The sequence below is a fragment of the Ammodytes marinus genome, assembly GCF_949987685.1.
Source record: "Ammodytes marinus genome assembly, chromosome: 24".
Taxonomy (NCBI): domain Eukaryota; kingdom Metazoa; phylum Chordata; class Actinopteri; order Uranoscopiformes; family Ammodytidae; genus Ammodytes; species Ammodytes marinus.
In genome coordinates, this window is record NC_137228.1 from 13,102,678 (window position 1) to 13,174,766 (window position 72,089).

Consider the following 72,089-nt stretch of genomic DNA (forward strand, 5'->3'; position numbering starts at 1 on the left):
AAAAACACAATTCACAAGCCATGTGTTTATTCTCCAGAACACAGTTTTTACATTTGGTCAATGCACATTACCTAATGTCATTCAACAGACATCCACAGACATTAAAAATCTATGGATTTTAGCCCACCTGGTATTCAAACAACATGTTGATGCTCTCTAACCTATAAAGGCCATTCAACCTTAATCTTACAAAGTAATGCTGTAGTGTATTATTGGTGTTTTAGCGCATTATTCCCCTTCAGAAACGTACAAAGTATAATCTGGTATAATACTCTAGAGAAGTTCTCTATGTGTCTTTACAATTAACAACAGATATGGTAAGTTTTGCTGTGTAACTCAGGAGTCAGATTATTCTTTCCAACACTGATGTCACTTTGACATGGTGGTATAAAGTATATAACACGCGGATACCGTAGCACGTCTTGCAAAGCAGTCGAAAGGGAGTAGCGAGGTCCACTTACCGCTTTTACCTATCGATCCGTTGGTGACATTGCATGCACACAGAGCTAAGGCGGAGTGGGAGGGAGCAGTTGAGAGTGAGAGTCAACCACTAGGCTATGCACGCTCGGCTCACGACGGCCACCGTCTAATGGTAATTGCTTTCGATCTCTCCCCACAGACACTACGATTTACAGCGGCTCCTCTACTGAATAGGTGAAACCAAATATTTAGTGTGTGTGTGTATGCGATGGAGGAAAAATGTATCAGTTTGTTCTCACGCCCAGGTAGTTGAGGAACTGTAGCAGAAAGGAGGAAAAACAAGAGTTCATTGGGAGGAGTGAAAAAAGAACAACGGTTGTAAAAACACGATTGCTGATCATCTCTTAAAAAGGGGACACTTGGCTTTCTCCTCTGGCCCAGCACTTCATCACTGTGCTGCCAGTGAATAGTGTTTGGGGAAGGAGGGAGAGGGAGGGGGGGGGGGGGTGATGCTTCTATCGTTGGCCCCCCCAGGTGATTAAACTGAATGGATTACAGCAGGGAAACGGCTGTCCTTCTTTCAAACTGCCAGGTGGCGTCCATTTTTCTCCACCATCCTCTTCATTGTTCGCCCCACCGCGTAACAGGACAGATTTAGACGGCCCCAATAAAGTCCCATCTTTACGGAGAAGACAGCTTGATGCAGCACCCTTTAGATTTCAATGGGTATACGGTAGATATATTGGCTCCAACGTTGACTCGTGGAGGGATACACAGAACAAAAGGATTGTGCCTCAAATAAAGTTTTGCGCTTGTGCACCTATTTGGAAATCCTCCATAAGCCGTTAAAAAAAAATTACCCTGCTGGACATTTTCCAAACTAATCAATTTTGTGCCCATTCGCTTGTTGTCCCTCAACTTGATTTTTCTCTCTCTCCCCCTATAGCTCATCTCTTTCCCTCGTTACAAACAACAAGCCCCAGTTCATTAGCCGGTATTTGCATGTGTCCAGTCCCCACAGAGCTGGGAGCGCTTTGTATCCCTTATAGCCTGATACCTGCCAATGCTAATCCTGTTTACAGTAGCACTAAAACACAATTTAGTGGGCCATCCATCCCAAACAACCTTTTTCCACCTGTCAATAGGCTTACATGCAACCACCAAATATGTCAGAGTTGTCGCATGGGGATTTTGTAAGCCATTTGTAGCACTTATCCTCCTGTTTGCTTTGCAGTTAACACACAATCTGCTGTTGGGTTCAAAACCTTAATGTTGTAAACATTATAAGTTGGTTAACATTCACATAACCCTTCAGAATATGATGGAGTCCTTTAATTTTATTTTGGATTTTTTTGTTTTTCAATTTTCTCTCACATTTAAAACAGTTTGGCTTCAACCATCAACCATATCTTATCAAAACTGATGAAGCAGATTATGTGAGCTTTCGGTTGTTAAACTCTGAACAAATTATACTTTTTAAAATTCTTATTTAATCATGATTTTTTTAAATGGAGAAACACCTAAAATTTGAAGCCACTTTTCGGGGGGGCATCAAAAAATAAATATCATTGGACTTTCTCACCAGGCAACAGCAAAATAATGAGCTTGACAATTAGCGAGCAGCTCCGAGGACTAGCTTGTTATCCATCATCCTTTATAAACTTGGATTTGTTGCATCTTGGGAACAATATTATTTAAAAAATACCTGATACTGGGAAACTTAACTAATCTCTAGTGCATATAGTTTAATAACGGCAGAGGTTGCTGTTGTTGGCATTCATGGGGACCTGATGTGTCGCGTGCTGATGTTAAAATGGATTCCTGGAAGTTTTCCAACGCTGTTTTGTTCTCGCCTTTGGAGTATTGTGCCTGCTAGAGGGACCGCTGGGACTCTTTGTCACACTGATCCTCTTATACCCGCCTCTATGCCTTTGTTTAAAAGTAACAATTAAAACTGTTAAGCCCACAGACTGTTGTATTTTTTTATGTACCTCTAAGAGCAATTTTTTATCACTTCAAAGAGCTTAAGAGCCTTGATATAAATACCACGTTATGAACGCCGCACATTTTTATGTGAACAAATAGTGTCACTTTATATTATCAGCAGGGGAAGAGGAGTTCTGCAGGTAGATGGGTGCAAATGAAATGTTTGTTTTTTGCCTTTATTGTAGCCTGATCCGTGCTGCACACAGTAATATCTTGCTTCATATACACTAAAAGTAAAATGACAATTGCTTTTGACTTGAGTGGCCAAAATTGATTTTGTTTACAAGTTTGGACTTAATGCATTCACTTATTACTCCAACACAAACTTTCCTGCAGTTTTTATCTATAATGGCTCCTATGAGCTTGTGATATTGTTCCAACTATCCAGTGATAATTCCCCCATAATGAAGTCATTTTTGTTTGGAGAGTCCTTGGCCTTGCTCCAGGTTTGATCAGATGGCGACCAGATGTCGAGATGTATCTCTAAAGACTCCCAACACTTCAGCATTTCATTTTTTTACGGGATCCCTTTCTCCAACATGGAAATCTGTCACTCACAGCACTGAATCTGTTTTAAGCACAAGCTTATGCCTGTGTGTTTTTTCCTCTCCTCAGCGAATCTTTTATTTGTATTGATCGGCATCCATGAATCCATTGAGTGAGAGGGGGTCTGATTGTTGGCAAAACATTTTTTACATGCAATTTGATATTGTGCCTCTCTCATTAAGCCACTGCACAAGGCTGAATTTAAAGCAATGACAAGTAAGTGGCAAGTGTAAACAGGCTGGGGTTTGCTTTGCCAACAGAGGGGAGTGTGTTAGAAAGAGGGGGTCCGGGGAGCAAGAAGTAGTCTTGAAATATTTATAGGGTTTGACTTGGATCCCTCCCCGAGGATCAACTATTGAAAACTTGCAATCGGCAGATCGCCAAAGGCAAACTGACGCAGAGGTCAAGCCTATAGGTTTTTCTTTACATGAAAACAACAAGTGAAAAAGAGGGAGAAAAAGAGCAAGTGAGAGAGCATAATATATTCTGCACCCGGGAGCGGGATTTTAGCTTGAGAGGGTTATGGATTTTTCTTCTTCTTCTTCTTCCTTCCCATTCTTGTGTTGTTACAGACATCTCCCCTCATTGTCCCGGGATCAAAAATCCATTTCTGGATCATCCATTCAATATTAAATCTGGCAGGTACTTGTATACACAACAAACTCAATTTGCAGCAGCGAGTTTGAGATCTTTCGCTGGATGCGTCGGTGAGTGACAGACAACAAAGATTCCTTTTTTCTTTTCATTTGAAATACAACGGCAACAAGTAGAATGACATGTATATGTATTTAAGTTAGCAAACAATACTTTTGTCTCATTGTTTTGGGATGTTTTACCCATTACCTTTGCTTATGTGACATGAATATTGAAAATGCCATTGGTGTCACATTGTCTATGAAATGGGGGCTTATTGCACGATTATATGAAAGACTCACTCAAATCTATTTCAAACCAAAACAGAGAACACTCCACTCGACTGAACTGCCATCCGCAAATCCCCACTGAAAAAACAAGAGAGAGGTCGGCTCCTCATTTCCTCATGGTTACCCAGGCAATGAGGCCAGGAAATTGGACAGTAGGAGGCAGCCTCTCAGTGCGCCTCAAAACCTTGAGTCCTTTGGAGATGCCCCCAAATATGCCTGATTACTTTTTACCATCTTTATTCCAGCTTTTCCAGACTATTTTTATTTTTATTGTGTGGAAAGCAATTATATTCCATTCATCTGCATTAGTCCGTCCAGTAGCGCGTGTGGTGTAATTTTCCTGAAATGAGATCGAGACTTTTTGTGCTGTGTGTTTTCGAGTGCTCTTCGAAATTGCCCGTTTTTGTGGATCTGAAAACACAACATGTGAAGTAATTACAAAGCAACAATTACGCAGGCTAGGGCCAGACGTAATCGATAGGCCATCAGACAGAGGGGGTCAAGGGGGGCAAATGTCAAGAGGTCAAAGTTCAGCTTCTCTCTAACTGTGTGTGTGTGTGTGTATGTAAGTGTTGTTCTGGTGTTTGTGTGTGTGTGTGTGTGTGTGTGTGTTCTCTAGAGGAAGAGGATGCTGATTCATAACTAGCAGGGGGATGGACAGTGAGGTGGAGTCCAGCTGTAGCTCGGTGATCTATTCTTTCTCAAGGCGTGCAGTATTGATTAGAATCTAGCACATTATTGTAGCCCTGAGGAGAGGCAAATCCAAACAGCTGGGATAGCACTGGAGGTCCCTACTCTAACGCACCTAGGGGGAATGATCCAAAGAGTGCATGTGTTTTAGGTCAGGTGGCCGGAGTTAAGCAATCGAAGATGGAGAACTTATTTTCATGAAAACTAGGGAAAATGCTTGGTTTTAATAGTTATTAGTTTGCAATACAATGTAGCAAACAAGCAAGCATTTGCCTTTAAGGTGAGATAATGCAGGTGAATAGAGTCAAATGTGTTAGTAATACATACAGTATCATCGTGAAACTTTGCCACTTACATAAAAAACGATCATATTTTTCTTCCAATTTTTTTTAATGCTTGAATAAATATGCAGATTTGGCAATATCTAACTAATTCTGCGTACAATTGCATCTTATTAAAAAACTACAAATCTAAAGCCAGAGTTAAAGTCCTTCTAAAGAAATAGGTTATTTACATAAAATGTGAATATTATTCTTATGTTGCTCGTACGTCTGGGCCTGTGACATCGTTAGCTTACGTGATCTTAGTGAGCAATCAGCGGACACACCTGCTGTGCATCAGCCGTTGATTGCGGTGTATCCAACAGTTACTTTTACTGTATCACTTGAGGCTTAAAACAGCGACAATATTGTTGGGAATAACTTCTGCGTACAGGTAAGATAATGCTTTATATTTATTTAATTAGTCAACATGCTTCGAATGAATTGATGTGCTGTATTTCTTTGACAAATACTTCAATAATATTTTGTGGTCTGAACTCGGAACAGGTATTTATTCTCTGATGAGGCGACTTGAGCCCATGATAAGTTATGTTAGTGGTACTGCTTATACAACTGGACTTTGAACTTGAACAGGGAAAAAACTGTAAAATGTTGAACAGAAAGTATGCAGTAACAGAAGCTGCATATATATTTGTGAAGACAAAATTGTGGACCGAATGATCCACAACCTACAATGGCCTGCAACGCACAGGGGGAGTAGGGTACAGTCCATCATCAGCCTCCTACATACACACACACACACACACACACACTTGTATCCATGAAATATGTGCAACTTCCCATTGAAATTAGAGGGCCCTGAAGCATGAAAGGCACCACAGGTATTGTACTGTATACTGCACGGGCAGCCCCCATACTACACGCACTAGCCACTGTGTTGTAAAGCTCCGATGGCCCAAAGACACACGACCACTGGTGTGTAACGTATTAAAAAGCAAAGGGAAATAAATGACCCCAGTACACTGATGAGTAATGAGTTGTGTCTCCGGAACTGGATAAAGCTTGGAAATCTTCTTTGGACTATGGGGTGCGCATCACCTGATTTTGCCTTCCCTAGTGGACCCCTACAAGTCTTTCTTATTTTCTACTTTGAGTTCTGACAATGCAACTGTATTGCATTGACAGGAAACATAATAACAAGTTGTGGTGTTTTTAAAAGTTTAAATTTGTCAAATACAAAATTATACCTTTTAAAATGCTTAATACCTCATCAGCAAAATGTCAAACTTCAGTCAGCTCGAAATACCAAAATAACATTATTAATTTCCTTATTTTTTTGTTCACGCATAAATATGCATGCATATTTTGATGGATTTATCCTTCAACACTTGCCGTCAAACTTCACATCTGATCTGGCTAATGTGGGCGAATTTGCAAACACACAGAAGTTGTTTTCTTCCTTGCCATGTGTCAAAAATAATTCAGTCCAACCTTTTCTGAGATGGTGCATTTTAAGAGGACAGATATACAGAACACACAGAGGCACAGATCCTCATATTTGAGAAGCTGGAACAGTGACATGTTTGGCATATTTGAATTAAAAATGACTATTTTGAAAGTAGTCAATTCGTAAAGTGACTAGTAACTGTAGTTATCAGATGTCGTGGATTAAAAAGTAGAATATCTCCCACTGAATAGTAGTGGAGTAGAGGTATTAAGTAGGGGCGCTCCGGTGGTGTAGTGGATAGAGCGCGTACCATATTGGCTTCGGCCTTCGTTGCAGTGGTCGCGGCTTCAAATCCGACCCGTGGACCTGTACTGCAGGTCATCCCCCCTCTCTCTATGTCTCCCCATTTCAACTCTGTACTATCTAATAAAGCTTGAAAATGCCAAAAAAATTATCTTAAAAAAAAAAAAAAAAGTAGGGGAGAGTGGCCGAAGTTGTGCCACTTTTTACTCAAAGTGACTTTAAAGTGAGGCCTTCACAGTAAAGTCTCATATGTACATATATTTCAGGGTGTTGTGCATCCCTGGCAATAACAACTTTGGATCTGGAATAAACTGTTGAAGAAATATAGCTTTCGGAAAAAAAGTTGTCTTGTGGCACAACTTGCCCCCGGTGTGGCGTAAGTTGTGCCGTTGGAGAGAATACCATGGGGTAAATTGTGCCATTGATATATATATCTCATAAACTGTAATGCAAGACAAATCCATTAGACAATCACTTATTTAAGGTGTATTTAAAGTAAATAAAGTAAATATTTTACAAAGATTGAAGACAATTTTCTTAAACAAGGCTTAGCAGATCTAATGGTTTTACCTGCAAAGCTCACAATGAAAAAGTCACCATCATCATCTTTCTGGCCATCTGAACTCTCATCAGTGGTGTCGTTAAGTGTAATGGAGATGTCAGTCTCTTCTGAGCTACTGTAGACAATCACTTTCTTTTGTTGACCAGCGTATACAGCCATGCCAATGGCACAACTCTCAGAAAGGTACGTTGCACTAGCTGCTCCGCCCTTGTAAAACTGCCATCTGGCATATGCGATTCCCCCTCCATTTCTGCCTTTAAATCAAGGCTCAAAACCCATCTGTACACCCTGGTTTTTCCCTCCCCATTAACTATCTTACCTCTGCACTACTATCTTTGTTTATATGTGGATGTCTGGGCTTTATGACTTTTATTTTGGTTATTGTTATTTTACCTTAATTTTTTACCTAATGCACTATGTTCTATGTACATAATGTTCAGCACTTTGGACAGTGCAAACTGTTATAAATGTGCTTTTATAAATACATGTTACTTACTTACTGATAACTCACCCCAGGCCCTCTGGCACAAATCACCCCAACCCCAGAATTTTGGATAGTAAGCATGATGCAGCAGTCTAGGGCTGACATTGTGCTCACTATATAGACACAAAGTGTAGCATACTAAAGTACTGTCAAATGTTTTCAAACGTGTTTATAATTGTTCAGACACAATAATCAAAAAACCTTGATCATGGAAATTTTACTTTGAAAGGCAAAAAACAGTTTTTTGAGCTTAAATGTGCTTATATCTTATTCCATGTTTCTCCCTTCTTTACATGATGAGTTAAATGGATGGCTATTCTTAAATATGTGGTCACACTTCCAATTTCTTCTATGATTTTCTAGAAAAAAGGGGTGGCACAACTTCCCCATCGGCACAACTTAGGCCACTCTCCCCTATTAAGTAGCATAAAAATCAAATATTAAGTTAAAGTACAAGTGCCTCAAACTTGTACTTAAGTTCAATAATTGAGGACATTTATTTAGTTACATTCCAACTCTGAATAGTGAATGCAACTTTCAAAACTTTGCCCAGTAATAGCTAGACAGTGCATGAAGTGTGTATAAACCATGCACCACGTTCTCTGTTCAGAAGTCTGAAATCTAACTTTGACACACTTTTCTAGCAATTGGAAATATATTGACATCTTTGGGGTAATTTGGATGTGCAAATACACTGCTTGCTATTAAGCTTAGTCACATATACTTAACATGTTTACACATTTACACTCGGTATTTTTCTGCTGGTAAATCAATACAAGCCTGTGATGCTACTATGATGGATCAGGATTCCACACTCTGCATCATTAAGAGACCTCTTTTTAGCTTGGTGGAAAACGATTCTGGACCCATGCAAAGCCATGGTGGTTATTAGCTCACAACAGTAAATGTGTAGGAAGAGAAATCTATAGGAGAGTAATGACTTTAGGCCACAAAGGTAAACAAAGTAAATATTTGTGGAGCTAATAAATCCAATCCATTGTCCGATTCAATTAAGCGGGAACCTCAGTGCGATTGCCCATTGGTTCGTCCAGCTGTTTTATTGACCGGTACAGTGCAGCTGGCGTGGGAGCTTTGAAACGTCTTCATCAGGGAAACGGCACTTTAGGGCAACGGGAAAGAGAAAAATCAGAGGAGGACTTGTTTCTTTTCATTATGTACTTTTAGAATAAAGTCGAATTGTCAAGAATTAAGATGAAATGCAATGTGGAGAATAAAAACCAAATACAATGTTGAGAATAAACATGTTAGGTAGACTGTGCCAAAGTTGGAAAGATATTGACAGACTACTTCCTGCATCAATAACTCATAAGGAAAACGTTATTAACACAAATTATGCATATTTGCTATCATCATAAGGCTGACAATGGGCTACAACTTCCTTTCATACCAGAACCTGACGGCCTCTTAGCTCCACTAATAATATATTGCTCTATGTGCAGCAGGCTGTGAGATGAGAGCACAGGGGGCCGTCTAATAACTGCAACATAGAAGCTAAACATATTCAATACCTTCACTCTCATACAGTGGAAGTCGAGATTAGAGGACGTCTGATTTCTGTAAAAATGATATTTTACCAAAGATGCATCATTTGTGTTTTAACAAAGTTTTTCTTATGAGTTATTAATCCGGGAAGTTCGAATATGGCAATATCTTTCGTCTTTATTCACAACATTGTATTCACTTAATTCTCCACAAGTGCATACAGAATTTTTTTTTTGATTGCACTGCTTCCTGGGAGGATTTTAAGGGCACCTCTGACAAGTGTGTCCATCCGTCCCTTGCAACATTGAAAGGTGGGAACAACTTCATCTCACGGCCACTTTTAAAAAGAACACCACCTCCGTGCCAATCTCGGGAAGATTGATAACTGTCGGAAGTGCAACACTGTTGAGCCCGCATGACTGATGGGCACCTCAGAAAGAAAAGTGGAGCGCTTGATGAGATATTAATCAGGCAGCGGCGGGAGGGGCGGATCCCTAAATGCGAGATTGTGTGAGGGACATGTCGCAGATTTCCGAGGTGTCTGGGGCTAGGCGGAGCTTGTTGGAAGGGAATAATGAATCGGCCCATTAGCATATTGTCACTGGTTGTCTTGTTTACTCCGAGGTGTTTGCCAAGCAGCGCTCCCCAAGGAGAAAACGGGGCGCTTCACAGTAACTTCTGGAGTAAACAGGGATATGCTAATAGGCATGCAAATACACACACACACACACACACACACACACACACACACACACACGTACTGTACTGTACACTCAGAGATGGCGAGCACACAATCAACTTTGCTCTTAACAACCTGTGACGGGGGCGACAGCTCACGTTCTTTGTCAATATTTATTGCAAAGAGGGCGAGGATGGGGAGGGCTCAACATGGAAAAATGCAAAGGCCTCACTCTTCTGATCTAATACCGCTTGTTGTATGGAATCAAAGGGTACAAAACAGTGAAGTTTACCCACAGCAAACATCCCAGTCGGCTCTGTTATACACACAGGCAGAAAGAACACTACAGCACACTGAGCACACAGTGTTTATTTTCTGAAGCTATTTTCATTGACGTTTTCATCACTTCTCATGACCTGTACATGCTTCGTGTCATCATTTACCGCTGATTACAACTTTATTTGCAAAAAGGGTGTTCGGTATCAGGCACGGCTTTGTCAGTTCATTCTGTCAGTTTTTTTTCTCTTTTTCTCTCCGCCATCTCATTGTCTGTCTGTATCCTTCTCCCTGCTAAACTCTCTGTCGCAGCCGGCTCTAGTAAATTGCTGCTAGTCTGCTTTAACAGTCACAATTTCTTACTGAAATCAAAGACCTGACAAAAGACCTCTTTCATTTCACTGTCTGCCTCTGTGTACAGTATAATAAGCTTCCATCTCGCTCACATGTCGAGAAGCCAAGGACCCCGGTGCGGTAATTTTTTTTTGTTGCATTGAATGAGATGCAGGTGATCAAAGTGCGCGTAGTCTTTTTGATTCTCTAGAATAGCCAGGGCCCTCCCTCTGCCTATGCCTTTTGAACATCTTAAGATTCCTCAGACTACAAAAATGCTATTCTTGCATTCTTCTTGTAGATATTCCCACTACATACCTACATGGGAAGCCGGCTCCCCAGTGTTTTTTGGAGGGGGAAACTTTGAAGGAAAGTAGAAGGACAAGCAGTATTTGGGTGGAATGAAACCCAGACTTCGTCTCGACATGTGTTCAAGTGCAACATGTGGTGAGAGGGCCAGAATGTACATCTTAGCCTGGAGGGTTACTACATGCTAATTTGGTGCATTTAAACCCTAAAAGGAACCCTTGTTTTGGTTAAAAAAATAAAGCTTTCCTTTAAGGTGAGACACTGCAGGTGAATAGTGTAGTTTTCAATTTATAGATATCATCATAAAACTATGCCAGTTAATAAATAACATTAAAGCAATAATTTTTTGTATACAGCTTCTTCAGAAATGTTAATACATACGTTTGATTTGCTTCATTAACCAAATAAGAGGTCTGAAATGACTTGTTCTGAAATATTCTCTTTGAATTCCACTGGGACAAAAGTGTCACCCTTCCTCTTAATTCTTCAAACTGTTCAGAGACGTCACCTCCGTCTCTTTTCCATTTACTTGTATAATCGGTATTCTAAGCAAATGTCAGGCTTGTGCATTAGACGTGTTGTGGCTGGTAGGTGGTGTCTGCCAGACACAGGGAACCAAGTTTAGGAATACCTGCCAAGCCGCACACCGTTCTCTTACATTCAATTAGAGGATTTCTCAGGGCGCAGAGGCCATCCAGCGGAGCCAACGTCCCAGGGATCCTAGGCCACAGTTCCTTCTCCGTCCGTCAGCTGCTCCAAATCCATTGTCAGAATTACGGCGAGCAGTTCAATAATTCAGATTAGGAGCTCATGTTTATTAATGTCCCTACATCTGTGCAAACAACGTGTCAAGCCGAGAGTTTATTGTAATTGCCTGAGCAAACAAAACCTGAAAGAAGCAATTTCCAGTTACAATGTGCTATGACAAGTAATGAGGCCATTGGCATTCCGCTCCCATCGTCGCCACTGCTTCTTTTTTCCACGGCCCCCGTATTGTGTGATAGATATTTTTATATGGAATGAAGGTGCTGGATAATGCGGTGGCGCCACTGGAGGCAGGTTAGTGATTAAAGATAATCATAATTTTTTCGCCCTCTTGCAAGATCTTATTAGGTTTCCCTTAGCATTACTTACTTTGACTTCCACGTGGGGCTGAGCAACGACTGCAGTGGTGGCGCGGCCGTCTCAACAAACGGCCCCGACTACATGACTATTCATTTGTATTCTCGGAAGGATGAAAAAAAATAATATCGCCTCGTGCAGCCTGACAGTTTTGAAAATAGTTGTTGAATGATCTGCCACACCAGCTTTTAAAGAAGGGCTCTAAATAATTGGAATTGACGCCGGATATCAACCTTGAGTTTCCTATCTGTGTCCAACATATAAGCCATTGCTGGAAATGAGCGCCTAATTGAAATTTTGACTGCCAAATGCTTAATTAAATGGCAGTTGTACAGTAGGTTTATTGAATATTGAATGTGCCCTGTATTTTGTATAATGGCCGAGGACCTACAGGCAGATTATGAAAAGTGTTTGCCAGTTTGATACATTCTCTCGTCCCCTCTATGGGCGTTTTAAATGTGATCACAGACACTGTTTTCAGTCACAGATGGTTTAGAGCAACCAGGGGCTTGTTTCTGAAATCCACTGCCCTGCTGTTAATGCCGAAACTGACGCACCCACGAGGACTCAGGGTGCCGATTGATGTCTCTACTTAGTATTGTGCAACGTACCCAAACTCGTCTCCGTTGGGTTGAATAGAGATACGCACTGTTGCAATGTGCTGGTGAAGACATTTATCTTGTCAGAAGCCTCTTGTGTCTAGAGAATCAATGACATATGTTTTTGCTTTTATACACTCAAAAAAGACCAGGACATATGTTATTTGGTTTGATTTATATTTGAAAAGTGGAACATATTATACCTATTTATATTGTCCCACAGCCAGGGTTCAAAGTTCCCCATTAGGTTTCTTACTGTCATTAGGGTCCGTGCTGTACTTTGGATGACTGATTGAACTATATTTTGAGTTTTTGAAATTAAATATCTTAGCTAGACCCATTTCCTTTTCAAATGTCCTCCATTGTTAAATCCAACTGGGACAAAAATTAAATACTTGATACACAACCACATTGGGGTAGGTTTTATTTCAGCATGTGGGGGGAGGGACACATATTTACTGGGGGGGTCTGGGGTTATTCTCCTGTATTGTTCAAAACTTTGTGTACAATCAGAAAATATCATGCATCTTTTCGGATAGTTTTCAAGAAATCATGTACATCTGAACAGGAATCAGAAAACTGATCATGTAAACTGAGACATATTGTAAAGAACAAAGCATTAAGAAGCTAATGTTGCTAACTACAGTATCTTGCTCTATGTGCAGCAACCTGGAGGCTGCTCTGTCGCTCAAAGTGCTGCGTTAACCATACGCTAAGAGTGTGTTTACAGCAAATGGAGGCCGCTCTCTGTGAGACAAAGTGTTTAGGTTGCAACTCTGCCTGATGGCTCGGGGATTAGAAAATCCCTCTTATGATTGATAGATTTATTTGTCAGTGCTGTCCGCACGCCGGCGGCTTACACCTCTGCAAAGCCGGGGACCATTAATCAGTGTAAATAACGCTCTTCTTATACACATATCAGAAGTCCGTACACAGAGACATTTGACACGGGGGAAAAAAACGGCGGCAAAGCACATTTGCAGCAAATAAGGCGTGTGACCGGATGATCGGAAAAGTAGTGGCAGGCCGCGTGTGTTGGCAAGGAGCTGACTCGATGCTCGAGGAGTGCTTCCTTTTGCTGCTGACACTAACCAAGGATAAATTGGTATTTTTATTTGCCAAGGGCTGAGGCTGAGCCTGGGATTTGATTAATGGTTCTATCTTTGTTGAGGATGGCATCTTACTTTCTGAAACATCGATTGATGTATGATTTTGGTAACGATATGGCATTGCAGCTAAAATGATGGTCCTACTTTTTGTGTTGAGTTGTGAAGAGTTGCAGATAAGTTTTTTGTTTCCAAAATCTAATGTCTATTTCCCCCTTTGTATGATATTCTTGCTATTCTTGTTAATTCTGTGATAAGGCCCTATTAATAATCATTCTAAATACATCCGGGGCAAATACACATTACGATGATTATCACACATGTTCAATGCACTGCATAACAATGGTCAAACATGTCTGCCAGATACATTTCATTTCAGTCCCATTGTTGTCCAAAGAAATGATCTGATTGGACAACATCTTCGGGGTATCACTCCACCCAAGGTTTGCTATTATCTTTGAATAAACACACACCTTGTCATTATTTATGGCTTAATTAGCAGCGTCGCCTAATTAAATCGGCATTAATCAAAGAGACAGAGGTGGAGCTCGGGGAACATTTTACACATGTTAGCGATACTGTACTTTATTATTCGAGGAAACATAAATCAAGCGCCCCCTCGCTGGAATGAACTGATAACGCTTGGTTGTTAGTGGGGAAAGGTAGGCGGTGGCTGAGTTCTCCTGCGATCAGGTATCAACCCCAGTGTAATAGAGGTTTGTCATGGAAGTGTATAGTGGGAGAGTGGGCAACAAAGGAGACGTTATCACCTCAGCAATACAAAGAAATTATGTCTTGTGCTGCCGTTTGGGCCAGAGGACACTGATAACATTATTATGTCTCCTTTCTAATCTTTCCTGTGACTAAAATACATAGTTGGTCATACATTCTGTAATCCGATCTAAAGCATTGTGGTCCATACACTCAAAATCTCCACCAAAGTTTGTCCAAATTTGCTAAAAGCAAAAAGTACATTAGGTTGGACTTCAATGAAATCATTCCCATTCACGCGAGCATGCTCAAACACATGAATCATTTTTAATTTGCTTCACGGATCAAAGAAACATTTGTCATCTATGGGGTGTGGTGGGAGAAAAAAATAAAAAAATAAAACCAATCTGTGAAAAAGACATTTGAAGCTGAAAATGGTATTTGCTCCCCTGCTGCACGCAAGGAAGTGTTAGTCTCTGCAGGCTCCTCTCCGCTCACTCTCTCAATCTTAATGGAGAGGAGACAAGGAGTGCTCCCCCGTGGAGAGGGAAAGATAGGCGTAGGGGAGGGCTGAGAAGAGAAGGGGAGGGGGGGGGGGACTGGAAGAGTCATCTCTGTGTAATTAAAGCTGTTTTAATGGGAGGTGCCAGGCTGTGGAAGGGGAGGTCAGTCCCAACAGAGAACGAGCCCCTGGACGGCCGAGCCCCCATTTCTGTCCTGCAAGGCGAGGTGGGCGCCCGCTGCCACTAAGAGGATTTAACCGCCGGCCTCTCATGGGGAAGGGTGCTTCGGTTTGAGGGGGGGAAAGGGGGTTACGACTCGGAGCCCCTGCTATGGCACCATGGAAAGCCCTGATTAACTCCCCACTCCGCCAGTCCAAACCTCGCCATGCAAATGAAGGCAGGCCCGGGCGCTTTTATGAAGGCAAGGAAGCGCTTGTCAGTCAGGCTTGGCCGTCCCTTGATGTGCTTCCATTGTAATTCTAGGTGTGCTGGGTTGTACCGTCTTAGATAGGAGCGCAAGGTTGATTCATCCCCCATAGGATTGTTAAAAGGTGGATCCGTTAAGTTTTTCAAAGTGACTCAAATGGGGGGCGGGGGGGGGGGAGAAGAAAGGGGCGGCTGGCACTCTCTTGTCAGCTCTTTCGTAGACCCATCACAGACATTGGTTTTGAAGATTTTCGCTGTCTGACTTTGTGATAATACATAATAAGGATTCTTTGACAGTGTAGTCGTCCCCCTGAGGACAGGAGATATGTTTGCAACCTGAAGGTATGGTCCGCATTGTCTGCGCACCGCTCAAGTCATTTAAGTGCTCCATTGAGTAAGGCTTTTCCCTTTTCATTAAGTGTTTCCAGAACAGCCATTTGTAGACAGATTCTTTACTCTGTGCATCACCTCTGTGTAAAAGAGGTTGCTTCAAATTGGTGGTCCCTCTCAGTGTATAATACAAAAATATATATCAGGGCCTTTAATAAATAAGCTGACAGCAAGTGTTGGGTATAGAGTCATGCGTTTGCATTTTTAACCAGCTATTGGTTCAGTTATTCTATTCTTATGGCACATTTTGGCCATAAAGCAGTGTTTCTCACAAACCCTTTCAATGCTGCGTGAGTTCAACTAACACCATTGTGACAGGAAAAGGCAAAAGCAAAGGACTCCTATTGGGAATGCAGTGTACTGTAAATTTGGACTGGGATGTATGTTGTAGTTTTCTAGGGGAAAACACACACAATATCTCGTCCCATTCTGCATTTCTCTGCCTGTTGCAGATTGTAGCTTAGCAACCTTTTATAATGAGCCCTCCGTGACCTTGGCGGGTCTTTTCATTCTGCTTGGTCCTCCTCTCAACCACTGCCAATTCCCTTTCAAATTTGACCATCATTAGAGCCATATTGGAGGCACATTTTAAATCTTCATTTTCCCAAACATCTCATTAGCATTTTTCGGACATTGTCTTTACTTGAGCGTGTCCAAAATAACAGATGAATATGAACATAATCTCACATTTAAGAATCAGATCAGTCAATCTACTAAAGCGTCCACTCTTTGGGCTCCTCCCTTAATTGTTTTCCTCACTCCACTTACAAACAGTCATTTGTAGGAGTGCATTTATGCTGAGAAGAGAAATCTGTGCACCCTTGGCAAAGCAATACTTGTAAAGTAATACTAATTTAAGGGACTGGCTTCTAAAGAGAATGGATGGCAACGCCACCATCTCCCGCATTTGTCATTTGTTAACGCACTTGACCTCATAATCAGACTGCCGGCGCAACCAGGCAGCAAACAAGTTATGTCATGTTATCAATTTATTCAACATGACAAAGTAATAACAGCAATACATGAACGTGTACTTTTCGGCCGGCGGCGTTGCAAATTGAAATGCCGGGAGTGTGAGATGTGCCTCTCGCCCCTAAAGAAGGAGCAATGAAAACGACGGAAAATCTAATATGAAGGAAGACAAGTGTTTACATTGCGGCTTTGCACGTTTTACATCCCAAGTACTCTTCCATCTCTTTGTTAGCATCCCCAGGGCTTCCTTCACTGTTAGCAGAGCATACGAGGCACAGTTGAAATACAGTTGCAGTTCCAGCTCTCCACGAGGGGAAAGAGGCACTGTGAATGTAGCAAATAAGACATGCATTGCCTGATACGAAGAAGCAATACTGCAAATTGAAAAACTTGATTGTTATCATTTTGGTGGATTTTTGCACAGGGAATGTGTGTTTCTTTTTCTCACATTGGGGGCACTTCAGTTGGTTCCAGTTTTGGGAGTCTAAATCAATCAATCAATCGCGGGAGAAAAAGGATTTCAAAGACAGTCGGACTCAAGCTGGAATACATTCGATACATATTTCATGCACCTGAACTGCCCCTGAAGTCTCTCTCGTTTGACATCAATTCCATGTGCAGTCCACAAAGGCCTTGGGCAGTTCACCTGCACACTGGACAGGCTGGCCGGTCCTCACACACACTCACACACACGCACGCACGCACGCACGCACGCACTCACACACGTCAGTCCTTTATTCTTCAACGCCCCGGGCACTTCACAGTTCAGCGGCCCTGCACACCAAACAGCAAATCGGAAGACTGTGAAAACACCGTGTTCTCTCTCTGTTTTGCAAGAGAGCAAGAGGCCCTGCAAGACTGCTCCAAGGACTCACCTGGAATCATGAAAGGAGGCATCTGGGGAACTTATCGCCAGTTGAAATCCCTCTTTACACCTGCAGGACTGGCAACAAATCACCTCTCTCCTCCACTTTCCTCTGTAGTCATCTTCTTCTTAACTGTATGCATATGCTCATGTGTGGACTTCTATGTCTTTACAAGGTGCTTTTGACCAAGTACGGAGCCTGAGTGTGACTGAAGTTCTTGGACACTTTTATGTGTCGCTCTTAAAGATCTTAAAGGTGAAATGAGAAGTTACTTCAGAGTTGAGAAAAAGATTGATTGGCAGCCTTTAATCGTACACACAGACTAGCACTTCAACACTGATCAGGGTCAGAACTTATGACTCTTGATGTGACATTGTTTTATGAAATAAGTAGCTTATTTTGGTGCCGTCCGCCATCCAAGGTCATGCAACTTTGACACCATAGACCACAGTTTGCGTGCTGTTTTCTCCAACAATAAGACTTTTCCTTGACCTTTTCAAAGTTGTTTCAGTTACCCCACCAACGATTCAAATGCATGGCTATACAACCACTGTGAAAGTTACTGTTAAAACATCCACACCATTAAAACACATTTCCAATAACAACGGCTACCATTATTAGCTACTATCATTGGCAATGAATAAGTACTGCCTATAGAAAGAAGTATGTAGTCTGCTTTGCTCTTACTAGTCACAATCATTTTAAAAATGAATGTGGTAACACTTTTTTTAAGTAAATGTGTGTAGCAGTATAAGTCAATATTTTTAGCTTTCCTCTACATTAGCTTTTAACTGTCACTCACATTGCAGTTTTTCAAAGCTTTGGGGTCAAGCAGCTTTAGTACCCAAAGAAAAAACATATTTACTTTTCAATCCTGTTCATGAAAAATAAAATAAAAACAACGTTTAATTACACCGCAGCTACTGTAGTATGTGATGAGTTTTTCTGTTAAACACAACCTCTAAAAGCAGTGACAATGATGACATCACTGATGACCAGCGGCGATGACCAATGAGCTTTTTACATTTAATTTAACCTTTTGCCCAATGCCGTCTCTTCCTAACTTTTCATCCCCGTCTTGGAAACAGTACGTGAAGCAAAAAGTATACCCTGTCATCTTTGGGCTTGTAATTGCTCGACTTGCTGTTGCCCCCTTTGGTTTTTTTTCCCAGGCTCCAGCAATTACAGAAATACAATGAGGCTTGGCTTTTTCTCGCGGGGCGTAGAATGTATACACTAATTTGCAATAAAGTTCTACAGCTGTCAGTGCATTTTCTGCTCGGTTACTTCAATAAATTGGAACTATAGTAGAGTAGGCAAAAAAAAACTTGAATATCGTACCATGTGCTTCCTTCACTGCACTTTGGGAATCCTTTTTTTGCAAACACAATTTGAACAGTTTCATTTACTTCCGATGAGAAAATGTGGCCTTGTCGTTTCGAGAGATATACAAACACTGATGCCTGAGCGCTCTAATAATGGATTTCACTTTTCAGGAAACAATTATTTCCGACTAGAAATAAAAGCGGCACAGTTCTGATAGGCTTCATTTTCAAATTATGTAAATTGCAGGAATAAAAGGGGCTCGATTACAGTTGCAGACCTTCTTCTTTGTCTCTTGGAAGTGACCTAATAATCGTATAGCATTTATTGTTAAAAGCCAAGGCTGTAGTACGCTCTGTTGCTATATGATCCCTCCTCTGGCTTGACCCCTTACACGTGATGCTTAGAAACAGCTTCCTCATTGTTTAGTAGCAATGATGGCCTGGGCCAGCTGGAGGGTCAGAGTGGCTTCTAGATGATTACCCAACCCCTCCTCGATGGCTGCGATCTCTCTCTCTTTCCATCTCTACAGTTCTTCAGTACTGCTGTCACTCACATCTGCTCCCAATGGCATCTTCGACTTTTGGAATCCAAGCCGGGGCCCGAATTTCCGGAAAGCATTTGCGGACCACAATCCAGGAACGCTGGAAGCGTCTCTTCATATGGAGCCTCTAATGATGCCACTGCATAATGCAAGATCTGCAGGGGTGATGGTGACGAGTGGCTGGGATGGGAGGGGGCAAAGGAGGAAGAAATAGTGTGTGTGTGTGGGGGTGGGGGGGGGGTGTAACCCAGCAGCCAAACGAAAGCAGAAGGGCCGAGAGTGAACTGAAGCCAGGGTCGGCGCTATAGCAGTGTTGTGCTGTATCTGCCTGGCGTTAACAGCTGCCCCTGCCATTAACACAATGGGAGAGGGAGAGAGAGAGAGAGAGAGAAAAGGGAGTGCTCCTTGTTAGGGATCATTTATTAACTGAGATCATCTTTTCGTTAGCCTTGGGGGTAATGACTAATGTCAACGGCAAATTTCACAGTTGTCTAGAGAAATGGATTAGATTTGCAATAAGAAGGCCCCTTGGCTTGCTGTGCAGTACATGCTCATTTGCCGGGAATTGGTGAACTTGGAGAACTGCAAATAAAAAAAAGAATGATCCTATAGGCTTAATAACCCTCTCCTTGTCCCACTCTTCCCTGACGCCAGACACTGACCTTTCTCTCATTATCAGGAAAGAGGAAAAAAAGCACTACTGAGAGACCTATAAAAAGAAGCGTTACAGTACGTGCCGTAGCGCGGGTAATATCATTACGACGCATTCACTGATGCAAATGAGACCTAAACATTGTAGTGTAGCCGCCAATGTGAACGTTTAGCTCAACACACACACACACACACACACACACACACACACGCACACGCACACGCACACACACACACACAAGCTGCGTGGGACCCGACCCTTACAGACTCAATTCAGCTGTGTATGTGTGTGTGCATCTGTGTCTGTGCAGTTCAAAGATTAAGACTCAGGCGTATTCTTTAATCCGCCCATTGAACGGTAGCAGAGTGTGGAGACAGAATGGAGTGGGGTACAATGACCCCCCATCGGTAGGGAATCACGCCATCTCTGACGCTCCCAACGGCACTACAACATGTGTGGAATGGTATTTGATATGGATTTGAAAGTGTGGAAAACAGCACAATATATAGAACACAAGATGATTAACAAATAGAAAACTGAAACATGGGAACTGAAGTTTAAGTGATATGGGTTGAGATTTCTACCCGGAGAAAAAAATACTTCTCCCATTTAGTTTTCAATGCTAGAGTAATTAATGTAATGTTTATTTATTGTTTGTCTAGGTGAATTGTCTATAAGTTGGAAAATTAAGAAATAAACTAAACTACAACAAAGCTAAACCAGAACCGCCGCTCCCTCCTCCCTGGCCCGAACCCCTCACTTACAAAAGAACCTGCCAGGAACCCCCCTCGCCCCCACACACTCACACACACACACAAATTCCTCTTCCAGCAAACACACACACACACACACACACACACACACACACACACACACACACACACACACCCACCCACACACACACCCTCCACCCTACGCTGCTGTCATCGCCCCTGGGGGTACCCCTTGCTAAGAATAGTGAACCCCAGAAAACAGCACTCTCTCTCCCTCCGTGTCCCATTCTCCATTCTCCCCGCTCTTTTCTTTTACAGGACAGATGACACAATGCTGCGATTCACACGGTGCTGGGCACTCGCATACTGTAGGCTGGCCTCTGTTGGCCCATGTGTGGCTGGCCCTCGCAGCGTGGGGTTAATTGCAAGCGGGGTTAACAAAATAGGAGACAAAAATCAGTTTTTCGAAAGCGGACAGGGACCCAGGAGGCTGCATGGAGATGAAGTGGAGTCCCTTAAAAAAACATGGGTTTGCGCAAGGACCTTGGTCAAATAATTTTTGCAATTAATTATTGCAGCTTCGTCTATGCATCTCAACTGATGGCTGTGGTTTAAAGGATGAGGACAGTTCAGATGGAGATATGTAGCTTCAAATTGATGTCCTGCTAAGCATGTAAACAGTCAGACTTACTAAAAACAGCTTCTGAACTATGGGAATATTCAGTTTTTCTTATATTGTTCTAAACAGAATGTGGTTGGGTTTTGATGTTAGTTGTACGTCATCTTATAGGCTCTGAGAAATTGTGAATGCCATGGTTCACGGTTTACTGAAAAAGAAAATAACCATTAGTTGTAGCCCTTTTCAATACACAATGAATACACACTTTATCTTTTCCACCTTAATTCCACCAGGTTTGTCTCTTGAAATTGATAACATCTTGGCCAAAATGGCACCATAGCCCTTCTATGATGACAGATGTTCTCCAAATACAAAAAAGAAAACACATGAAGGATTTGCATGAATGGATACACTATGCTGAGTATTTGTATCATCAACATACAACGCTGCATCACTTCAGTAGCGTGCCATGGAGCCTCAGCTGTGGGTTGTTCGGCAGCTCTCTATAGCAGTCAGTCACTGTACACTTTCTCCACAATTGCATTTTTGAAAATGGATGTAACATTTAGCTGTTAATAACAGCTGCTGGAGTGTTCGTCTTCAGATGATTTAATTGCCCGGCAATTTTCTCCTGTCAAAAAAGCAATGTGCATCTCGGATGGAAACGAGCGAGCGCAAGTGGGAGAGTTAATTAGCGACCTCGTTAGGGACCTGGAAGTGTCTGGTGGGGCCTCAGTGTGTGTTTGTACGTGTCCCTGTCCTCTTTGTGTGTGTGTGGGTGTTGGCTGATGACTAGGAAAACCAAGAAGGCATGTAGTAATGCCTAATCTCTCATTGTATGTATACATGACCAGCTTACACTGTGTGACTGACAGCATGTACACATTGGGAGCCAATTGGTTGATGTATGTGTGTGTCTATGTGCTGATGCATTGTGGGAGACAGAGGTTGCTATGGCATCTGGATTGCGATCTGAATGTAGACCATACATTTGTCTTGCTTTGAGATATGTGTCAAACATAGCTAGATCTACCTGTATACTAATTTAACTGTGTCAGAAAAAAACCTCTGATAACTTCCCTAACATTCACTGTCACTGATGATGTACAGCCTGTAGCAAATTGTATTTTATTACAATTAATAAAGTAAATAGACACATACTTTGTTTCAGAGCTGATTCCACCTGTAGAAGCAGAGTTTACAGCATCATGGAGAAATTCTTATTGGGTGGAGTCAGCGATTCTGGAGAATGCTGGTAAAATCAGTGAATATCTCCTCAAGGTCAGCTATCTGTCCGTACTGTGTGTGCACTGAAAACAATTCTGGTGTTAATACGCAACCTAGGCTCTGTAAATGGTATGTAAATGAAGGGGAGCTACTGTAACTAGCAACATGCTTGTTTTCAGAGCCTGGGGCTGTGTGTTCACACTGGATTTCTTTTCAGCACGCGCACAGCACAGGCAGGTAGCAGATCGTGGTATGTTATTCACTGATTTTTACAAAAATGATTTTGACGACAAGCATTCTCCAGACTTGCTGACTGCACCTTTAAGTGAGGCAATGCCTCGATACAGAGATAATCTCAGTGGAGATGCTCTATTAGACTAAATTGCTGAGACACGTCTGGCTTTCAAAATGATTGAATTACGCTCAAGATTAAGCGCTTTGCAAAAACATCATACTCCAAGGGCAGCGTTGGGGAGTGGATGAACAGGGCTCCGGCTGAGTGAACTCTGTTGGTTTGGGGAGCGCTGCCGTAATTTGTTAAGACCGGAGCCCCCTGAATTATTAAAAGCATATGAGTGTAAATGATTCACTGATCACCAAACGGTATGACAGGCCATTCATCAGCATGTGTCATGTTGAGTTGACGGACATACGTGTTTACTGTGTGTGTGTGTGTGTGTGTGTGTGTGAGGTTGCAGGTTGGAGCTTGGGAGTTTGAACACAAGGCTGGCCTTCAAGTGCCCTAAGTGTTTTTGCATGCACATGGAGTTTCTGGTAATGTCCCCTTTTTGCTACTAAGATGAATTTCTGCACCAGTGTACCTTAATTAAACGTCCACGAGTTAACACTTTACTAACAGGAAAAAATGGTAAGCATGAGCAAGAACGCACTGTAGGTGAGTTTTTTTGCGCTTTGTGGAATTATCTGAATGAAAGTGCTTCATCATAACAGTCTTTGAATTTGTATTCCCGGGAATCTATAGCCTTGGCTTGCACTGCCCACTTCTTTTTCCCCTTTTAAACCGCGTCTTCTCAATGGCAAAAGCGAGTATGGTGACAAATTGCCATAAACGGGGCGGAAAGCATGCAAATGCAGCGAGGAGACAAATGTCCAACCTTGTGTTTAGTCGGAAGCTAAGGTCATCCACCCTCCCATCTATCACTGTTCTAATCAGCTGCACGCAGCCCCAATGCATAGCTCAGTACCTGCTGCATAGATAACACCTCGAGAGAGAGAGAGTGGAAGAGAGAGAGAGAGAAAGGGAGATAAAAACAAAACTGATAAAAGATTCAACAAGTAAACATTCATATTGCTCTGGAGCAGCTTGTGTTTTGTTCTGGGTTTTGCTATGTTCCATTTCTTGTGCGTTTTCACCCTCCACGCCTACATTCTAGTGTTTGCGTGCTCCTAAGCTGTGGCGTGTTTGTTTTGCCTGTCAGGCTTAGACGGAGGGGTTTTGACCTGGGATCGCCGAGCTGTTTTTGAAGGTGATTGGAGATGAAGTTGTATTGAAAGCCTTTTTCTCTCTCTCTCTCTCTCTCTCTCTCTCTCTCTCTCTCTCTCTCTCTCTCTCTCTCTCTCTTGCTTGTCAGATGTTCAGGGAGGGGAGATGAGGCAAATCCAGATGTGTGGCTCGCTTGTAATTGCTCTTGCACTTGTCTTTTTTCCGATTGAAACAGCCAGATGCATAAGCCAAAATGTCCCGCTATTCTGATTCTTACTCTGCTGTTGTTCCTCTTTTCACTTCATCTTCATCTTCATATCAATTGAAAACCAAAACCGCCTGTATTTTGATATCTCTCCTTTTTCTTTCTTGCTCTCCTTCCTGTCTCTCTTTTCTTTTCTGTCTTTGTGCTCACGATGAGTGTTTTTTAGTTTTGCCCCCGTCAAGCGATCCGGAGATAGTTGAATTAGAGCCCTTGCCCCACGCAATTAAAATCATATTATAGCTGGAGTGTGACCCGGGCCCTAATTTAATTGCTGTTACATGCTCAAAAATGATTAATAGATACAGTGAGTAAATAGCCTGGGCGATGACGATAACGATAAAAGATACGGTTAGTTGAGTGCATTATTTCACCGCTAAAATAAACATTTGGGAAGTGCATTTGGCTCGGCACATCGGATTCCTGAGATGTTTTGCAGCAGGCGCGGTGTCTGATTGTAATAACTCTAAAATGAAAGATCAAAGGACACTGCAGTCTCCTAGCGGAGAAAGTTTACCCCCAAAACTAGTGAAAAGAAGAGCTGTGTCTCATGCATATAGCCTATTAATCATTCAGCTTCAGACTCCTGTTATTACTAGCTCACTCGTCTCTCTCTGTCAGTGTGTTATTTTGCCTGGGCCGAGAGACTGCAGTGGATATGTGATGAGACATTTTGTCCCCCAGACAAGTGCAAATGTTGCCAGAACCCTGGAAGACACTTTGAGGATGTGTGTAGTTGTGTGTGTGTGTGTGTGTGTGTGTGTGTTTGTGTGTGCGCGCATATGTATATTATTTGGACTGTGTACAAGCTTGTGATAGTGTATTTGTATTTGTAGTCATAATCGCCCAAAAGGCTAAAAAATTTGTAAAATAATTTGTTATAAATCTAAGCATGTATGTATATTGTCTGTACTGTTTGACTATACCTGCTCATAAGAGTGGATAAGTATTTGTAGTGGTAATCCCTTTTTACTATTTTTTAACTTGTTGTGTTATAGAATAACTGTAGGCCATAGAAAGGTCCTCACAAGTATTGTCATATAAATCTTGGCATGTGTCCGTGTGTTTGTGTGCCTTTGTGCATCCCCCGCTGTCCGACGGTGCAAGGTAAAGTGGGTGTGTTCTCATTAATCCTACAGGGTGTGTGATGGAGCAGAGTGGCCGGCCAAGCTGCTGAATGTCTAAGCAGGGCGCTGTTGCTGGTGATTTATCGGGAGGAGCGTGCATTAGAGCCCATTCGTAGCCATTAGCCCGGACAGCTAAGAACGCAGCCACCTCCCACCGCAGGACATGGAAGGGTGGGGGTGGGGCGCTGTGGTATATTCGGTACATTTTGTGCAGGATGTGTTAAGAGTTCCAAACGGTAGGCCAATAAGTATTGATGAAGCAGCGACATTTGCTTGTTGTTGACAGTGTTATTGATGGGCATGTCATTGCAGTGGTGTTTTGTTTTGGCTGTACTTTCCCAGAGGTCGCCTGTCAATCAAAAAAGTAGCGCCCAGTCTTATGTCTTTCTCCTTGGATTTTCCGTTGGTACATTTTGCATTTCTATAGGTGGCACTTGTTACATAACACCGGACATACTCTCTTCTTCTCGACATGTTAACTACCTGCCTTTCGAAGTAGATATTTCTCTACAACTTCTGCCAGTTCTGGCTCAATGTTGAAAGTGAACCATGGATTAAAGAGAAACACAAATGTACTGTATGTCTTACTCATATCCAGGAAGCTTGGTGTTCCGTTTGGCTCTGTCCTGCTTCTGTAACTCATGTGGGAGGGCTCAACACCACCACTGCTAAGCTGCAAGAAGCCTTACTTCCTTACTTAAAAACAGGGGGCACTTAAGCTAAAAGATGCATGCTCTCACGGTGCAGCAAGGTGGTCATCCAGAAAATGTAAAAGCGAGAAAAGTGAAGGAAACTCGTTCATAGTAGGATAGTGTGCAGGAAAAGTCAGTTTTTTTTAAATATATTTTCTTTAATTTAACCTTTTAACAAGCAGCAGTATCCTGTCCAAAAGTGCAAAGCCTCAAAACATAATTGAATAATTGTGTTTGCCATGTTTGTGCCACTGTAAATCTAGTTCAATATCACTTTCAAAAATTCTGACAGTATGATAGTAAAGCGCAAAGAGATAGCATTCAGAAGAGACCACGACCATGAGTTAAAAGGGTTCAAGAACAGTAACCGTTCTGTTTTGATGATGTAATTTGTCGGCTTTCACACTAATAAAACTGGGACACGGAGCCACTATGATATTAAGTGTGTAATGCACCTTGATAAACAACACACATTTATTGGGATGTGACCTTGCTTGAAAAACTGTAATTACATATGTAACGCATCTATTCTATATACAGGATGTGTGTGCTCATATATGTGCCCAAGTGTTTGTGTCTGTCTGTCTTGTGTTTGAGTCTATAATATCATCCAATGTCAGTCTGTGGCAGTGGCTGTGTGAATAAGAGTAGTGGGCGGATGGGGTTATAAAGGGTGATGTGTGTGTGTGTGTGTGTGTGTGTGTGTGTGTGTGTGTGTGTGTGTGTGTGTGTGTGTGTGTGTGTGTGTGTGTGTGTGTGTGTGTGTGTGTGTGTGTGTGTGTGTGTGTGTGTGTGTGTGTGTGTGTGTGTGTGTGTGTGTGTGTGTGTGTGTGGTGGGTGGGGTGGGGTGGGGTGGGGGGTCACTCTATTTTGGCTGAGGTAATCCATCCATTGTGTTGAACTTCTTCATCTGTATCAATTCATTGAAAACACACCGGCCCTGTGGAGTGAAACTGAGCCTTTTCTTGACAGGGCAACGAGAGAGTGAGAGAGCAAGAGAGAGACAGAAGAGAGAGAGAGAGAGAGGACCATGAGAGTTGGTGGGTGGGGTGTAGGGGTGTACTTGTTCCAAGGTTTTTTGGTTTGGGGTCCATGAGGGAAACTTAGGAGGAGGGGGAGAAGGGGTGACGGACCATGGGAAAAACACAATCCCTGGCCCCCTCTATAGCACTTGTTCCACCCCACTTCACCTGCACCCCCACCCCCCCATGTGTGCCACTTGTCACTGACCCCTTGCAACCCCCTTTTTCTCGTTCTCCCCAAGCCTTTGAGCCAGCCTCTCTCTCTTTCTCTCCCTCACTCCCTCTATGGGCTGCAGATGTATGCCAGCCTCCGACCTAAACACCCCCACGCACCCCGCAACCTCCTCACCTCGTATCGGCCTGCTAGAGCCCGAAATATAACAATAACCCAAAATGTAATCATTCTCACATTCATACATATATATATGGTTCTGTACATTTGTTAAATAATCAACCAGTTATTAAATTATGGGTTTTATTTAAAAAAAAAAGATTACCACACCAGCTCCGCCTCTTGAGACCTCCACACTCTCAGGCCTCTACCTCTACCTCTCATACCCAGGGATGGTGGAAGCGTGGTGGGGCAAAGGCTGCGCCGACCCCTAGTATCCAGTCCAAGGAAAGAATGGACCAAAGGAATAAAGAATAACAGAGAGGATCCCTGCTCTTTGTGTTTGCACAAAGGGGGAAGCAGAGAAAAGAGGAAAAAAATGTGTGTCTGTGTGAGTGCGTTTGTGGTTAGTGTGCACATACACATACACATGTCCGGGCTATGTGTATGAAGCCTACAGTGTATATGTCTTGTCTCTGGGCTGTAAGGAGGGGGGTGGATTATTGCTGCAACATGCGCCTTCAGTGACAGTATAGTAATTGGTGCAAGGCATGCGCTCTCTTCTTTGCCACTGGTGACAATGTAAGCTTTCATTAAAACATACGGCAGAAATACATATGAAATGAATCATCACCACGGACCATTAGCCCGTCTTCTTTCAATAATTGAATTTGTCAGCAGTATCCTTTTCAAGCATCACATTCTGATGATGAAGGCGGTCACTAACATTAGTAGCGGAAAATCTGTACTCCATAATTATTCTATTGCTTCTTCTTCGGCCTGTCAATCACTGTTGTTAAAGAGTGAGACGATTAGGCGTCAACGCTGACATTACAACATTTATTCAATCTGCGATGAGGTGTTATCAATATCATAGATGAATGGTTAACGCGTGCCATTTGGTGGTTGCTTTAAAGGTGCAGTGTATCATATCGGAATATTTAGTGGCATCCAGTGGTGAGATTCCCGATTGTAACCCCTTCCTTTTGAATAATTACAGAAGCTACGGTGGCCTTCAAGGACAAGATGCTATAGTTACTAAAGATGACATCATTCACCACTGCCTCAAGTCTTTCCACAATATCAAGTGATGAGGTGAGATGTCTTTATTTTTTTGTTTCAATAGTACTTCTTCTTCTTCGTCTTCCAACAGGTGCATTTCCCCAGGACACCGACATATAAAAAGGCATAAGGCTTTTTAGTTTGTCCATTCTGTGCTACTGTAGAAACATAGCGGTGCGCCCTGCTCTGGTGTAAATATAAAAGGCTCATTCTAAGGTAATTAAAGAAAAAGCGATTTTATACTAATTCAAACAAACAATATTAAATTGCATTTCCAACCCTGTTTTGCAAAATGACAATCCATTCTACACACTGCACCTTTAATCTGAAGTAGTTGCAGTTGAAATGTGAGGCTGTGGTGGTTATAACCTGGGTGGCCCTGTGGCTGTGTTAGTGCCACACTCTTATGTGCATTCACATATGCAGTTAAGTAGCGTTTGATGCTCCTTTGCTGTGTAAAAATGTAAAAATAATGCTAATTGCGACAGCGCCGAGGGACTTCTGCATTTTCCCCCAAACTCATGACACAGCACTCGACGAAATGCAAATCTGCATTACCGCATGGGAAAGCTTTTTTCACCCCCTTACGTTGAGCTCCTTGTGGAGACCATGAGAGACTTTAGAGGGAGGAAGAAAAGGGAGAGGCAGCCAGCAGGGGGAGGTAAGACAAAAGGAAAAGTAAGCAGAGGAAGGATGGATGGTAGGGAGGGAGGCTCTCTCTCTATCGATCCCATTGGTTTTTGATCGTACATCAAGCGACTGAGTGGCAGCCTAACCGGACCTCCCCCTTTGCTGGCCCTAGCCTTTTCCCTATGTCCCATTATGTGCACTGCAGGGGACTACAATACAGTATATTGGAGCTGACCAGCAGGCAAAAAGCATCCTACTGTACTAGAACACCACTGACCTTTTTAGGCGGCAACCCGAGACCGGGCGAAGGAAGAGAAAACAGTTATATTTGTTCACTTGCCATTAAAGAATTAAGGAATACCTTGCAAATCCCCCTCATTTTTGCAATCGGTGTCAGTGGATCAATAATTTTTCTTTCTGCCCTAAGAACACTTTAGTGAGCTTAAAGCACAACTCTGTAGTGATGCAAATGATGAGAAGATGTAATGAATAGGCTGAACATGAAGGATTTGATGTTGCGGTATTAAGTCAGTGAATCTGGAGAACTTTGGTTCATAAATCAGTTAGTATCTCCTCACGACCCAGCTACCTGTCCGTACTTTGTGTGCAAAAAATATCTAGTATTAATACGCAGCCTATAGGCTTTTTAAACTGGTATGTTGCTAGATACGGTGGACCCACTTTGTTCACAGAGCCTAGGTTGTGTATGAACACAGGATTTATTTCAGAGAACACTCAGTATGGACAGGTAGCAGATCGTGAGGAGATATTCACAGATTCTTACAAAAAGTGATTTTGATAGCAAACCTTTCCAGCATCGCAGACTCCACCTTTAATCTAATACATTTGAGCCCAGCACATTTTCAGCACAAGGGTGTGGGGCAAAAACAATTAAGTTTTTTCACTTTACAGCTTTGCCATTAAAGGAGTTTAGCCAAAACTTGCATAACTCATATATTCAAAAACTTTTTATATTCCATATTTTTTTTGATAATAAGAGTCAAAATCTCAAAACATGGGCAATTTCATCTGCTAAATTGAAATCATTTTCTTAGCCTGAGGACGGCCGATTGACTTCAATAACAGGACATAGTGAGATGCTTTCATTATTCTTCAGATGGTGCACTACAACGTGTTTCAGTTTGCATTAGTGAGCGTTGAGCAGCCAGAAATGAGAGAGCATCGTTTGGTCTTTGTCTGAATCTGTAACATCAAGCTGATAAAGCTGCTTTGAATTGATTTGAATTGCTTGGTTTTTTCCCTCCATTCTAAGGGGGAAGTTGTGGAGTTCTGTGTGGTATAGTGTAGCCTCAATGTCCAAACAGACTGTCTTTCAAACTTCACCTCGATTTTTTTTTAAACTTTTTTCACTGTTGATAAAAAACCCAAAGCAACAAAGACAGTACTCGGGGACGAAGCTCTCCTCAGTCGAGTGGCGTTCACTTCTGTAATAAATAATATATCAGTAGTTCATTTCCAGTATCCAAGAGTTTAGCAGTCTATTTTCAGGGGTGTGACATCGGGATAGGGCTGTGAAGTTTTCCCCCCTTTTCCAGGAGTCTCTTTTAGCTACTCTTCACAAAAAGATCATAAGTAAAGGGAAAAGAGAAAGGTGTGCGTGGCATAATCATTCCTTTTTTTCTTGTGCTTCAACTACTGTATCATACTATCACAGCAGCTGCATACAGTTATTTTGAACAGAAATAGAAAATAACATATTGAACCCCTTCAATTACCTAACAAATTAATTAGTTGCACACAAAATGGAACTTCTTTTAATCCTTAAATATTTCTCAATTAACCTAACAGCTTGGGATGTTTTGGATAGCCATTCGTCATCCTAACCAATGGTCTAAGGATAGGGTGTATGCTTTACCTAAAGGGACAGTTATGACTATATAAATAAAATGTACCTGACTTGACTCAAAATTAGAATTAAGGCACGTTTTCCTCCACATTCAAACAGTATTCTGTAATTCAGTATTTTACAGCATCATTTATGGCATATGAGAAACAAGAAGCCTCCCTTTTAGCTTTTGTGAAAGTTTCCGTTTCATCCCCAATTTTCCAGTGTGTATACCCACTTGGATCTTTTTCCACATCAGCGCGATGTATTACTTTACATTCTGCTCGCTGTCAATCACCCGACACCCACAGGAAGAAACTGAAGCCTCCTCCAGGAAATAATCCTTCAGAAACATGCTGCTTTACAAACCACACTGTCACATCCAGATCCTTTTTATTTATGAAAAAGTCTTTGTCAGCCCAGGAGGACAGCAGGTACTTTTTAGGCTAGATTTCCAACTTGATACTGTCAGACAAAATCAATTCCAAACGGGAGAAAATTAGTGCTGAAGTTTTTTTTTTTTTTTTTTTTTTTTTTTAGTAAATAACAATTTGTGCGTAGCAGTGGAGGAAGTTTATTTAAAAAAAATATATATATATTTATTTTTCAGGGGCTTCTTTTTCCCCTGTGACATATGTCTCTGGGGCATTTTGGATCATTACCAGGGCAATTTGATCAAATATTGGGGAATACCTTGTTTAAATGACATTGGCTTGTTTATGAGGTAAGGGCAAGAGTTGTTGTACTATGAATGCTTAGCTTTTCAACTCTGGCTATACAAATGCAAAATTGTCTATTTATAGTGTGTTACTTCTACCCCCATTCAATCCCCACTTATATGTGATCCTGGTGTGGAGGTGAGGTGAGTCATGCTTAGTGGCTTGAGTGAAAGGTGTTAGTGGGTGATGGTGGAGGACAGATCAGGGGGAAAGTGTCCAAGGGCCCTCCAGTTTTTGCTCTGACGCCTTGAGCTGCCTCTGTGCGTGCGTGAGCCCTTGTTTCTCCCAGACGAGATGAAGAAAACAATCAGTAAATAAATAAAGATTGTGGTGTTTTAAGGAGAGGAGAGGTTGGAGAGATGAATGGGGTGTGTGTGTAGGGGTGGGGGGGGGGGACGTCTCTGTAGCTGTCCGGTGAGATCCGCTCCCAGCTGCCTCTCCTGGTTGAAAAGGGCCCTGAGTGGCGAGCCGAGCGGGATCCATTTCAGCGTGGAAAGCCCACACACACAAAAGCTCTGAAAGCTGCTCTTATGCCACGTACTCGGTATCTCTTACCTGTTAGCCCGATTAATTATTCCCCCAAGTACAGGAGAGCCGGAGGAAAGGAGACACCACGGATGGGCCGGCGAGATAGGGGCCTGCACTCTCTCTCCGCTGAACGAGAGAAAAGGCCAGATAAAGAGAGAGAGAGAGAGAGTGGGTTGTGGGGTGAAGGAGTGGGGAGAGCTCTGTTGTCTATATTTTTTTTTCTCTCTCTCTTAGCCTATAGTATAGGAGCTTTCAATCCCTCAGCTAATGTACTAGAAAGTTGCACCCGCACTTTCTTAGTCACAGTAGAGTGGGTTAACAGAGCCAATAGTGCAGATAATCACAAGTTTTGGGTAGTGTGCCGGACACGTGAAAGACCCCTTATCCCTTCTAAAAAAAAGTTGTTGGCAGTTAAAGCCCCAAATTAGGATGAGAGATTTTTTCAATTTTGTTTTAGTTAGTCTACTTCTTTCAAACTAGTAGAAATAAAAGGTCCACAATTAAGAGGTGTTAATTCGACTAAACCCATTAATGGCCAATATCTCAACATCTTTTATTTTTCAATACTCTGAACCAAAAATCTAAACTTGTAATTGCCCCTGACATATTATCTTATTGCGCCCTGGGAGCAGATACGCTCCCACTCTGACCAAGAGGAATTGGTGTGTCTTTGTGTGAGGACAGTCAGCTCTGAGGCACAGAGTATTGGTTGGTGGTAATCAAATATCAGATTTCACTATTAATCCAATATGGAGTGCACAATATAACTGATTGAAATGAGCAAAGGTATCCAAAAACCTGTCCCCGCTGTGCTGTGCTTTCTGGGGTTTCTCCACGTCATCCGTTTGCCTTGGGTCTGAGCATCCAATCGCTTTCATGAGACGAGCACTTCCTGGTTATGCAGAGCAGCGGTTTCCATGGCTATCAATCAGCCAATGGCGGCGTGGCTCCTCGGAGCTCAGAGTGTTGAGAGCGGGGGTCTCTGGGGCAGCCTGTCTTTTTAAACAAGGCCAGACACTTCACAGACAGGGAGAGGGCCAATTAATTCTGCCGGGGGCAACGCTCCTAGGTTAGCATTTGCTTATAGTGATAAATTGGCGCTTTGTATCCACAGTACACTACCTAGGCCCCTCCCCCTGTTTTGGCTGGCTTGGCAGGTCCAGGAGTGATGTCATCGGGGTTCAGGCTGATTAGTCGGGTGTGCCTCATCCTTTTTCACGGGGTCACTGCACTACTGTCTGTGTAAAATTAATTAAACGCTGGCCAGGGTTAGTGTCTGCACTAATTTCAGCTAGTCACTAACATCTGCTAAGAGAGGAAAATGAGGGCGCATCAGTGTGGATACAAGGTGAGAGGGAAACCTTGGAATATCGGTTACCTTAATGGGAAGACGGAGAGTGTGCAATAGAAAATAGAAAATATTTTTGAATTTGTACGTCTGAAGATCATCAATATATACAGTATATATTAATGTTAATTTCAAGATAAGCTAACTTATAAGGGGCAGCAGGCGATTCTGGAGAACGGTTGTTATCAAAATCACTTTTTGTCTAAAACAGTGAATATCTCCTCCCTAGCCGCTACATGTCTATACTGTGTGTGCGCTGCAAATGTATCTGGTGTTAATACACAGCCTATACTCTGTAAATGGGGATGTTAACAAAAGGGTATGTAAACAAAGGGGGCCCGCCAAAGCTAGTAACGTGCCACGTTACTTAGTCTAGGCTGTGTATTAAGACTGGATATTCTTACATGTACAGGTGGCGCATCGTGAGGAGATATTCAATGATTTTGACAACAGAATCGCTGACTCCAAAAATTCACAATGGATTCAAGAAAGAAGAGAGACTTTGCCGTCAGATTTGATGTATATGAAAGCAAAACCATAAACAGAGGTACATCTTTCCTTCTCTTATCCCAGTTTTGTAAAGCTACCGTGACTAGAAGTAGCCCCTGGTGTCTCCTACTCTCACAGCCATGTGGTCTGAATTTAGTCATCCGTTATCTCCCTCTCCCATCCGGCTTCCTTTCCTTTCTCTCAGCCTTTTGCTAAGTGGTTTCATACAAACATGTGTCTTCAGAATCCAGCAGAAATATTGGAAAACCAAACGGAGGAGGGGTGGGGGGAATCTCGGATATTGTATTTACTTATTATTTGAATACTTTTATCCCAATGCCTCATTATTTTTCCCAGGCCCCAGTGTAGCACGTGTAACTATCCCTGCTACGTTCCCTTTAAACATCTCCCCCAAGGTGAGAAAGGTTGATCATTTTTCTTTTCTTTTTCTTTTCATGCGAGGCAATGCCTGAATGAAAGTCACGGCCAATTTCCCTTTAAACGTGGACACGGGGAAACACAACAAGTACTAGAGCAACAAAACAGCCTTCGCTTTGCCGAGGCGGGATCTTTGATTTGGCATATCAAAGAGGGGAGCGCGATCCCTGGGTTGCCGTGGCTCCCAAGGTCGGAAACACAGAGACCTACTTCGCAGGTTTCTGATTGGCCGGCCGTGCATGTGGCTGCCGCACATTTGCCTAAGTGAAAAAGAAGGGGCTGCATTACAGTATAGCAAGTCAAATGTATTTGCCCTTAAACATATAATCAAAGAGCTTAAATGAATGTCCTTCAGAGGTGTTTGTTACTGTAAATTATGATGAAATAGCATGCAAACCCTTAACTACCTTTTAATTGTTTATCACATTATCACATCAATGACTTTTACAACACATTTTCTTTCATTGTAAGGACAAATCTGAAGGACCTTAGGAGCACAAATAGAGCTGTTTAAGGTCTAATTACAGTGTTGTAAAACAGGGGCGTAGCTTTTGATTCATGATTTCTCCCTTGATTCATGACACATATTTTGAATTTTGAGTATACAACACATATCAACTATTTATCAGGGTAACCACTACCAAATGCTCATACCAATTTAAAAAGTAATAGTAATCAGTGCTATGGGGTTAAGATTGCAAATTTTTAATTTTGTCAGTTCCACAAGACACCCGTTGCAGAAACTTTTAAAATCAAAGTAAGAGCTTTGTACTAAATGACAAATAGTACACATGTCAAGCTGAAATAAGCCACTCGCCTCCATAAGCGCCCCTTACCTTCAGCTGACTGCTATTTATCAGAGGGCTTTGGATCTCGTCAGGACTGGAGCTCAACTTATCCTCCTTTGGATTGACAAGGGAAAGTTGATGTCGAGTTCCCACCGTGGGCTGAGCAGGGCCCAGAGGTTTGGCCTCATGGGGGGGTCCTCAGAATGTCACCCTCTCTCCCATAAAGGAGAACCCCCCCCCCCTGCTTCTAACTCCTCCTGCCATTATATTCACCTTCTGTATCTCCAAATGTCACTGAGTGTAAAACCAATCGCACATGGAGGATATATCAAGGAAGGGACTATGCTCTTCTGCAAAAAGTGATAAGATCCATGAGGTGTGCTATACATTTATCAAACATACAGTCGATCTGATGACACTGAGAATTCAGTTCAAGTTATAATGTCTAAATGCTTCTTTAAAACGTATTTTACATGGCTGAAAAACAAGACAATTTGCTGCCAATATGATACATATATTCAATTCAGTTATGTTTAATTAAGAAGGGGACACGGCGATGTAATAAAACACAAAAAAAAGTCCCTTGACCTCGATGTTAAAAAAGGATTTAAAAAAAAAAAAACAATGGGCAAGGTGAGAAGGGATTAAAAAAAACCTCAATCAAAGCAGAACTAAGTAGAAAAAAGGCACAACACAGAACCAAACAGATCACCAAACATTTAAGTCTTTAGAAAGAAGAAATTGGCCACAGAATAGGCTGGAAAGTAACAAAGTTGTTTTTTCCTTTCACGTACATATTGCATGCCTCATGTAATAGCCATTGATATATACTTTTTTTAACATTAGGTACAGTAATGGTACTGTAACCCTGTGCATTCACCTATTTGCAGAATATGCACTCCAGCAAATACCCTGTGTCTCTGTACTCATTCCTATGTTGGTATTCATTAACAGAATGAAGCCATATTCTCATGGCCTTTGTCAGGGCTATTTAGCATGTTAAATACAGGCTATGTGCACGTTTGATGGAGGCTCCATACTGGGCTTTAAGTACGACTACTGTCAGCATATTTCCTCTGTTGGCCCGGCTTATTAGAACTGCAGCTTTATGAAATGTGACACTGTGAATAGTGCGGGGCGTAAAAAAAGAAAAAAGTTTTTGAGTTCAATTGGAACAGTGGGATATGATGGATTCTTTCCCCCTGAAAGGCTACAAACACCTGGTGGTTATGGGTTTGAACAGCAGACATGTCATATTGACACCTCCTCCTCCCTGCACTTCAGTTACACCCCTCCGAGCTCCGGCTTTTGTGGATTTTTTTTTCTAACACTCTGAAATTGTCAATCGAGTCAGTGGCCTGGACAAGCTCTTTCTTTGTGACGCTGGGGCTTTAAAATGGTGCCAACCCGAGCAGCATGGACCAAGGATTTTTTGAAAAAGGCACAATGAGCTGGAAAAAAAGAAGAAGAAGAAGAAGAAGAAAAAAAAAATCCTAGCTACCTGGGAAACAAAACCAAGGGGCAGGCGAGAAAATGTCGAATGAAGAGAAAAACTGGGTTTGGTGGGGTGTGTGTGTGTGTTGGGGGGGGGGTCACCCTCACTCCCCTGTATTCCCCAGCCAATTCTGAGTCCTCGGAGTAAGCGGCAGGCAATTCTAGTCTTGAGAGGAGTGACAAAGAAGAAAGTGAGAGCCTGTCCGAAAGAGGAGGGGGGTGGGGGGGGGGGACTTGAATCGTTGTCATCAGCTCCGTCACGTTGAATAGGCCCTAATGAATGTGACTGAGTGTCGAGGAGCCGCGGCCAGGCTCTACCAAGGCAGGTAGTACCGTCCCCATTTAATTGGGAGCAGGTATTGCAAAAGGGGGCTGTATTACTTTAATTGGGTAGGGGGGGTTCTCCTAAATGGAAAAGACAAAGTATAATGGCCCAAATTGTGGTAGCACAATAGCACTCAGCCCGGGATTGTATGCGTTCGCTAATCTGCCCTGGAATGAGGCAATTCTGAACAATTTTCTCAGTGAAACCAGCTGCAGAAAGCTTGTCCCCCCCTCTTTTGTGTTCTCCCCTTGGGAAAAGTGTAAGATTGAAACAGAAAATACCTTTACCCGGGCAATCATTTGCCACGTGTAGGAAAGCGGATACAGCAGTGAGTGGTGGTAAAAAAATAGGAGGAGAGAGAGAGAGAGAGAGAGAGAGAGAGAGAGAGAGAGAGAGAGAGAGAGAGAGGCATCTTTGTAGCAGGGAGAATGGAAGGCAAAGGAGATAAAGCCAGGCTCAAAGTGGGGGCCTGTCACGGTCGCCAACCAGAGAAGAAAGTGATGACATTTACAGTGACAGATGAGACTGCGAGGGAGAACTGCCCACTATTTAGAGGCAGGAATCTGATATTTAGCAGACATGGCCTTTGGTAATTAACAGTGGACATGTATTTAGCAGTGGGCCTTGTTGATGACAAGGCTGAGGTACTGATATCCGCGCCATCTTAATGAAGTACAACTGCTACTGTAAATGGATGCTTGAAAAACTTGTGAGAAAATGTATATATGGTGTTCTTACTAGTTTAATTCCAATGCACTCTTAAAGGTGGAATCAGTGATTCTGTAGATCCTTATCAAAATAATCTGTTGTCAAAATCAGTGAATATCACCTCACTATCCTTTGACATCAAGCATTCTCCACAATCACTGTCTCCACCTTTAAGTTTAGCTGTAAGGAGTGAAGAGAACCATCCCAGGTGTAGTAGGACTCTGCAGCTATAATGCCTGCACTTGCCGTGGACAGGAAGTGCTTAGCAGCACGCTGCCACATTATCCCAGCATGCATCATGCCAGCGCGCTCACTCTTGTGTAACTTATCACCGAAGGAAATGGAGGGGAGAGTAGCGAGCAGAGGAGAAGTCGAAGCCACATTCAGATGGATGAAAAAAACTCTTTCTTCTCTTTTACATCTTTACCGTGAGTTGGGGGTGAAGGCAGGGGGTAGCTAAGTTGTACAGTAAGTGTGCCGTTGAAGTGAGAATGATTGCTTTTTATTGTCCATTGTACCAACGGGTTAGTGCGAAGAAGGTATTGTGTGTCCTCTTGGTGGAGAGGGAATGGGGGAAGCATGTTGTGGTGAGGTCTTCTCCTTTTCTCTCACATTTAGCTTGAAAGCCGGCTGAGATAAGTGATAGCCAGTGGACACTGCGCTGTCTAAAACGACTCCCCACTTGGCTGCCAATGCAATCCAGAAAAGTCTGTCCCTTAAAGGATATATGATTACATTCACAAAGACTTGATGTAAAGTTTTTTTCTTTTTGAGCTCACCACTCTTTTCAATTTACCATCATCAAATCCAAACTGCAATTTATATATCCTGTATTCTGCATTGTAACAAAGAAAAACAACAACAGCAGTATTGTCCCAAGGAATCAAACCCATTGGCATATTGTTTGAAGGCTAAATTGCTCTCTGCTTTATTGGCGTCTCTCCCATTAAATGCGTGGGGCATTGTGTATGGATTACAATAGTTAAGAGGAACCCAGGGACAGCTTAACACATAGGGAGAGTGAGAGTCTATAAAAAGTGGATGGGGTTTTGTGCTTTTCCTCTCCACCTGGTAAGGAGAGGAGACTGGGTTTTAGGGAAGAACTCACGGTCATGAATATTACATGGCTAGCAACACCAGAATAGAAACGTATATTAGATTACTGTACAGGGATTCCTCGGAGGGAAAGTCTTGATTAACTTGTACCAAGTGTGTCTAGCAATTAGTTACACTCTGCAGTGGGTAATCCATTGGTATCAGAATGACTTAGTAATGATACCTAATTAAAAGATGAATGAATATGTTACTCACGTGTAATGCAAATTGGATCTAGAGCACACTTTGAAAATGCGCCGGACTCAAATGTATTAGATTAATACCACAACGTATCCAAGCATTCATGTTCAGCCTATAAGCAGCCTGTTTTTTTGTCTAACAGCTTGAAACAACCACGAGCCATTTCAGTGACAAAGACTTCTCAGTTGAACTGATCATTAAATTGTCTCATCATTTGCGTCACTCTAGAGCAGCTGAAGTGAGAGGCACCTATTTGCAGACCCATGGGGGAAACCATTGAAAACGGAAGCCACGCCCCGAACTCATTTCATTGGTCAGAATTGTAACCTACTCTGAATTTGTTGTCTTCTTTTTGTTTTACTGCCGGAGTTCACCTAGCGGTGAATAATAATACACAGTTTCCACCGGTTATGGTGCTAGTACACAGTAAAATACGTCAGTTTGTTAAGGTGGCCAGGACGGTGGTAAAATGTAGATGTTGAGGTAGAAGATGAATGAAGCAACGAAGCTTTGGGTACATCTTCTAAAATCCGTCTCTTTAATTCACAATTATCAGAAGTAGGTCAATCACATACAAATATCAACTCTTTTATTTATAAGAGTTTATATTTGTATGTGATTGACCTAGTGTGATAATTGTGAATTAAAGAGACGGATTTTAGAAGATGTACCCAAAGCTTCGTTGCTTCATTCATCTTCTACCTCAACATCTACATTTTACCACCGTCCTGGCCACCTTAACAAACTGACGTATTTTACTGTGTACTAGCACCATAACCGGTGGAAACTGTGTATTATTATTCACCGCTAGGTGAACTCCGGCAGTAAAACAAAAAGAAGACAACAAATTCAGAGTAGGTTACAATTCTGACCAATGAAATGAGTTTGGGGCGTGGCTTCCGTTTTCAATGGTTTCCCCCATGGGTCTGCAAATAGGTACTCTTGGCTGAAGTAACGATTATTGGTATCTTTAAGAGAGCATAAAGTCAGTAGTAATGTTTGCTCTGACAATGTTAGAATGGATTTTATTTTTGACTTGAAAGCTCAAATGATACATGCAACATATTTAACTCTTTATTTCCACTAAGACACATCAGGTTAACTTTCAAAATTGGTGCTACAAATTGTCAACATTGGTACTTTCTTGGTAGAAAATAGCATATGAACGTGTAGTTTTGGCACACCTGTGCAATCTATCCATGCTATTGAGGAAATAGGGAATTTCGTTAATTTCTTATAATATGTGTGCATACGGACACAGATGTGAAGAATCTGTGTGATATTTCTCTTTTCTTTGACTTCCTTGGTTTTTGAAACAAAAGCCTCATCATTTTCAGAAGTTTCTCTCTCACCATCCACATCACACATCATTCCCACCACATGTTGCTTTCAATGGCTCCTTTACAAGTCAGGTATTTGTCACTTTTAATGAACATTACTTCGCACCTGGCACATGTACAGTCTGCCGTTCAGATGTACGTTACTTTGGGCGCCGCTGCAGCTTCTGTTTGGACCGGAGATTTAAAAAGGTGTTATTCTGTTAAGGAGGATATATTTTTAACACCATCAGACAAAAAAGCTGAAGATGTAAGAGGCATGGGATGGAAGAAAAAGCTCCGACTGAATCAGATTCATTGTGTGGAAATGTAATTAACTGCAAATGAACTGGCGCCTTCAAAAATGCAACCAAAGCAGTACTTTGAAAATTCCTACTTTGTTATCTGCTCTTTCAAAAAAATATCGCTTTCCTTTTTTGCTGATTATCCATTTTAAAAAGTATTTATTCAATTCATCTTTAAAAAGACAACACATTTTCCTTTCAATACACATATTTTTAACTGATATCAGCATATGATTGAAGCGAGTGAAAAACATGTCAACAACAAAATAGACCTCTGTTGTCCTACTTTATGGCTAATTTTTCAAATTAAGAATACATTTTGGTCCAGTTAAATATTTCCCAACCATGGGATGGATCGACATCAGATTTACGGACATTGATGGATTTCACAGGATTAATACTGACCTTTTTAGTGCCACTATAATGTTGACATTTTGTCCTTTTTGTGTGACAAATATCATTAACTATTTGATGAAATGCCATAACATTTTGTACAGATGTATATGTTCCCAGGAGAATGGCTTATTTTGAAGCCCTGTATTTTCATGTAGCACCAACAAGTCACGTTTATTCACTTTAATCTGGCAAATGACATATACTGTATCTGCATCCACTGTGCAACACATGAATTTGGTGTTCCCAGACGAACTTCTGAATTCTCATCCAGTGACAACGTAACATAATGTTATTATCCAATGTCATCTACCAATGATCAGGTCTGAATTTAGTATTATATAAGTATTTTCTAAAATAACTAAATCTGTACCTCAACTTTTAGCTCAGTTTGCTTCAACTTGAGAATGTGAATTGTGGCCATTTAGAGCCACTAAAATGGCTGTAGACTCTAGTCATGCTCCAATTAAGGATGAATTATTGCACTGTACACTTTTTGAAACTACAGCTGTGGGTGAAATGTATTTCATTCCCAGCAAACTGTAAAAACCTTGTCCCGAGCCACAACAGTGTACAGCGGACACTCAAAGCCAACTCTGTTTTCGGGCACAGGGTGTTTTTCCCCTTCCGAAACCAGAGGCGGAATATAAACAGCGGGCATCCATCCATCAGTGTGAAAGCAGATGAATCGGCCTGATTCTGTTTAGGGATATTTAGGGGTAAGAGATGGCAAGAGCTGCTATGGCTTGGATCGTATGATAAAGTATGGTAGGGAGATGAAAACAAATAGGACCAAATGAGTAATCAGGCCCTCACTTTCCCTTCTGTATGTCTAGTACCAGAGTGTGTGCAGACGCTACAGGTAAAGCGAGCTTGTTTGTGGGTTAGGGGGGTTCGGGGGGGGGGGGGTGTAATTAGTTCTGTCTGGCTAAGGTATGTCGTGTTCATGACGAGGATGGGGGGCCTTTATACACTTGCTCCCAGGTGGGGTTGGAGGGCTTGTAACATATCCCACATCCATACCCTACCCTCAGAGCCAGAGATCCATAGATAACACATACACACACACACACACACACACACACACACACACGCACGCGCACACACACACACACACACACACACACACACACACACACACACACACACTTCCCAGACCATGTTTCCTCCACTCACAGTTAAACATTTACCGTGACAAGTCAGATAGGTATTATATCCCCCCCACCCCTAACTCTGCAGCTTAGGCTATTTTCTCAAACAGCCCCCTTGGCCCGGACCGGTGTCAGTTATTTCACTGTGACGGGGGGAGAGTAGGGCTGACACATGTTATCCGCTGAACCCCCTCCCTGCAGTCCAGTCTGGCCTGATGAGAACAGACAGCCAGGTAGATATCTAACTCTATGGAGGATTTCTAGGCTCCTCCAAGGGTTTCGTCAGTGGAGTATTTCTGTGTCCCTCACACTGTTACATCACCTGCACTGATATACAGTAGCAGATTGTGTGTCTGTGTGAGGTGTGTGTCCAGGAAATATGAATGCTGTATCCGTCCGGTGCACCGAAAAGTAGACAGCATGCTATAATAACATTGCAGGCCAGCCAAGCATCCTTTGCTCTAACTTTCATTAAGAAATCTTTCCGGAGCACTTAAGGGGTATAACAACAGGCTGAAACAAACACTTCACCAATAATCACTTGGTTAAGTTGATATGGTGTAAGGGACGGAGCAATATTAGCATTCAATTGGATTGAGTTGGAGTCATTCTTGTGTCCACCTGAGGAATTCCTCATGCTTTTAGCCCTGTTTTTGGTCCCCTCCAGCCACTGAGGGAAATATCAAAATGTTAGCAACTAAATGCTTATGGTTGTGTTGGGGCAATGAATTATCAGACAGCTGATATACAGTAGTTTCACCTTGTTAAGTAGAAATTGTGAATTATTAAGCAACTTTTTCTGTTAATTAAGATGGACAGACATCCCTATAGAGCAAGCTTTTTAGTGTAACAAAAAACCAACCATATAGCTACGTATGTGGCTTCCCACATCACTGGTGGTGATTGGCTCCACTTTCATTCAAAAACTAAAAAGACTTCTGCAGGTTCCTTTTTCAAGCAGTTTATTTACTCTCCCTCTCTGCCCCTCCCCTCTCTCTGTAAGAAATGAAATCATCCACGGAGAATAATCAGACTCATGTTTGTATACATTTCAGAGAGCGTGCGGGCTGGGCACGTTACATAGCTGGTTGGTTCTCCTTCCTCAAGTTACTATATGATGTCTTGGAACATAAGGGGAAGGGACTAGAAAGTTGCTAGTTTAAACCCTTTGAGATACCTTTGAGCGAGGTATCTCCATCTGTACAAGTGAAGAGGATTGGTGGTTGGACTTGGAGGCTTGCAGGTGTGATCTCAAAGCAAGGGCTTTGCTGGGAAAAGTTCAGTTTGACTTTCCCTGGATAAATAAAGGTTAGAAAGAAGAAGTACTGTAATGTGTGTGTTTGTGTCTCTCTCTCTCTGTGTGTGTGTGTGTGTGTGTGTGTGTGTGTGTGTGTGTGTGTGTGTGTGTGTGTGTGTGTGTGTGTGTGTGTGTGTGTGTGTGTGTGTGTGTGTGTGTGTGTGTGTGTGTGTGTGTGTGTGTGTGTGTGTGTGTGTGTGTGTGTGTGTGTGTGTGTGTGTGTGTGTGTGTGCGTGCGCCCGTGTGTGCATGTGCGTTTCTGTTTGAAGCGCTGCACCTTTGAAGGCAGCCTGCCTGTGAGCTGTCAGAGGGTTCCCGAGGTGGGAGGCAGTGGGGTTGGTGGTGGGGATGAGGTTAAGTGAAGCTTTTACACACACACCGAGGGGAGAGGGAGAGGGCAGCTGTGGTGGCCTGGTGCCTAGGATGAACCAACGGCTGGGTGTGTTTGTGTGTGTATAAAGGGGGGGTTGGGGTCATAGCCAGCAGCAAGGTTAATGCAGAGATCCTTTCACACACTGCCACCCTGCTTTTTTACTTTGTCTCTCCGACTCAAAGAGGAAGATACAAAGACACACACACACACACACACACACACACACACGCACACGCGCGCACCTTAGATTCAAAGCTCAATCCTTCATTTGAAGTGAAGGCCATTCTCCAGACTTCATTAGGGCTGGACGTTCAGTTTTCAGTAGCGTGCCAGCCTCTGTCACTTCAAAACTTAACGCTTACTGATCAGATACAGTGTGCATTTCGTCACATTTTTATTTATTTTTTTCATTTAACTTTTATTTATCCTCGAGAGACCAATTGAGGGGTGACCCTCATTTTCAATGACGTCAGTCATATATTGGAACTGTAAAAGAAGACACTCCTAAGAAGGCAGGGCTTTCATGGTAAACAAATGCACTGTCCAATGTCCATGTCTTGTTTCTTTTAGCATTACCATATGATGCAATGGAAGCTGATCAAAACAGTCTTTCTTTAAGCATTTCATCGTGCCAAGTTATGCAATGTAGTACATGGTTAAAAACAAATCCTATACATGGTGTAACGTCTTATCAACTACAAACATTTGTCATGAAGTTATAGACAGGATATATGTTTGTGGCAGGATGGTCTAATGATGTTCAACAGGAGATCCTTCAGAAAACCATTTCCATCTTCTTCTTGTTGTTAACAGCCTTTCGTTGTGAAGTCCGCACGCCGCTTCGGAGATGACACAGTCATGATTGTCCCTGTGATTTGTGCTATCGTCGGGCTCACTGTCTCATTCTGGAACCTTTCCCCCCCCCTCCTCTCCTGTCTGTAGTGGTTGTGGGTGTGCCTGCTAAGAAGACGCTCAACACAGCTGTCAGTGCCTTGTATGGATCTGGATCCAATTAGTTGATTGTTTTCTGTAACTTTATATTGAGTGACTATTGGGATACTGAAAGACGATGTGCAAATGTCACTTTAGAGATTGCCTGGTTTCCGTGGTAAGGGCTGGTCACACAATTCCTTAAAATTATATATTTTTTTTAAATCAATCGAACCAGACAAGGCATGTGTGAAAACGCCCTAAGACCTTCATAAGTCTTCTTTATATTTTACTTTATATTGATATTCAGTAGACAAACTGTTCTGATAAGTCACTTTTTTCAACACAGCACTTCTTGCACTGTCTTTCTGTCTTTCTGTCAGTACGTTCCGGAACCGTTGTGTGCTAGTCGACGTCCTAGCGTAAAATGTGGGAAATCCCCAACTAAAGAAGTCAAAAATATATACAAAACAACACATCACAGACGAAACATATGAAACTAAATATATGAAACAAATATACAGCAGCCTTACATTGGCAGATTACTTCATTCAAGTCTTCCCTGACTGTGAGCAAAGATAACTGGGAACACATGATTCTCCAGAGCTGTGTGTCCTTGCTGACAGGTAGCATGTTGATGCCTCCACAGTCACACATGTGCCGTCTGATAGTCTTGTCCTGCACTCGTCCTAGTGAATTAGACGAGGCGCTAACGAGAATCACCAAGGGAAGACTGCTGACAGTTAGCAGTTCTCTGTAACGACACCGGCCACCTCAAAAAAAGATGTCAGTTTTTACACCTAATGATGCTATTTTTCGACCACAGTCAGTATCGCCTTTTATAGATATTGTCAAGAAAAATGTACTTATCTTTCATTGCTGGATGCAGATTTTTTGCAATTTGTATACATTTTTCTGTAGTTTCATATCCTTGGTGTGTTGCAGTGCTGCAATTATTTTGAACCTGTTTACTAAACACATGTTGTGTTGTGTCTTGTCAATTTGATGTTTTTATTGCTCCACATGTTATATGCTTTATGCCGGCAAAGGAAAAAGAAAAGCCGTCAGTACAGAGAATGGAGGCCCGTATAGGAAGATCAGAATCTCACACCTATGAGGGGCGCTTAAACAGAGCAGCTCAGATTGCAAACTCTTTGTTAAAGGCTGAGGAATCTGACTTAAAAGATATGTGCCAATTCCTACTAATGTAACATAGTAAAAAAGGGAGAAACAACAAGTGCAATGTGAAAATAAACAGCCCCCGATGCATGGAGCACTTTCTAAAGCTGCTTCCCATTCACTTTGCAGCCTTGGCCTTTATGTGTCTTGTTTAGACAGTGCTTTTAGTATGATTTGCGTCTTTTATGGATGTTCTTTTTGCGGGGATCAATCTCCCCCTCCCACACAAAGCCCTTTATTTAGCCATTCGGATGGATTATGAAAAATGTATTAATTAGAATAAGAGCCCTCTTGATGGCATCACGTCACCGAAACAGACCAAAATACAATATTTATTGGTCGACTCTTGCGCTGTGTGGAGCTTTTTTTGCCGAAGATAAAGTTGATCTGCCGTAACCTTGATTGCGGGCGAAAAACTCAGACGGCTAAAGTTTGTGAGTTATGATGGAAGCCTTGATGGCACTCGTGCCATCAATCAGTACACAGGCGGCTTTGCTTTTTGTCACAGGCCGCATAGCTAACTTTCAAGAGCCGGTCGATGAGATGATGACATATTGGCGCCAAGGCGAGCTGTTGTGTATTTTGTGTGATTAGACACATGTGAAAAAATCACCAGTTTGATCAACTGCTTGAGACAGCTTTAAAGGTGGAGTCAGTGATTCTGGAGAACGCTTGTTGTCAAAATCAAATTTTGTCAAAATCAGTGAATATGTTCTCATGATCAGCTACCTGTCTGTACTGCGTGTGCACTGAAAAAGAAATCCAGTGTTAATACACAGCCTAGGCTCTGTAAACTGGTATGTTGCTAGCCACGGTGGCCCCCCTTTGTTTACATGCCCTTTTGTTTACATACCAATTTATAAAGCCTAGGCTATGGTTATTAAAACCATATTTTATTTTACAGACCCTGTGGAGATTTTCACTGACAAAGTGATTTAGAAGGGGCGCCTTTAGCTCAGTTGGTAAGGCGTCCCCTCCATGGGCCTCGGCCAGCAGCAGACCCGGGTTCGATTCCAGCCCGCGGTCGTTCTCTGCATGTCACTTCCCTCTCTGCCCCATTTCAGCTCTGTCTCTACACTATCAATAAAAGCATAACAAATTTAAAATAAAAAATTTAAATAAAATGCCACAAAGTGATTTAGACAAAAAGCCCTCTCCAGAATCGCTGACTCCACCTTTAACTTCAGCGTGAGATTCATTTTCATATATAAAAATAATTCATCCTTTTCAGTCCAACCGAACACACAATTCACTGTGCACCAACATGAGGAACGTCTTTGAAAAAATCTGTCGACTCGGAGCGCCGACAAGGCCCCTCGTCTCATTTACAATGATTGATTAACGCAACAATTAAAAATTCCTGGCTGGGATTGTTTTGATTAATATTCCCCCTTCCTTGTCTTGAGGTTCCAAAACCACCCATGATGACACGGAGATAAATAAACACACACACACATACACACCGGCGCACTGGCGAGAAATTCTCAGAGAGACGATACAACATCTAGCCAGGATCTTTGTGCGGGCACGAGAGGGAGAGAGAGGGGGAGAGAGAGGGGGAGGCAGAGGCAGCACTTCCCATATTTCTGCTGCTGATTGACAAGGCTGACATATGGAATAGTTCACCTATTCCCCAGCGACTGGAAGATGGGGGAGAGAGCGCAGGGAGAGGCGGGTAAACTTGCCTGCGAGGCTGAGCAGCATTTTTTCTTTCTTTTTTTTCTTTTTTTTTTTTAGATTCAGTTCTTCTGATCAAAAGCGACTCATATCTCCCCCTACTAAATTTAGCACCAGTGGCAATTAGTGGTGGAGTCACACAGCCACTGCAGGAGCAGCTGACAAATGGTACCTTAACAAGTCGGAGATGTACGCCACAGTTTTGATGGATTTGTGTGTGCACAGCTGAGGGGGGGAACTTACCGGGGTGTTTTTCTTTCCGTGTGCATGGTATGAGCATGTGTGTGTGTGTGTGTGTGTGTGTGTGTGTGTGTGTGTGTGTGTGTGTGTGTGTGTGTGTGTGTGTGTGTGTGTGTGTGTGTGTGTGTGTGTGTGTGTGTGTGTGTGTGCGTGTGCACTGCTTAAGTGCTGGAAACAAGCTAATCAGCTTGGGCTTGGGTTGTTTAGTGAGATTCAGACATGTTCCCATGTTTGCAGCTACATTACATTTGTATATAGTTTTGATAGGTTGTTTCAGTACTGGTCAATTATGCGATGCATCAATACAATGTCATTTTGATCAATGGTCAATTGTTTCAGTATCAAAACATATATAGCAAACATGCTGTTCTGGACTTACACCCAGCAGTACATTCCTACCTCAAGATAAAGTTGTTTAAATCCACAGTTTAAATATGGAAAACATGGCTTCTCCTCACATCAGCCAACACTCATCATTCAAACTAAATGCTGTTCAAAGCCATTTCATACGTCAAACCCTGCCTGTCACAAAAACCGCAGCACCACACCGTAGAACTATTTCTGCTCATTTCACTCAATGTTGGACACATTGTGTGTCGTTTTGGGATGTTTAGTGGCTGGCACGGAAACTTGCACATAATGTACCATAAGTCTATAAGTGTCACACACTGACAAGAAGGGTTTCAAAAAGAGACTCTTTATGAACATTAAAAAAGAACTGCAATTGTGGACACTTTCCCCCACAAATTGGACTTGAGGAGAGAGAAACACAAGGAAATACAGACAGACACTCATGATAGAATGACATCATGGCTCTATTGAGTCATGATGTTAATGCAGGTTAATGCAGGTTAAACAGGTTAATGCAGAGACATGGTCATATGAACAAAGCAGCATTACCTGTAAATGACCAAAACAAGCACATAATGATGCAGACAATCAGGACAGGAAGACAACACAGCAGGCATTTATTTTCAAAATCTCTACTAGGGCAATTTTTATATCTGAAATGCATCAATATGACTTCAATAATGGAATTTATTTATTGCAACTTAACTATTGGTCTTCTAAACCTTTTTAAGAATAGCTGTATTGCTGCTGCATGAAGCGAAGTCGATGAACTGCCCTTACATCATCCTCACATACCCAGGAGAGTCTGTTGTCTGTTAGATGCACGAGCGAGCACATACACACGCAGACACACACATACACACACACACACTCACATCCACATCCACACACTCTTCACATGGCAAGCCAACCTCCCGAGAGAGGAGGCAGCTAACCGTCTCAGTAGAGGAAATGAGCTATCTGCTCTACTTCCCTGAGACTCACGCACGCACGCACACACATACACACACACACACACACACACACACACACACACACACACACACACACACACACACACACACACACACACTCTTGCAGTTCCCCCTGACATTTTTAGACTATCTGTACTCCTTGCAGATCTTCTGTTTGTTTGTATCTGTTTGTGCATACATTCATGCACATCTGGTTGAGCGTGCAGGCTTGTGTGTTTAGAAGTGTGTGTGTGTGTGTGTGTGTGTGTGTGTGTGTGTGTGTGTGTGTGTGTGTGTGTGTGTGTGTGTGCGTGTGCGCAAACCTCCCAAACAGTGAGTGAGTTTGACCTTAAGCTTCTCCTCCCTCTTTACAGTGCCAGCTCTTGTGTGCGTTGCGCTGGGCCTCCAAGATATGAGAGTGGAAAATATCCGCCGACAGCCCATCACAGTTCACGGCTCTTTGTTTATCCATTAATAATTGAGCAGAGCTGAAGACAATACAAGGTGTGTGCCGTAGCTGTGAGCGGGTATGTTTAGCTGGGGATGGAGAGGGGTGTCAGTAGTGGAATTTAGTTTGGGCTAAACTGCAGGCTTTTCTCTCTGAAGTGTGTCTGTGTATTTTTGCTATTTGTAGAGTGAAGAGTAAGTGACAGTAAATTGGGATTTTTAACTCACAAAGTCTTGCACTTGAGGGTGTTTTAAGAGGCCAAAATGTGTGCAATTAAATGTTATTTTGTATTCTTCTGTAGTCTTCTAAATAAAATCTCTCACCCTCCCCCCCTCTCTCTCTCTCTCTCTCTCTCTCTCTCTCTCTCTCTTTCTTTCTCTCTCTTTCTCTTAAAGGCACATACAAAGAATTTGGTGCTTTTAAGACCAGCCTATATGTGAACCAATACATTAGAAGTGTAAATGTTGTGATCTAATAATGACAAAACAGAAACATTAACACCGGTCCGTCGGACTATAGCTACATAGTGTTTTTTTTGTGTAATTGTGTAGAAGCAAGGAACGAGTTGGCACCTGAAGCAGTGTCAAAGGCCAGAAAAAGGGTTGAGAACCTGATCTTAGAAGTGTTAAGTATAGTATCTCTTGTCTTTTCACAGCTCCTGTTGAGCAAGACACTTTAATATGACTTGCTGCTGAGCAAGACAACTTCCAGAATGTGTGAATTTTGTTCATCTATGCCATATTATATTTTCCTTATTTATGTATTAGTCTGTGTGTCACTATTCAATTCCCTCTTCATCTCCATTTTTATCTCCAACTGTCTCTCTGCGTCCGTCATGTGTCTACAGACGTCCACCCTCCTGCTCGCCCATCAACATACCAACAGACAGCCCTGGATTGCCACTTCCTTTGATATGGTAAAGCAATATTGCACTTCTCTTTTTTATTTGCCCATTTGCAAAGGAAGATGCCATTAGCAGTGTATTATGCTCCTCTGGCGAGAGGGAAAAAAACATTAAAAAAAGAATCTCCAAAAGGGATAGTCGCCGGGCTGGCAGCGTCCTGCAACGCCTCATTAGTGCATTGCCTTTCCAACAAACGTATCAACAATGTTCTGAGCTAATAGGCTTTCATATTCCCGGGCTATATGATGTAGAAAGGAGGCAGAGCTGAAGGTCACGGGCGCGTTTGAACGCAGCAAGTGGCTCCGTGAGGGAATGATTTATCTGGAATTATTGCCGCGCTCCGCTCTAGAGAGTTGGCTATTGATGTGTGCGCTTGAAATGGCTTCTTCAAGAGAGGAGGGAGATAGGGGAGCTTCAGTGGTGACACGCGGCTTGGCTATCATCAGCCGGACACATGCTCCTCTCTGCGCGCTTCATTTGATCCGGCCTGTCATCTCCTCCGTTCAAGTGTAGCGCACGTGCAGACTTTTGGGTGTGCACATATTTGGTAGCAAGGTGACGTATAGGTTGGAGAAAAACGTCCTTTAAAACTGAAAAGCACTCTAAGGTTTGACTTCTAGAACAGTTAATGCACTTTTGAAGGAACACTCCACCACAAGTACCTAGTCATTTCTGGGTCCCTTTGCTGTCTGTTGAGGCACTATTTATGTTTCTGTACTCCTGTAGAAAATGTAGAAAACTGAAATTGCAATATCCAGCAAATGTCACATTGAGGTTTATCCTGGACAATACATTCTACAAACTAACTTTATAGAGCAATGATACCTTTAAAAAAATAAACTTTCCTGCTGATGTTTTACAATCGTATAGGTCTTAATCGAGTATAGTTAGGATAAAGAAGAGTCTCTAGTCATTCCTTCAGCTGTCAATAAGTCAATTCAGCCACATAACATTGCCAATTTTAGAGAAATACAGCGACTGGATAAAAATTCTCTTTTTGCTTTTTACCATTGCTGAAGCTTTCGCTTTCGCCGCCTACACATTTAACCTCCCAGCTGAATGCAAAGAAGTTTATGTCTCTTCACAGGAAGTTGTTGAAAGGCGTGCTGGAAAATTAATTTAAAAAAAAGGATGGAGAAAAAATTCTGCACCAAAATGCAGATTCCAAAATACAAAATATCTCTTGGAACATGTTGAAAACACCCACAATGATATTTAGTACTGTGAGCATTTTATTTAGATGTTATTTTTGATGAAAATTGCTGTATATGGTTCCAATAAGTTCCTGTAACCTCATTTGGTCTCTGAATGCAAGCCGATTTGAAAAGAGTGTCAGCTAATTGCCTGTGCATATATATCTCAATTTGTGCAACCCATATGGATATGGCATGGAAGCACAACAACATAAAAACATACATACAGCATACAGCCCACTCCTCCCTGACTGAATATTTGGAATCCACATTAAAATGTGATAACGAGCGAGGTAACAAACTAATTATCCCAATTAGCTCACTGTTCATGCAAGCCAGCTCAACGGTATTTGCTATCATACTCCAAAGGGCGTCCTCTGGGGATTGCAGACTGCTGGTGCGCACCACACACAGCAGCCACACGACCACTTTACCGCAAAACATCTGGCCCGAGTGCTATGGGACCCCAACATTTTTTATTGTTGTTTTATTCTCTCCTATCCATCTTTAAAGATTAGATTTTTTCCCTCAACGTTTTGCTCACTCTGCGATTCAGTTGAAGCTCTTGCTTTTCTTGAAGTTGTGCCGTTTTTTTCCCAGTCATTTTTCCCCCCTTGTATTTCTTTGAGTGTTTGAACATGTAGTCCTGGTGGGGATTGTGGGAGTCGGAGTACTGTCAGGTCTAATTGCCGTGTGGTGTTGGGTAGGGAGAAGAGGGGGACTGATTAGGGAGGAGGTGAAGGGAAACATCATGTCCCAACTCCTCCACTGTCTCACCCGCTTTCCGTCTCTCCGGTGCTTTCTCTCTGGCTATCTCTCCGACTCTCTACATGACTACACAGAATGATGGCAGTCCTGCACGGCTCATTAACTGGCAGTGAGAGACAGACAGACACAAAAGAAAAGGAGAAAATGAGAGAATGTATGTGGAGAAGAGGAGCAGCCCACAGACTTCTCAAACACAAGCAGCCCACAGACTTCTCAAACACAGGTTACCACGGTGCTCGCCCGGCGTCCGCCCGACTACATCAAAGCCTTAAGATGCCAGTGGAGGGGCAACGCGAGCTGCCAAATGAGTTGGGAATACACTACAGAAGGATTGGTTATACTGTGGTATAGTGTGAGAGAAAGTATCAGCATGGACTAAATGACTATCCATTTCTCAGATTTTCTTCAAAACGCCAAAATCTTGTCTGTTTTTTTTTTTTACCGCCCCTGCATTCTCCACCATGCCACTCAAAACCTCATTTGAGAAATCGATGTCAGTGCCTGCACTGTAATTAGCTTGTCCAGTAGTCACAATTATAGTCGGCGTAATAGTTAAGCACTCAAAGTGTATCACTAAAAAGCACTCTTTCTTATAGCCTAGAAAAATAAGTGATATAAAATATTGTTGCATCAGAAGAAGAGCTGTTTAGGTGACTCCTGAAACCACGTTGGCTTTGTGGTTTTGTTGTTGTGGACTTGTACAGCATATATTAATACAATTATTTGTCATTATTTATCACTATTTGCCAGTGAATTGTCAGCAGGAACTATGTTGTCTTCTGTGCTGATGTTAATTCTGTATGAAATCCCAAGTAGGAACCATACTGTTATATTCTATGCAGATGATACAACACTGTTTGGTTTCAGTAGTATTGACTGTGATCCATATTGAAAGGCTTCTAATAGTTCTTTAATGTGTTTCAAGGTAAGGATGCTTTGGAGAGACGAGGCATCTCTCCGTTCAGTGCTTTGTGAACCACCTCCTCGATAAGAAAAAAAACCTCAAAGATGATATCAGCATGCTCGTGAAATAATCCCGCTCCTGAGTCATGGGGTGAAGGATAACGAGACAAACAAGAGATGGATAGTCGCAGTAGTGAGAAATGGGGGGAAAAAGAGTGAGAGAAAAGGCCTCCAGAGACCAAGGGTGAAAGTGTAAATCTTTCATCCTCTCTCTGGGTTCAGAACGAGAGGAGAATTGTGGGTCGGATTACTGGTGCTAAGCTGCAGAAAGGGCTTAACTGTAGCTCCTCTATGTTGTGAAGACAGGCCCACTATCTACCTGACTCAGTGCCAGACAGAGGAATATATCTGCAATCACGACTGCACTGGCCCCTCAATGGAGTTATTGTGGACCCGAGGGTCATTTCATTTGCTGTCTAATTTCCCTCCGTGAATAGAAGAATACTGTATCAATTTCTCGTGATCATCAAGAGCAGCGAGTGCCGCAATCGCCGTCGCTATCTAAAAGCAGTGACGACCTCGGTCAGACAAGCGATTGTGTTTGAAGAATACCTGCAAATGTTGCCCGATCTACAGATTTTTCTGTGGTGGTTATCCGGGGGACAGTTGCATGTGCACTGCCATCTCCACTCCCACAGCCCCCTTGATGTTATTCAGTTGGGAGATTTCAACGCAAGTCCAGGAGAAAACACTTGAAACGCTATTAAGGCCTGTAGTGGGGCTCGTGTGTGCCAGTTGTAAGCCTCCTCTTGTCAACACCACTATGGGATGCACACAAGTGCAGTGACTGGATGGAGGGAAGGGGAGGAAGGGGGGCTGCTCTGTAAAAAATATTCTGTCATAACAAGCCATACGTAAAGATTTTATTCTGTTAAATCATTTATTTATTGAGTCTTACCAATTAAATGTCAACAGTAACATTTGAACAAAGAGAATCAGTGTATTACCCACAACCGCAATACAACATAAATAAAAAAGAACATAATAGATAAATGAATGTAAAAATAATAATATTAGCAAAATCATATCAAATCCAAGCAGTGAACAATTTGTAAAAAGCTTAAATTTGAAATACTGAAAGTAACATTTTGTCAAGATTGTTTTTCAGAAATAAGGCAGTTTTGGTGACTTAGTCATCATATATCATGTAAATAGCAGATTGTCACTTCAATATCAAGACATTCTTACTTTTGTGTGAATATAAAGTGTGAACAGTAAGGAAAAAAGTGACATTTTTCACCGTGTAGACAGGTTTCAGATTGTTTCTTTCATGTCAAACCTGACTGACACCTATTGCTGCTTAACAAAAAAAACCTGCGATGGCGGACATTTCTTGCAGTGGTGGAAGAGATGGAGTTAGGAAAGAGATTGCTTGTCAGGGCCCTGATTTCAACCGTTCTCCGCTGATGACGATAATAATAACCATTCGCCGGAGTGGCAGCAAATGGGGAAGAGAGAGCACGGACGTCTTGTTTTTTCTTTTTTTAAAGAGGCGTACACGCAGTTACTTTCTGCAATCAAAACACAGATTTCTGAAGACGAGTTGGAGCAGAAAGCACACACACACACACACACACACACACACACACACACACACACACACACACACACACACACACTCTCTTAGAACGAGCCATAGATTGCAAGGCACACATCCTGTTGTTGTGCCATCGACAAAGGATATTAGCCTGGTATTTGTGTACAGTAATCAGTCGGCCCTTGACGGACTAGTTGCTAGACAGAGACATCTGAGGAAAGATTGTCTGGTAATCAGGCTGTGTGGTTTAAGGCAGGGGGAGTACAACCTTGTAAGTCCAGTGTTGGGGATAGTTGAGTTTTTAAGGGTTGTGAGGCCTCTATTTCTAGGTTAGGAATCTTTTTTTGTAAATCCAAAACTGCTGTAGTTAGAGCTGTCAACATTAACAGGGGCCCTGGCCACAGCAGACAATTTTCAGGTCAGAGAGATTTGGAAATCCAACTCACACAGACCACGGTTTGCGTATTTGAGGAACGCTCACTGTGGACACGGCCCCTCAGCTGACAAGTCAAATGTAAAGAGCACCTTGTGTAAAGCAGAATTCAAATATCACAGAAGTACTTTGAGCTTCAGCTACCACGTAGGACAAGTGGAGGGAACTTTGCATATTTGTATTTCTTGATTCAATAAGGCAAGCTATATATTTAAATTAGACATTATGTTAGCACTCTGCACTCCTTTTGATTTGAAATAAATCTAAAAGCCAAGTTCATAAAGTAGCCTTCTTTGCATTAATTTGATTCCTAATGATGATACACTGGTGATAGTTGATTTACATAAGTAAAACACTGTTTTGAAATGCAAAAATAATAGAATTTTTAACATTAGATAAGAAATGTGATTAATCGCTATTAACTATGGAAATTCTGCGATTGATCTAGACCCTAGTTGTAGTATTTCTTTATTTCTTAGACAGCTGTGATATGCAGTTACATGCAAGCAATGGTTGTTTGCACTGTAGTGTTAGCTTTCCCTCTCTGTTCAGTCCATATGACTCCAATCATCATGTTGTCTGGTAAAGGGGAAATAACACCCTGTTATTAGCTGTCAAGCAGCAAAGAGTGTTAGTTTATACCTGTGTGTGTGTGTGTGTGTGTGTGTGTGTGTGTGTGTGTGTGTGTGTGTGTGTGTGTGTGTGTGTGTGTGTGTGTGTGTGTGTGTGTGTGTGTGTGTGTGTGTGTGTGTGTGTGTGTGTGTGTGTGTGTGTGTGTGTTTTACATCCAATCTGAGCATCTGTACAACTATGACTACATTGTGTGTGTGTGTGTGTGTGTGTGTGTGTGTGTGTGTGTGTGTGTGTGCGCCCTACAAACTGCATTTTACAGTTCCTTCAGATATTTCTCCAGTATCCACCCCCCTCCTTCTCCTCCTCCTCTTGATATTTTCTTGCTCTTCTCCTCCGTCTTGTCATATGCGTGATCACTCCCTCCCCCTCTCTCATGCTCACTCTGCATCCCATGCCTCTCCTCCCTCTATTCCCCCTCCAAACACTTTTAATCTGGGCTTGATGATACTTGGTGGAAGCACTTAAGTTTCTGTGCCAGGTGTCTCCCTGTGCTTAACATCCCGGGCTTAGCTCCTCCGTTTCCTATGGTTTCTTCTACCATTCCCTACCCCCCCCCCCCCCCGACTCCTGAACACACACACACACACACACACACACACACACACACACACACACACACACACACACACACACACACACACACACACACACACACACACACACACGCCAGTGTTGCCAGGTCTGCTTATTATAAACGCCTTTGGGCTTGTTTTCACGTTAAGTCGCTTACAAATATTGGATCCACAACCACCGGATGACTTCACCTGTTTTGTATATTTTGTACATAGACGTATGTTGCATACACTTTATTATTTGGCCTGTTTATTGTGTGTGAGACAGTATAGAAGAAGGCCGATGGGTTTTGTCTGTTTGTATACAGTACTGTGTATATAATTTATTTTCTGTGGTTATATTAGATATATATTATACACAAGATTGATGATTGATTTTAAGATTGATTGATAAGCATAATACATTTCTTCTGTGTGACCATATTATTTACCTATTTTTTGTTGGCCAGTTGGTTTCTGTTTAACTTTATTAGAGGTTACAAGGGACTCCTTTGTTGACCTTGGAAAAAGGGATGCAAAGTACAGGCAAACAATGAGTTGACAAGGAGATCTTCTTAGTGTCTTTAAAAACACGTTATTCTCAATGTATAGCTGAAGCATTGTAGCATTTTCTATTGGAATGGATGAATCAAATCCCCCAGCTCTAATGCTTGCTGAGTCATATATATTTCTGGATTTGCGTTGACTGTACAAAACGTTTGTTTACGGCAGAACATGTCGTCATTGAGATTTAGGCAACGTGCAGAGAGACTTTTTTGTGTGCTGAAAGAGTTTGCTTTGGTGCTGCTTTGTTCTTGAAAGGCAGAAGGCACGCGAGAGGCAAACGGGGGACAGGGGAATGGAAATGGGAGAAAAACAGAGATAAAGAGAGAGATAGCTCTCATGTGTTTATCATATGTTTGTTTGTGTTGCCGCGGGGACATCCTTTCTTCACTCCCCCCTCCGGTTCCTATCCCTCTTGCTTTTATTTATTTTTTAAGTCACAGTCTGAATATTTCTTTCCCTTCCGTCATGTATCTGCCGCCTGTCCAGGCAGCGCTCTCGTCTGATGTCTCAATTAAAATTAATGTGTTCAGTCTGCTTAGATAAAGAAGAAAGGAGGAGGGGAAAAAAAGCCTTTCCAGGAACAATGGCAGCTTCTCGCATATTGGTAACCAATCCTTCCTTGTCTGGACCCACTCTATAATGCTTCACAATATTGACAGCTCTAATAGAAACAGACCCTCTGAAAGGGGGTTCCTTTGGATTGCGTACCGATTTCAGGTGGCTTTTATTTTGAAAGGACCTGACGCACACACGCTATCTTCACTTCTGAGGTAGGCCCAATCCCAATGTCCCCCTTAATGCCTAATTTTTGGCTATTTTGCTTCCATAACATGTCTTCTTTCTAGTATAAATAAAAGGTCCAAAGTGTACATTCTAGTGTTCATTTGACTAAACCTAGTCTGTTTGTGTCTGTATAATTGTACTATACAACCTACAACGGCACATATTGCAACCTTTCGTAGCGGAGTCGGACATACTGTAGTTAAGTCAATAAATCGATTCCCATCCGGTGCTTGTATACTTCGACAAGGACAGCAATCCAATCCAAGTAGTCGAGCAATGATGACCATATCGCTCAAAATAACTGCACATGTAAACCTACTTATTGGAACAGGTCTAAGCCCTCACAAACTCAGAGTCTGTGAGGGTGGACATTAGGGATCGAACCATAGTCTTGCTGTCCTGTGGGGTAATCACACAGACAGAAGGAGCTGGCTGCTTGTGTGTGTGGTCATCCTATAGGTAGCAGAATGCACCCCCTCTCCATGCTGCTTCCTATACTCCCCATGTTTCCTTGTCCTTGAGACGTCTTCATCCACGGGGGCTCTCCTCTGGCCCCCTTCATCAGGACAGAATGCTGGTGTCAGCAGCACCACTCCCTCTCCTCCTCCTCTTCCCCCCATCTCTTCCACCTTTGCCTTTATCTGTCTCTTCTTCTAAAGATGCTCTCTCCATCTCAGGAACCCCAGGGGTCAAGTTGGTGGGAGGGAGGGAGGTAGATGGGGGTGAGGGGGGGGCGGGCACCAGACTCGAAGGCAGAAAGATAATTTCAGTCCGTGCGGCTCTGTTTAAGGTTAAAGCCTGATTTGCATTTCAAAAGCGGCTCAGGCCGGCCCATGTTGCCACCTCAGGGACACCAACGGACCAAGCCGGCGTGTCATTTAATGTCAGCGGGCGCCGGGGCCTTGATGAAATTAATAGAGCCAGGCCTGTGATTGATAACGGCAGCACTCGTCAACCCAGCCGTCATGACTGTCCCTGCCCCCCTATGCTCCCCCCTCAAGCCCAGGTGTCCACCGCAGCACTTTCACAGATCCAATCGGCTGCAGCCTTTCACTTGCCCTCATCTGAAAGCTCCTCATTTCACATTTTAGAGAACCTCATCTTCTTCTGCTTGAGCTCTAAAACAATTATGTTACAGTGATTTTAAAGGTATAGTGTGTAATAGAGTATTTTGTTTTAAGCTAGTGGTGAAAGTCCACACCTGTGTCAACACCTCCCGTTCAGAGATTTTACAGAAGCTATGGTGGCCTTCAAGGACAAGAAGCTAGTGACTGCCTTCAAGTCTTTCCACAATTTCAATTGATGAGGTGATGATGTATTTAGTTAATTATTATATAGTACTTTGCTTCCAAAAGGTGCATTTCCCCAAGACGCCCACTATATATAACATATATAAATATTATATTCCATGTCTATCCAAGTCTGTTCTGAAAAATGCAAATAAATTCAACACACTGCACCTTTAAGTACTAATGGTAACCTCAAATGTCATGGCTGGATTACCTACTGTGGACAAAGCATATGTGCCCTAAAGCACCAGATGACCATGTGATATCTCTTGCATACCCACAACAATGGCTTGGATACAAAGTTGATGACAGTAATATAATCTTATTTATTTACAATATTGTTAGTTCTGGAACTTTTCAGTTGCTGTAAACGCAAAAGTATGTTCTATGATAGTATTTTGCTCTTTGGCTTCAACATGTGCGTTTGCTTAATTTTACTATGCATGCCTTATTACAATTAGACAACAGCAGGATTCATGCATATGTACACACAGCGACATAGTCCAGCCAACTCACATCTGGGTCGCAAAATCCACTTTTTCGAGTCTAAAGACCTGTCATTCAAAACGTCCTTTTTCTGATCGGATAAGTCGCTACGAAGTGACAAGAATCTCTTTCAACCTGTAATAGCCCCAACCCCTTGATTGTGGATGACAGCCACAACAGTGTGTGTCTCACGCTGCCGACTGTCTCCGTCTGACACTGAGTGTTTCACTGCGATAAAAAAACATGAACTGAGGATGTGAGGAAAAGAGAGTGTGTGTGTGTGTGTGGTAGGGGGGGATTCAGAGATAGAGAGGCCCAGCGGGAGGTGTCAGTGCTGGGCAGGGATGAAGCCGTTAGCTCCCACTAATGGATGTCCTGATCCTGGAGGTTGGTGGTCAACGGGGTCAACCTCGGCACACATCACACCTGCGAGACAGATCCTCCCCAGGCCGCTCAGTGTGGACAGAAGACGGACAAATGAGACTGAGGAAGACATAAAGAAAGCTGGAGAAAGGCAGTGCAGTAGAGAGTAGAGATGAAAAAAATTACTCCGTCACTAGTTACAAGTCACCTATATAAATAACTATTTTTAAAAGTACAAACCTATCTGCTTTTAAAAGTATTTAAAGGTGGAGTCAGCCATTCTGGAAAATTCTTGTCAAAATCAGTGAATATCACCTGATGATCTGCTACCTGTCCGTACTGTCTGTACGCTAAAAAGAAATCTGGTGTTTATACATAGCCTAGGTTCTGTAGACTGGCATGTAAACTAAGGGTATGTAAAAAACTTAAAGTATTCCCCACTGAATTGTAGTGGAGTAGAAATATAAAGTAGCATGAAAATAAATATTCAAGTAAAAAAGTGCCTCAAAATTGTACTGAAGAAGAGTAATTTAGTAAATAGTTACACACAGTTACATTACACCTCTGCAGTAAGAGAAGTGTTTTCAAAAGAAATGCCCAGTGAAGAGAGGTGAGAGTGAGAGATCTGCTTGTCCTGGAATAACTTGATATGTTCTTGTCGGTCTTAATCTCAGGGAGTGAATGGTTGAGGCGCACAGTAATCTCCTTCACAAGCAATGGACAGAGCCGCATTCAATGCCACAATCATCTCCAGTCCACTTCATAAGAGCACGATATGTTGCACACGCACATTTGTTCCCCACAAGCCTAAAAAGACAAAACAAGAGGTATTCGAAAGGGTGAATCACTCCCGTCTTTTCTGCCTTTCTTCCCTTTCTCTCCCTCGCTCATTTACATCAGCCATTATCTGTGTATATTGAAAGCGGCGAGATAAAACGAGGGAGAAGTGCCAGGAAGGAGAAAGAAAAAAAGAACAATACAAGGAGGCATGAGGAGGCGCAGCGACGTTTGAATCAATTACATCCTAAAGGATCTTTCATTTGCATCCGTATCTTTTGGAGAAAAGCTGAACAAATGCCAGATGCCTTTTGTGTGTCCAGTTATTTATAGCGGGGTGTTTTCTTTTCCCCTTTTTTCGTAATTGTGCGGGAAATATCAAATTTGCATAGAGTGATTATTGTTGATTGTTTATCTAGCCGTCAGGACGTTTCAATATTCCGAAGGCTGACAGGTTGTCAAGTACTTAAAACTAATTTATTTTGGGGGGAAAATTTGCATGTAATTTGGAGTGGTAATGAGCGGGAAGTCTGTGGCCGTTGGATTATAGATGTTGGAGATGCTGCAGGGGGAAAAGGATTCTGGCTGACTGGCATTCCTCCACTTGGAAACGTACACTACATCCGTGGCTCGGAATTTTATCGGGGTTATGCTACCGCTATACCTAGCACTGCACGTACCCCAAAACAACAGCTGATTGTGTGCATGCATTCGGCTTGGCGTAGCTGTGGACTTAAATAACAGAGGCAGTTCTGTTCTTCCACGCGGCAGGCCCACACTGTCAGAGGCCAATAAAACATGCTGGTAAACAGAGGACTTACAGTATTTCTCAGCACAGCAGGTGCTAACTCGTCTTGCCTAAGCTGTAAAATGATCATATGAAAGACATTATTAAAATAATTGCAGTCTTCTAACAGCCAGCTTATAACAGCCAGGTAAAAAAAACATTGAGGTGGGCTGGAATTACCTGTACTTTAAAGGTGCAGTGTGTAATATCGGAGTATTTTGGCATCATCTAGTGGTGAAAGTTCTAGATTGCAATGCTCCGTCTCTATACTCCTCCCATGCGGATATTTACAGCATTTTAACAACATTTTGACAACAAGCATTTTACAAGATCGCTGATTTAAAAATAAATAAAAAATGAACTTTTAATTTTAACCAGAGAGCAGATACCACCCATCCCATGCACATGGTCAAAGTGGGGCTCCCGGTGGGGTTTGGCGTGCTCTGTTTGTTTGCTGTTAACTGCATTGTCTTTCATTATGGGGTCCTTGGCATCATCTTTCATATTTCATCTCGCCGGCTACTGGACGCGGCAAGCTAATGAGTAAACATAGCTGGGGGCGAGCGGCAAACACACACACGCCGACAGCCCACTTTGATGAGTCGCATGTTTGTTTGTATTTGCATTTATGAATTCAAACTCAAATGCTTCTTCTTCCCCTTTCACCGGTGTTACACAGAGTTCTGCATGCCTGGCGAAAATTGTGTGCACATTAGCTCTAGGGAAAACTAGCAGACATTGTAGTGATTATTAAGGCAGAACTTTGTTTTAAAACGATATCATTTTCTTTGTCGGGTTAATCAGTGATGAGAAATAGGTTTTTATTAGGTTCTTAAATTTAGAAAAATGAATGCTGGGTGTCCAATCCACTTTGTCAAAGGTTATTATATTAAGTAGTCTATGTGCTATGTAAACCATTATATCATGTATGAAATTCACACAAAGGAGCCAAAATGACAAAGTATGTGCTGGCAAGACAATATGATTCTTAAATCTCCAGACATGTGGTCACAGTGTGAATGCATTATTCTCCAAAGTCGAATTTTTGATGGGCGTTCAGAACTCGGCATTACACCGACACGTTCACACCTAGCAGTGGGTATAGTCCCTGGCTGGGAAGAGATATGAGCCCTGGTTTCATGCAAGTTTGAGTGTGTGTTTAAACATTCATCACATTTCTTTTTTACCTCAAGCCCAAGGTCATCTTCAAAAAGAATAGTCTGCAAAGGGAGCCCTCAGTTCTAGGCTCACAGACTGAGTGGCTGGCTGACTCACTCGCAACAGAAAGAGTTTAGCCCTCACCCACAACAAGCTAACTCCCACACCTCTTTGACTCACTCAAAGTCACCCCAACTCCAAGGTTAAATGCTCACTGTATTGTCCCTCTTAAATATAGATCTGTCCCTGAGTCGGGGGGCTGTAGCCTCTGCAAATACGAGCCACTTGGCGGATGTGTCTGCTCTGTGTAAAAGTATGCGTGTGTGCCACTTTTTAATGTGCTTCTATCTCTATGTGAGTGAGAGCATGTATGTGTGTATGTGTATGTGTTTGTGTGTGTGTGTGTGTGTGTGTGTTCATACTACTTTTTTTTTTTTTTTTTAAGGGTGAGTGAGGATAATCGGCCCCCGAGCGCACCGGACTAAAAGGCCAGGTCAGAGTTTTTAAAGAGAAGCTATGTATTTCCCATCCCTGGATAACGGTGATGAAGTGGGCCCTTGTGACTCAACCTGAGCGCATGAAAGGGGGCCTCAGAGGGGGCGTGGGGGGCATCGCCAGGCCCCTCTCTTTATGGTCCTAACGGCTGCTGTGGTGAAGAGCTCTCATTGCTTTAGCTACTCTCAGTTATGAAAGCCTGCAGGTAATGTGTCCCCCTGTTCAGCCTGATAACATTTCAAAGAACACCAACCTTGGTATGTGTGTGTTACCATACGTGTGTGTGTGGGCTTGGGTTATATTCCGCCATTCTTGCAGTGAAATTATTGTTTTAATGTGAGACATTGAAGGCAAAAAGAGATTTTTTTTTACCAAGTTAAAAATAGTAGTACTAGTATAAATCAAAGGTCCATAATGTGAATGTAGGTGTGTAGTTGACTAAACCTGCATCTCTTTATCCTATACAACCATCTTTGGCTATTATCTCAACATTGGGTTTTTCTCAGTAGCTACTTGAACCCGAAATATCAACTTCTAAAGCTTTTACATCAACTCAACTTTCCACAGTCATTCTTAGCACTATTCTGAAGGTTCTTGTATTACAAAAAAAATAACTGTCAGTAATCAACTGGCAAATGTTGATGATATATTAAAGTTAAAAATATTACCCCATACACCTGCAGTGTCACACCTTTAGACAAGTAGCCAGTAGTTAATCAGCAGGTCTTCCAATGAAGCTGCAGAGCGCATTGCTTTCTATATATAACTGTTGGAAGGTCTTACACTTTGAAACAGAATATCAGCTGTAAAGCTGCAGCTTTTCCTTCCAGTCCACCTCATTACCACTGCAGCTCCTCTGCCACTTTGAGGATGGGAAACTCTTGCACAAGGATTAGTGGTTAGGTTCAGCTACGGGCCATTTCCCACTGGTGCAGTTTAGACAGCGCATGGTATGTTTTTCTGACCTATTTTGTTCTTTAGAATGTACTCTTTCTTTAACATGAATTTGCTTGAAAAGTAATATATTTTAGTCACTCCACTGGTTTTACACTTGAAGTTTGGTTCACTTATCATTAGTAAACTGGTCCATCCAGTGAAAACGTTAGTAAAATGTCTTCTATGGCTCTGAAGGAGCTTTGTCAAGCAACGTCAGGTGTTATCTCACTTGGGTTTTGTATGGCAAATTAAGGTATGTCATTTGGAAGATCCCGTGCAATGGAGACATTGTGTCTGTCTTGTAATGGTCTTATGTGGACAATGCAGAATTGAGGTTAATAGAAGACTAAGTAGACAAATACTGTCTGCGTTTATCTTAAGCCTGTTTGCTAGTACGGTTCCACAGGCCGTCTTTAAAATGCAACGCTTCGCCACATCTGCTGATTTAGGGTGAACGCAGCCTCATTTCAGCACCAGGAGCTGTCCACTGTGTGAACTGTTTATCACTTAATACAGTTTACATTGTAAAACTGTAGCTTTCTTTCTTACCAATATGGAAACATTTAAGGCTTGTTATGTCTAAAATGAGATCATTGCAAGTCAATTTTTCAGATTTCCTTTCTTGTCCTACAAACGCACACACACACACACACACACACACACACACACACACACACACACACACATACACACACACGGAGGGGCTATCAAGAGCCTCTTGTGGGACAGTCAGTAGCAAAGTCAGTAAATGTTGCTACCACATCTTCGTCTCAGCGCTTGTCAGCATTACGGCGTTATTAATTCCTATCGCCCGTGCGGCAAGTTTGACAGCATAAGGCTTGCACAATATGTTTAAAGTTGACATGGCTGACATTGTGACAGGCTGACAGAAATGTGGAAGTAGAGGTTGATATGTGCTTCACAAGATAATCTATAAATAAGTGGTTTGGTTGGGATCTATAAAAAGTGCGTTGTTTTCTTGCCCTCTTTTTCTTTCCTTTCTGGGTTCTTCCTTTCTATATCTCAAATCTTTTCTTAGCTTTCTTTCTTTTTCTTTAGTTATATCCCTCCATCTCCAGCATCTCTCTCTCTCTCTGTCTATGGATGGCTCTATGTCTGGGAGTTGGCCTAGGCATAAAATAAACCACAGTAATGGCTTTGCTTTTGCTGCTAATCTTGTCATAAGAAGGTGCGGGCCCTGGGAGGATAGCTCCTTGCCGCGTGTGATATCCTAATTTAAACATCAAAAGATTTCCATCATTAGGAAGTGCTGTGCGTCTAGCCCCGGTTTTCAAGGGAAAATTATTACATCTTTTGCCGCCGCACAAGTGCAATGCAGGAAGACGTTTTTTTTTGTCACACACACGCACACACACACACACGCTCCGCAAACCTCACCGGACTTGGGATGTTTGTGCATTTGAAGGAAACACATCATCATTAGCGGCTTTCTCTGGTGATAGACAGAGACGGAGCGAGGACTTTTTGTGTAGCAACTCCACAGAGGGCTTTTGATGATGGCCTTTCGTTTGAGACTTTTGAGACAGGCACTGGGATCTGCTAAGTGAGATCCGGGGCCCGCCTATATACTGTACATGACAGCTTCACTGCTGTGGTCTCCCTGTGCTTCAGAGCCTGTCACGCAATAATCTGATGTGTGCTGTGCAGCAACGGAGCATCAGCCACCGACAACACCTGGTTAATATTGTCATATATACTGCGTGACAGGTGCAAATCCACACAGGAAAATGTTTGTGGCATACCGGCACAGCTGTCAAAAGGTGTAGTGTAGCTACTACTGAAGATTATGACCTACACTAACTCCACACAAACCAAACAGCGAGCTTGCAATGTTAGCAACTGGCTAAATAGCATAGCATTCAGAGGCTAAAGAGATGATTTTTCGCCTCATTAGATCATGAGTACTTATTCTGATTCTTATCTGCTGGTGGTGTTATATATAATTATGTACTGTTTACTAACAAATAAATCAATGCACTTTTAAAAAACAAAAATGTATTAAAATCCAAATAGGAAAAAAAACTTGTCAAATGTTTAAGTAGGGTGGTTTGGATAACTTGTATGATGTCATCAATAGCAAACGCCTCCAGTACTCACTGTGTTGGCTCTGTTATTGGATGGGCTGTATGTTGTTGCAATACTAAAATGAGTACACACTATTATTGACAAAAAAGATAAAAGAATCCACGCAGTTTTTAAGTGTCTCAACCAAATATTAAAAGTAATTTTGTAAATTTGAGACATTATACAGTAGTCTCAAAAAGGCTCTTTGAATATAACCTGTGTAGTTTGTTGATAGGCTCTCCTTGACTTGGCTCTTGTAATTTGAGCGTTCACATGGGGACGGCGCCCGTACGGCGTGTCTGATCTATTGCTTCAGAGCCACTTGCATTGAATTATTAGCTCGACTGATGACGGATTTAAGAGTGAATCAAGACACCCCGTGTTCCATAAGAGAAAGAGAGTGCCATCGGAAAAGACCAAAGAGGTGTTTGCTCTCTCCGTTTCACTTTCAACTGTGTGTGTGTGTGTGTGTGTGTGTGTGTGTGTGTGTGTGTGTGTGTGTGTCTCTCTCTCTCTCTCTCTCCCTCCCCCTCTCTTCAGGAATGGTTCTACTGTAGGTTTCAGTGGCTGTATGATTTATTCATTGTTGTGTTTTCCTCCCCTTCTCCTTGAAATGTTTGGTAGAAAGGACAGGAAACTTTGAATCAGAGTACAAAGCAATGCATATTTGGGTCACGTGTGTGTGTGTGTGTGTGTGTGTGTGTGTGTGTGTGTGTGTGTGTGTGTGTGTGTGTGTGTGTGTGTGTGTGTGTGTGTGTGTGTGTGTGTGTGTGTGTGTGTGTGTGTGTGTGTGTGTGTGTGTGTGTGTGTGTGTTAGTGTGTGTGTGTGTGTGTGTGTGTGTGTGCACACGTGTGTGTACTTGCACAGGGATCTTTTTGAGGACCAAAAGCCTCTAACCATTGGAGTGAGGACATTTTGCCCGGTCCTCACTTGTTCAAAGGCCTTTGAGGGTTGAGACTCGGTTTTAGGGTGAGGTTGGTGTTAGTGTAAGGGTTGGAGTTATGCATTTAGTTTTGATGGTTAAGGTGAGGGTAATGGGTTAGGGAATGCATTATTTCAACAAATGACCTCACAAGTATAGCTGTACAAACGTGTGTTTGTGTGTGTGCTTGTGCTTTTTCTCCCTTCTTTCTTTATCTCTCTCTCTCTCTCTGTCTTCTGAGAGCTTGTCTGGTGACTGGGTCGACTCTTCTCCTCCACGTTCGTCCTTGAAGAGAGACTCAGCGGGGAGCCCTGATCCAAGGGGAGGCTGGGCAGGGAGGGGAGGGGGAGCAGGAGAGCAGGGCAGTGAGGTTTAGAGCTAAATAATGGATGTTTTCCTATTGAAATAAGGCCCTGGTGAACAACATACCTGGGAAACGGAGCAGAATGCCTGATCTTAAAACACCACAGGCCTGCGTATATAGCTTGGTCGAATCATCCATACAATGTTAAAATTCACCCTGATACCGAGCCTGTGGAAAAAAGGCCTCCTCAAAAATATGCATTGTAATCCTCATTTTCTATTCAAGCGTATTGAACATACAAATCCCTATAGACTAGAAATGAAACCAATATACTTGGTAAGATTTAGCATGTTTTGCAGTGTAGGTGTCATCGCGAGCAATGCAACACCTTACAGCGTTACGTCACTACTCCATGTGTGAAAGACGGAGACAAGCCCGAGCAGCTTGGCACGGCCCCCACCCTCCCTAACGCATACACACACACACGCATGCACGGACGCACACACACACACACACACACACACACACACCGTGACTTTGACCTAACACGCAGACTAACGCACTGATTGACTCAGCAGTCATTATCCCCCCCTCCTCCCCCACACCCAGACAAAACTTGTCTGGCCCTCAGCCAAAGCTGGTAAAATATGAGCCGACGCTGAACCCATGACATCACTCCTTCCCAGATACATTAGCAGCCTCACCTTCACTGCAGACGGCCCCCGCAATACAGCATGCTTCACAAATCACATGCACGTAATCACCATATTCGCATATTCAGAAGTTGTATGTTTTTCTCTGATGTGAAAGATGTTAAATAACTTAGTTGGGTATCAAGAAAGTCAGGAGAAAAATGTTGCGGAGGTATCGGGATCGGACTGTTTTGACAAAATCTAAGGCTGTGTTCAGTGAATTGATGCAGCTCCAGTGTCACAAGTGTGAACAACTGTCTTCATACTGTATGTGAATCCGTCGCAATGTTGCACGAAGTAACTTTTTTTTGGTTTGGAGTAAATTATTCCAGACCCACATTTTATGATCGCATTCTGAATTCAGAAATAACAAAATCAGGCTAACGACGGTAGCTGTAATTAAAATGGAGAAGTAGCAGGCTGCCGCACTATTGGCTCGGAGAACCATGTATTAGCCAGGCATATGTTTATGATAATTAATCCCAGGACTACAGAGAAACAAATACACACACACACACACACATGCTAAACAAACAGAGGAAGGGGGTACACCAGCTGAGGGCTCCCAAAAAAAGATCCTTATCGCCATTGTCGCAAACCAAAAGTCTGAGTCACGCACATGATGAAACAGAAAGAGCTCATCAACCTTGAGGAGCTGCCTCGCATTAGATTTTCTGTGTTGTTCCTTCACTAAGAAATGCATTGTCTCTCTTTTGTACACTACACTACACACATTCATCTCCTAAGCTGCGGCAGTACACTTAACCTCTGCAAATCATGGCGCTATTTAAGTCAGAAGTATATCATTGAGTCACTAATACGAGGCCATCATTGTTGACGGCATTATCCCTCTTTTTTTTGTTTTCCACAATACAAACAAGCACAAAGGAAACCTCATCTTCTTAAAGGCTCTGAAATTAACAACCAAACCCTTTTTGTATGGGCTTATAAATAAACTGCAAAATGCTTCTTCTTCGTCTTAGTGCGATTCAGACTGTAGGGCTAAGACTGTGTGAAAGAATAAGGGAAAAAGGAGTTGGGGAAGTGGGGCTATCCAGGGCCAACGGCGCGTGAATAGACGTGGTGAGGGAATCGGAAGAAGCGACGCTTGGATAATGCTCTCTCTCTCTCTGTCTCTCTCTGTCTCTCTCTCTCTGTCTCTCTCTCTCTCTGAGGATGAGGCAGACAGAAGGGAATAGCTTGCTAATAAGGCATTGGGTGAAAAGGCTTTGGGAAAGCTCCCCCGTGGTGCCCGGTCTGTAATGGAGATAAGCGTTTGCCCGCGTTGTTGTCTCACCCAAAATCAACAAAGGGAACACGCGACGGGAGATTTGCGGCCGCGTCCCCAGTGGAAAGTGGAAAGCTTTTCACTGCGCGCTACTGTTTAGCGGCATTAGAAATCATTAAGGGCCCCAGCACCGAGGAGGAGAGCATGCGAAGCGCCCCGTGCCCCAGTTAGCGCTGTTTTCCCGTAATCCATTTCTTAAAGCCTCTGGAAACCTGGTCTAAAACTGTACAATATATATATATGTTATATCAAATTGGGTGTCTCAATAAGCGCTTACAAAATGTTCTTAAATATTAGAAAACTTAGTTTTAAAAAAATGTTTTACTGTCTAGACCGTTTGTCAGGACAGGAAGGGCGTGGCCTTATCAAAAGGTCTCCATAGCAGCAGTTAGTTTTTATAGAACGTTATTGCAGTGACCTGCCGTGATTGGTTCAAAATACTTTTTGTGTAATAAGTGCTAGAGCATAGCCCGCCTCATTTAAACCAAATGTCTGTAAAGATTATCAAACTTAAATGACCATATCTTAAATTTGGATTGACAAATACTATCATGCAACCAACCAACAGACTAAGAAGATTTGGGTTTTGCAGGGGGCCTTAAACTTTCTTTTTTCCATTCACTTTGAGGCAAAACTGAGGGGATCCAGGGAAGAAAATAAGAACTAGCTCTACTGTTTTGTTTGTTTTTAGCTGAAGATTTAGCCAATTTACATCCTTGCGCCCCGTGATCTACACAAGCGATAAGGCCAGGCTACAGTTGGACTCATAGCAGCAGGTGCCTATGCCGGGGCAGTGGGGGGAATACAGAGGATGCTGATAAATGGGGCCAGTTTCCAGCGCATAAAGCCCAGTGCCCCACCGAGGGGATGGGAGATAATGTATGCAGAGTTCACAGGCACTGTGGGTAGCTGCTGCAGGGCGGGCGGGCGGACATCTTTTGGAGTCAAAATGATAGCTGCATAGAGATGAGGAGACTTCCAGGAGGTTATTTCGGCCGAGTTCTTGCGCTTACCGGCTGGAAATGGGGGGTGGGTGGCGGGTGGAATGGACCCCTGTGATCTGCAGTGCCATGACTGCACATTTGCTTTTACTCGGATGAGAGGAGGCGTAACGAGACAGGAGTGGTCACGAGTACTAGCGTTTTCTTTTTTTCTCTACATTTTGTATGTCAAGGCAAAGTTAAGACTGTGGTCCCAAAGGAGGTTATAGGCGAACTATGTAGTGCTGTAAAATACATGTCTTTAGAAGTGTCTATAAAAGTCAAGGTTGACATATATGGTTCTTTCTATCAAGATTTGGTTGGCCTTTATGGCTGTATATCATGATCACCATTGGGTCAAAACATGCTCATAACCAAAAGTAGCCTTTATCTATGCATTTCCACTGTACTTTCTATGATTTTTGTATCATCCATCTTTACCACATACAGTACTATTGTCCTGCAGCGTGTGGCATCAAATCACTCAGCTTAACAAATATCTTTGTCTTTGAGCTTTAACCTTTAAGTGCAGTTAACGAACCGGAGCTAGGCGCGCTAACATTAGCTGCTAACCAGCTTGTAATGAATGCACCGGGCCTATGAGGTCAAGCCTTGGGTTGTCTGGGGACCCATTAGTGAGGCTAGTGAGCCCTCTGCTCGTCCCCCCTGCGCTCTTGCATACCCCTCCCTGCATGGGCGTTCCGTCCTGCCGGCCTCCAGCTAGCAAAACCCAGCACAGTGCCAGAGGCCAGGCCAAGCTCTGCCCAGGGACCCCACCTCTGTGAACTGTCATTTGTCTCAGCCATCCTTAGCCAGTGCCGCGGGCTACATTAAGCCTTGATCTATGAGGCGGGCCAAGCCTACTCGGCCCCTTGGATTCAGGCGCTGCATCCACAGTAAAACTGCATCAAGTCCACTGTGGTTTAGTATTAAAGCCCCTGTTAACCCAAATCCATGCACAAAATCCTTCTTACTATGTCATTTGGAGGGTTAGATGCATGATAGTATGCGTCTGAAAAGAGTAAGGCGTTTTCATCGATCCAAATGAAACATATTGTCATTTAATTTTGATAAACTTTACAGAAATTCGGTTTACATGAGGCGGGCAATGCTCTGGCACTTATTACACAATAAGTATTTTGAACCAATCACGGCAGGTCTTTGCCTGAACGTTCTATTAAAACAATGACTGTTTGATATGGAGACCGTTTGATAGGCCAGCACCCCCACACAGTTCTGTCAAACGGTCTACTCTAGACAGTAAAAAAAAGTAGTTTTTTTAACCAAGTTTTAAGACCAAGATACCATGGGCTTTAACTTCTTCATGTGTTAGCAAAATGTGGACTTTGTTTGAAAAATAACACCCCCTCCCACTAATCAGAGCCATAACAAGCACTTCTATACACTACATTTCACCCTCGGCACAACAGTATCTTGTGAACCGGACAAAGCTGTCGAGCGAAGGCCCTTTTCTCTGCCTGCTGGTTTGCAGTATCTCCAGTCTTCTGTGCCCTGGC